The 66932-nt window shown below is 38.8% G+C and overlaps 2 protein-coding genes across 4 annotated transcripts in view; both read right to left on the minus strand.

Annotated features, from left to right (window-relative positions):
* BNIP1 (BCL2 interacting protein 1) overlaps positions 1-182 on the minus strand; it is a 22966-nt gene extending 22784 nt beyond the window's left edge. Inside the window, exon 1 of the mRNA XM_034656727.1 lies at positions 1-182. This exon is cut by the window's left edge and continues 957 nt beyond it. The gene's annotated coding sequence lies outside the window, so the exon portion shown is untranslated.
* Positions 183-3469: 3287 nt separating this feature from the next.
* CREBRF (CREB3 regulatory factor) lies at positions 3470-57580 on the minus strand. Of its 3 annotated transcripts, none has more exons than XM_002916923.4 (9): positions 57427-57580; positions 38574-38775; positions 36397-36522; positions 33615-34701; positions 26967-27161; positions 25294-25483; positions 23779-23852; positions 18680-18802; positions 3470-9155 (listed from the first exon to the last, which is right to left on the minus strand). In XM_002916923.4, the coding sequence occupies exons 2-9, from the start codon at positions 38580-38582 to the stop codon at positions 9040-9042; spliced, it is 1920 nt and encodes a 639-aa protein (XP_002916969.1). In that variant the 5' UTR covers positions 38583-38775; positions 57427-57580; the 3' UTR covers positions 3470-9039. The 3 variants fall into 3 exon arrangements, with proteins under 3 accessions (XP_002916969.1, XP_011220225.1, XP_011220226.1); XM_011221923.3 differs by having other exon boundaries at positions 38560-38775; XM_011221924.3 differs by lacking the exon at positions 38574-38775 and having other exon boundaries at positions 57427-57540.
* Between the last annotated feature and the right edge of the window lie 9352 nt (positions 57581-66932).

Below are 66932 nucleotides of genomic sequence, written 5' to 3' on the forward strand. Positions count from 1 at the left end.
CATCAGCAAGCATAAATTATGAAGACCTGAATGCCTAGCTGTGTAATTCTCTTAATCCTTCAACCCTACTTGAAATAGGCAATACCCCCGTTTTACAGATCAGTAGATGGACTAAGAGTAGGTAGATCAAAGTGAAACAAACCAAAATTGAACATCCCTGCCCCAAAGTTACCCAACTTGAAACAGTGGCAGAGCCTTCACTGAGAGCCATGTCTTCCCTCAAAAACCAAATATGACTCCTTGGGTAGTGTTGTACACGTGGGGCTATGTAGCTTGCCCATCTTTGTTTCTCCAGTGCTCCACACACCGTCCCTTAAGGTGTTCATCACCCCACTTCACCTACTAGGCAGTGTATTGCCGGCTTGGGAGTCGACCCTGCTTGAATCCTGCTGGACAACCCACTTCACATCTCTGTGCCTCAGAATCCTGAGGCTAACTGCTGGTAATCACAGGGTTGTTAGGGGGATTAAATGAGGTAGTACATGAAAAGCGCCAAGCACAGTGCAGTAATGTGGCATGTGTTTCAGAACTCAATGGGCATTAGCTGCCATGACATTACTGATATTTCTGGAGCACTTCCTATGTGCCAGGCACTTTGTACTAAGTTCTTAATGTGTGTCATCTAATTTAACTCTCATGACAACCCTATGAGGTAGAACTATCCACATTTTACACGTGAAGAAATAGGCAAAGAGAGAATGACTTGCCCAGTGCAAATGGAAGCGCTAGTCGAAGGATATGTGCATTTTAAAATTTAGATACATATTACCACGTTGCTCTTCAGAGAGGTTCTATCAATTTACACTCCCACAGCAGTGCGGTACAAATGCCTGCTTTCCCACGGCCTCACCAACGTGCTGTGTTAACAAATCCTAGGATTTTTGCCAATTTGATTACGTGAAAAATGCCATCTTCTAATCTGCATTGCTCTTATCATGAAGGAGTTTGAGTGCTATTTGTATTTACTTTCTCATTTCTCTATTGGGTAGTTGTTCTTTCACATACCAGTTTCCAGTAGGATTAGCCCTTAGAGATAAGCTTTTTGCATAGTCTATGGAATTTCTTTTTTTTTTTTAATTTTTGTTTCACATAGAATTTATCAATCTTCGTTTTTGACTCCTGGATTTAGGATCCAAGTTAGAAAGGCCTCCCCACCCCCACCTCACAGGTTTTAAAGGAATTGCCCACTTTTCCTTCTGCTAACTGTTCATTTATATATTTTGATATATATTGGCACAGAGCCAACTTTTTTCCTCCAGAGTCTCCCAGTTGTTCCAACCCTGTTTTCTGAAGAGTCCATTTTCTTCTCACTGGTTCTGGATGCTACATTTACCATAATAATGTTTGAATCTATTTCTAGACCCTCCATTCTGTTCTATTGGCCCATTTATTTATGCCCCAAAATGAGTTTTATAGTTTTATGTGTTTTAATGTGTTTGGATTAAATCTTTCCACCCCCCGCCCCACAGCATCTTCCAGCTATTATTTTTTCCCCTATGAACTTTAGTGGTTTTTTTTTTAACCCCATTGGTGTGTTTTGAGATAGCATTAAATTTTTAATTTAATTTTGAGGACTGACAGCTTCATGTTGTTGGCCGCGTCAGTTCAAGAACTTGGGTCTTTCTTTCCATTTGTTCAAGTCTTCTGTGTCCTTCAGATAGAAGCTCCCTATTTTACGACACATGACCTTGGGCCCCTTTCACATCTGGATTCTTGCTGGAAATTCCTAGGCAACTGACAGTCTCTCTACAGTCCCTATGCAGCAATTAAAGAAGAGAACATAGCTCCCTTTTTCTCCACTCTCAGACGTGCTCCCATCTAACAAAGAGACCCAATTCTAAGCCCTTAAGCTAGAGGCTATCTTCGAGGGATAGATGTACAATGTGGTGACCCACACTTTCAATCACTGACTACTGCCAATGCTACTTTGCTTCCATCACCTTTACCCACAGATCCTGAGATTAGCTTTTGGTTCACATCTGCTAGTTTTTGGGTTTAGTTCTGGTTTTCAGATTCTAAGCCCATTATCTCTCCCCTACACAGATATCCATTCAATTACTGCCCGTGATGTGGCCTGGTCCTTTAGGAGCATGAATTGTCTCTGAGTGCAGGAGCAGCCCAGAGTTTGAATTGGGGCTATCATATAAAAGCTGGGTCTGAGGTGAGTCCCCTTATCTAAGTCTATTCTCTTTTGTAAATTGGACATCACCACCCACCACCATCACTGCGCCTTTGAGAGCTGAGTTACCTGATAGGAAAGCACCTAGCAGGGGTTTAATGAATGCCAGCCACCCCCCGGCCTTCTAGACTTCCTAACACTCTTATTATTCAAAACCTTTCAGCTGGGATATTAAAGCACTTCTGAACTTGGTGTTTCTGGCTAAAGAGCTCTCCTGGTTCTGGAATCACTGTGCATCACGAGGGCCAACTGAATGACCCTTTAAATAGGTGCTATCCACAAAATGTTTAGTTTCCTAAGGACTGTACTGACCTGGCTCACCCAGCTCCTTAAAAGTTCCCAGACCACGATGGAGGCTGTGAGGAGTGGTCTCGATGGAGGTCAAGTCCATGAGAGGCTATCTCCACTCTGCTTTCTGACAATGTCACTCAAATGAAACAAAAAGAACTTCGAAAATCCTGGGATGTCATGAACACAAGCCTGTAAATTCTTCTCTAGCATACCTTTCAAGTATCTCGGCAATAATGTACCCAGAACCCTTTGCGTGTGTAACAGCTCTTGTCTTATTCACATCCTGCCTCCCCTCAGCAAACAGTGAGTTCCTGGATGTCTCTCAAAGCTCCTTATAGTCCAGTACCTAGCATAAGTCTTGGCAGAGCTTTGAAGGAGCACGCTGCTTCAGTGGTGTTCACTCAGGTCCTGACTTAAGACTCTGTGTATATGGGGGCACCAGGGTGGCTCAGTTGGTTAAAGGTCTGCCTTCAGCTCAGGTCATGATTCTAGGGTCCCGGGTTCCCTGCTCAGTGGGGGAGAGTGCTTCTACCTCTCCCCCTCCCCCTGCTCATATTCTCTCTCTCAAATAAATAAAATCTTAAAAAAAAAAAGATGACTCTGTGTATATGTCCAGCCTATCTCAGAGACTTACTTTGAATCATTAAACACATACAAATGTTTAAGTCAGGAGAGACTCAAAACAGTTTATTTCCCTTGCTTACCCAAAGAATCAAAGAGGAAAAAATACAGGTAAACTAAACTGTGCTCCAAACTATGAAGAATGCAAATGTTTTCATCAACAAAGAATTCTCTATAATGGCTACATTTCACTAGAGTACTGAAAAATCAGCCCCAAGTGTCCAAAATGTGAGCTCTGTATGCCCTACACCAAGAGAGGGGCAGCACAATCCACAGTTCCCGGCTGTCTTCAGTCTGGGATTTCTCTGCAGCCAGTTACCTTGGTAAGGGACAGAAAAGCAACAGAGAAAGGGCGAAAACAGGAGGCAAACAATTCAAAACCTTTTCATCTTTTTTTATTTTAAATTACAAAGGATGTTGCATACACTGATGAATCTGTATCTGACTAGGAGTGCTGAGGGGTTGGAAGGTGACAGAAAACAAAGGCAACATTTTAATTGCCTTTTCTTCTGAAAAGAAAAACTGCACAACTATTAACCAACATTTAATAGAATAATTTTTAAACAGCTCATGCGTCAACAAGATAAAATTCTTTCTAGACAAAAGACAAGACTGAATCCAATAAAAAGTTTCATAGCTCCAGTTGGGGGAATGGGGAAACAAAACTACAGAATATTTATGATAGCATTACAAACAGGATCCTACGCCACTATGCAAAAGAGGTTGCCACATTGTATGAACAAATGCTCTGAATTCTTGCCCTTCCGCTCTTCTTTTGTGACTTCTTATGTGCGGTCAGCCCTAGTATCACTGTTAATCACAAATGCTAAGTTATTAGGACAAATCCTAGGGAAAGAAGGTAAAAAAAAAAAAAAGCAGGCAGTGGAATACAGTGTCATAAAAATGTGGTGGAAAGGCAGATACAGTACACACATACACATTTCTGTTATTTGGTTCCGAAAAAAACAAAGGGTGAAGGGCAAGACACAGTAATCAGTCCCGCTCCCATCCACCCAGAATTTAATTAACTACACCATTGTGTTTACATTGTTATGAAAGAGGCAAACCTAGTTCACCCAAACTTGGCACACTGAAATACCCAACTCTGATGTGCTTTACTAGTCACCAAGTCTTCAATTCCAAAATACTATTTGGAAGTAGTTTTAAGGGTCTACTCCCTCCTACTACACCCTAACCTCTCTTTTTCTAAAGAAAAACGGCAATTTGGCATAATTCAGTTCCTAGGTGTAATTTCTACAATTTTCGGTCAGTTTACTAAGCATGAGGATTATGCTTCAACACATAATCCCACTTGCCTATGGAAGTGTAAAACTGTCAGTAGTACATTTTCATCATCTTTCCCCAACATGCTTATTCCTTAAAACGAAACAACCATTCCTACAGTTGACATTCATTGTTACATCCCAATGTGTTTGAAATATTAAAAAAACATGGAGTCATCTTCTCATAATGCCCTTATTAAGATTACAAAGATTACAAAAGAATCCACAAGTATTACGGCACTGTGTGAGACTTATTTGTCATGATCCAAGGGAAGAACAAGACTGCATTTCTGTGCAAAGTTGTGGAAATGGCCTCAGTTCCATGGGAAATGGTATTCCACAATAGACTTCACTAGAAGGATAATTGAAACCTTTTACTTTAACACTGAAAGCATAATTCAATGCATTCTCAAAATTCAAGTTTCAAGATTTGGAGAGATGCTAACATTCTCTTACATAATTAATTAGAAAATACTTGAACAGAATTGTAGGAAGACTATATAAAGAAAGGGAACATAAGCTTTTGTTAATTCCTGCTGAAGGCAACTTGAATTTGTTTCTTAGAAAGTTAACTAAATCTTAGCAGCTAAAATATTTTTAAATGTATGGAATAAAGAAAAGCACATCCATTCTTGACATTTTGGTGAATAAACTAACAGCTTTATTAATGAAGGCAAACATCAGATAATTGTATGAATATTATATATAAAAAAAGAAATCCAAACTAACAGCATTGTATTTCAAAAGTACTGTACTTCTGTTTCTTTTAAAGAGACTTGTCATCTGTTTTACAAAACAAACAAAACGGGTATTCTTCTCCTAAAAAATTCTGGAAAGATGAAATAGTCAATTTCAAGCTGATGAACTGAACACACCTTTCTTTAAATGCAGACTATTGCTAAGGAGCAAATCAAGTCAAGCATCAGAAAGAAGATGTAGGACAAATTCATGAAAGTCAGAAACAAGGGATGTAGTGAAATTACTGCTAGTCTTTCCCTCTCATATTTAAAGACCATTCAAAACTGGTCTTTCATACAAATATAAAATAACTATAAAGAGAGGGAATTGGAAACCATACCCATCTGAAATCCTTCATGATGTTTTTATAATTGCTCTGATTCTCTTACCAAAAAGGTCAAAGTGAAAGATTTAGGAAGTGGAAGGGAATGAAGACGTTAAGTTTAAATGTACAAGTAAGGCACAATATAAAGCCACATCATAATCTGTCATGAAGGATATAGGAAAGGACAAGAATCATACATGGTACAGTAGAACAAGCAATCATATTGACTGAAAAAGTGTGGCACCCAATTCAAAACTCAGACAAGATCTTAACAAGAACAACTGGACAGCATGCTTTCATATGGAGACAAACTCTATAAAGAATCCAGTGTATCTGAAACGAGGAAGAACGTTTTTTGTATTTTTTTTTTAATCATAGTAGTACTAGAGTCAAAGTTTATAATTGCTTTTGGAACGATGGGTTTAATTGAGGTGAATTCACAATGCCTTCACTTAAAGTAAGATTCTGGACTTCATTATGAGCTATCTGTATACCATGTATGAACACAGAAAACCTTTAGAGAGCTCTTCTCTAATGATCTTCACCCAAAAATACATGCCACAATTTTCAAAAACAGAACATGTACAATTGTTGGGGTTTTTACGTTACCCTTATAAGATTTGTTTGTGTGATACACTAAACGTATATATTTTAATGACAATAGAGGAAGCAGATTATTACTGGCATTAAAGTACAACCATTTCTAGACGGTTTTAAATGCCACAGAGTCCCCTGGTTAAAATGTAAAGCTGCACAGCTTGCCTATGTCATCTTTATGATAAAGTTAAAACAGCAAGAGGATTTAACTTTCACTCTACATTTTACTGCCAGGTTTTATTTAGATCAAGTATCGCTGCAGCATTCTGACCAGCCCAGATTTAGCAGCAAATGGCAGGAATCATATAAAATGCAATTTTTTTTAACAAAGTGCTTTTCTAAGATATACATACATATATAAATAGGTACAAAATAAAGTGTCAACATTAAAAAGCTCAACTATTTAAAAGCTTTTAACTATTTAACTTAAGTAGTACATATAAAACACTGAAATGCAAGGATATGGAATCTACTAAAACAGATTCAAAGTCTTTTTTTTTTTTTTTTTGAAATGCAAGACCAAAAAATCAAATTCTGGTTTGCAGACAGGAAAAAGTATCAAAAACCAGAATTCCTAACAGAGCAGCTAGAAAGGGGCAATTTTATAAACCTCATCAGCTGAATCTCTATCATGAAGTGATTTTCACCTGATCGCAAAACTGCCACATTTTGGAACATGTTTCAATTTACTAAACACACTCTGTCAAAACTTCACGTACTTCCAAGTTATAAGCCTGTGCCTTGCCTTCTCCCATCTAAAAAGGAAAAACTTTAAACAATGAGCTTACATTCTTTTAAACCATTAGCTCTGAGCTTCTCATCTGTTTAGCATGAATACACTAACCAGGTATATTTCCAACAAGCACACGGGAAAATCTTGTGCATCACAGTTCAGCTAAGGTGTTTGTTAAGACAGTCCTTCTAGGAGTTTCCTTTTCATGATGTCAAAGAAGCATATGAGCAACATTGTTCAGTTGTTACTGTGTGTTTTAGAATCAAACTTTATAAGCTATAGCTTCATATGCTATGGCTTACAAATAGGGGGGCGGGGGGGAAGGGGATAAAGTAGAAGAAAAGGAAACACACTAAAAGACAAAATATAATTAAGGAATAAATTCTCCAGGGGGTAATGGAGAAACAGTTGGAGAAATAGATAATTTTCCAGCAGCTAGGTCTGAAATTTTTGGTATTTTTTTTTCTGGCTAGATAGGATCTTTTTTAAAGTATAGTTTTTAAGCCACCAGTTTTCAGAGTTCAAAACACAAGATTTGAGATCAAACAGTAAGAGAGACAGAATGGAAAGATCTGTGGGGAAGGTTTATAATGCTGCCTTGACACAAGAAATTTCTCATCAAGAGGTAAAGCTTTAATGCAGTTAAAACACTGACTAATGAAGCTGTTTTATGTGAGCAAAAAAGAGCACCTAAAAACTAAATGTGTTAATATTTCTCAGTTCTAGAAACTATAGAAGAAGAATAACTCACATGTAAGTTTGAAGAAGCTAGTCTGAAAATACCTGTACAAAAATATAAAAATCTATAAATTGTTTTTGTTTTTGTTTTAAGCTTGTGTTGATCTTTGAAAATATTACATGCACAATAATACATCAATTGGAAAAGTGGCAACTAAAGAATTAGATATTTTTAGCCTTTTTCTTTCTTTACATATATATATACACATAATACAATAAAAATAATCTGTATTTTGGTTGTTTGGTGGAAGTATACTACAATAAGCTAAATAAACTTTTTAACTTTCAAGGTCAAAAACTATTTTACCAATAGCTTACTAAAATGAAATATATTAAAATTTCCTACAATAAGTGCAGAAATAAAAAGACTTACAGACATCTAAATGGCCACCAACTTATCTACTATGGAAGCGAACTAGAGGAACAGCAAAATAATATTTGTGTGTGTGGATGCTCCTTCTGTAGATAATTGGACCCAAACAGAAATAAAATTCACAGTTCAGTAAGATCCCTAACCCTGACCTTTTCATTTTTCTTTTTTTTCTCCTTTTTTTTTTTTCATACATTCATACAGTATCATGTAAGCTGTGCAAAACTTTACTTAGACTGGCAGTTTGCCATATCAGTTGCATTTGTCTTTGGTACAAAAAATAAAACAATCGCAATAATGTGCAAGTATTTGTCTTCTTCCGGTCAAGTACCGAAATATGAGTTTTCTAGAGCCATCTTTTTTTTGTTTTTTTGTTTTGTTTTTTATACAATACACAGACTCTGTGGCATATATCTACATTTCAACATAGTCCTATATACATTCAAAAAATTTGAAAAAGAGTTGGAACAAAAAAACATTTAAACCCCATATTTTTTCCATCTATATATCTTGTGTTTCCTCATTAGGGTTTTCATCATACAAAATATTACCAGTTTTATAGTTTCCCCAAAATACAAGGCACAAAGAATATGCTTTTTTTTCTTACTTGCACAGACATTATATATATATTTATATATATTTATATATACCATATTGAGCTCGGAAAATGAACTTCTAATATGGCACATGGGCGTGAGTGCTGGGTTGTGCCATGTACAAGTGAGATTAATGGTTGTGGAAAATTAGAACAAAAGGAATAATTCTAAAAACAATCTAAACTGACTGTTTAAAAAAATGCTTCCTCAATTTTTTTTTGTGTGGTTCAGAGCATAAACCTGCCACAATATTTGGCATTTACTGATATCTTCACTCCTCCCGAATGTTTTACTCTAACAGATTTTTGCAATCTGTAGCTACACATTTACTTAAAAGTGTGCTTCGATTCCGATGCCGGTAGCAGTTTTAACCATGGTTTATGCTCTGAAAATGCAATAATCAAGTATTTTGGATCATGCTTCACTTATGCTACTTAGTTCTTAAAACAATGTAACCTAATCGTAAATGTTTACATAATGCTAAACTGACATGCAAAACAGAATGAAAATTTACAATGAATAACATGACAAACACAGACATTTCTGACCAGTGGTCCAATGAGGCTGATTACACTTTTGATGTTGGTATCCTTAGTCCTACAAGGCCTCCAGTGGGATTGCCTTCTGCAGTCTTCTCCAACACTTGGTTAACAAATTCTGAGGTTTGCCCAGCAACTGGGAGACCTGAGGAAAAAGAAATAAGGCACACTCAGGCACAGATACGGAGAGGGCATGAAAGGAAGGTGAGGAGCAGGCAGATCTGGGGATCAGGGGTGGCCCCCAAGCTTGATACTGGGTCCCAGCAAAGTACTCTCAGCTGCTCGCTACTGCAACTCAGAAATTAATTCTACTCACCAGATTAGAGCTTACAATTTTTACATTAGAAAGGTCAAACCAAGAATGAAGAATCATTAATCAGCATTTTCAAGTGAGGTAGATGACAAGCAGCAGCAGTCCAAATAATAGTCCAAACCCAAACCCCACACCTATCAACAAGCACTGTTGTTCCTCAACTGACCATGTTCGCCCTGTTTTGCCAGCCAGTCTCTTCCTACTGCTCCAGCCTCAGTGCGTCCCATGGGTGGCCTTCACCCACCCAACTGAAAAAACTGATCTGAAGGATGTTTTATAACTCCTGGATTAAGTTTATGTTTCTTTTTCATCATTTTAAAGAAAAGTGAATGAATAAACAAAGTTGGAAGAGAAGAGGGGAAAAAAGGTAGGAGAGTGTGTAAGTTTAATTTTTTTGTCTTCCTCATCTTCTACAGCTGAGGTCAAAGATACTTCAAACCAGTAAGTCAAATAACGGAGGTATAAGCATGTTTTAGAAGTAATGAGAAAATAAATGATTAAAATGAGATGAAAATAGAAAAATATCTAGTCGTTGCTCATAGGAAGAAGTCAAAAGATACTGTAAAAAACAGAGAACTGACACTATCTCAGTCATGTGATTAAAAGTAGCATGACCAATCATGGGACAAACTGATAATATGTACCTCTTGACTGATGGAATGACAAGGATAATCACCTACGATGATTCTTGCCAAAAAAATTTAACTGCATCTAGTCAGGAAACAGACAACTCCAGATGCTGGGACATTTTACAAGATCAACTACCTGAATTTTTCATGGAAAAAAAAAGGCTGGTAGACTGATCTAAAGGAGACAAAAAGATATAAATAAATGCAATGCATGATCCTTAACAAACAAACAAAAAGGCTATAAAGGACATCATTGAGACAAATGGGGAGGTTTCTATATAGACTCCATATAGACACTATAACAGTGAAGTACTTGGGTGTGATACTGGTATTGTGCCTAAGTAAGAAAATGTCCTTGTTCTTGAAAAACACATGCCTGAAGTAGTTAGAGATGAAAGATTTGTTCAGAAGTTACTTTCAAATACTTAGGAATAAAAATATGTAGATACAGACAAAAAAAAACAAATGCACCAAAATATTAACAACTGGTGAATAGCTGAATGATACGCAGATGTTCATGTACCATTTCTACTTTTCTTATAGGATTGAAATCTTAAATGAAAAGTTAAGGGGAAAAAATTAAATATACATGTTATGTTACAGTTAAAGATTCAACTCACAAGTCAAAAATGAAGAGCTTACAAATTATCAGAGAACACATACAAAACTGAAACTATAATAGTGGATCATACAGTGAATGATACAAAAAGGAAAAAGCCATATGAACAAAGCCTAACATCTTTTGATGACAAAACTAAAATCAAACATGTATCAATAAAAAATGACCCAAACTCACCTATTTAAAAAAAAAACTCCCAGTCTAATAAAATCCAACTTTATGCTATGTATAAAAATCTAAAAGTGAATTTTATGCTATACTTATCAAAATTAAATTTTAATTTAAAATGTTTTTAAAAGAGATACATCTAGTATAGGGTGATTCAGAAAGATTGAAAATTAAAGGGTAGGCAAAGGGATACTAAGCAAATATAAATAATAAGAAAGCTATATTCACGATTGCAATATCAGACAGATCTAAATTCAGAGAAAAAGTTATAAACAAGACCAAAGAAGTATGCTTTGTGATGATAAAGATGATAATCCCTAATGAAGATGTAGCAGTAAGGAATCCTACTCAAGCACTCCAGCATTCAAGCAAAACCACAGAAAATATGAGAAAAAAACTGAAACACATTAGCAGGGACCTTTCTCAGTTTTACAGAGAGTAAACGGACACCTTTTACAAAAATAAAAAGGAAAAAAAGACCTAATTAAGATTACCTAATCAACATATAATGGAGTCTTCCTAATCAACATATAATGGAGTCTTAACATAAAACAGAAAATACATCTACTTTTCAAATGTCCACAGAACATTTAATTAGGTTGTAATAAACATAACAAATATAAATAAATGTAACCATGTTAGGTAGCTACAAAAATCTTAATAAATCACAAAAAAGAGAAGTTAATAACAAAACTAGAAAATAATAATGTCTACCTTCTGGAAAATTTTAAATCTTCCTCAAACAACTCTTGGGCCACAGAGTAAATCAAACCTAACATTTCAAAGTATTCAGAAAACAAATATGACATATCAGAATTTATGACATATAACTAAAGCAGCTCTCAGAATTTCAAAAGTTTTAAATTATATTAATGAACAAGAAAGAATAAAAAGAACTGAATTAAGCATCGACCTGAAGAAATTAGAAGAACTGATGAATTCAAGAGCTGGTTCTTTGGGGGGAAAGTAGAACCACATATAATTAACCAATTCGAGCAGCGAAGGCAAACACAGTAGACATAAATTAAGAAATGAAAATGAAGCACTAGCCACTGATACAGAGGCTAATAAAAAAACAAAGACAATTTTAACAAATCTGAGGGCATGGAGGAAGTGGATAATTTTCTTGGAATATACAAATTATCAAACTGACTCCAGAAGAGCTTGTAATCTGACATACAAATTATCACAGAGGACATAAAGTTTTCAAAAAGTTAATCACAAAAACACACTGCACCAGACAGTTTCAAAGAGTATTCTACCAAATATTTAAGAAAATTAAACTCCAATTGATTGAAAGTGGTCCAGAGGGGAATTCTGTAAAGATTATTGTATGGCAGCATGGATTTTTAAACTCCTCAATGACCCATATAAAAACAGAAAATAAATAGAAAAACCATAAACCCATGGAAAACATTAACAAGTGACATCATATCTCCACAAACCCCAAAATTCAAAAGGGTGGAAACAAACTACCGAAAGCTACAAGACCTGTATGGCATTAACATTACCAATATTTGCGCAGGATGAATCAAGGGGACTAACGGACCTGAGAACAAAAGAAGTTGAAAACAGCCAACAGGTTACCAACATGAGAACAGGAGACCAACATGAGAACAGCTGAAGCTATTAAAGACTGTCCAAATGAATGTAGTACAAGGTGAGTGTGAGGGGACAACAGTAAGATGCTGAGGGGCTAGAGCAGTCTAGCTGTGTGAACTAAAAACTGACCAACTAGGCCTTCCTTGCAGGACAGGAGCCAGGATTGGTAAGAATCAAAATTAAGAAAGACAGGAACAACAGATATGAAATAAAGAGCTGGTCCAGATAAAATGGGAGAGGAGCACAGAACAAGGAATTTCAGAAAGCAGGCTACCACGTACACCTGCCCTGCCACAAGTTCTTCTTCTTGCCCTTGCTTGACTGTGGGCTAGCGACATACAAATGTACCAAAGAATTCCCCTCAAACCTTCTTTTTTTTTTTTTTTAAAGATTTTATTTATTTATTTGACAGAGATAGAGACAGCCAGCGAGAGGGAACACAAGCAGGGGGAGTGGGAGAGGAAGAAGCAGGCTCCTAGCAGAGGAGCCTGATGTGGGGCTCAATCCCATAACGCCAGGATCACGCCCTGAGCCGAAGGCAGACGCTTAACCGCTGTGCCACCCAGGTGCCCCCAAATTTTCTGCTTTTGAACATCACCACTACCTCCAAAAAAGGCACTTGCCCACAGGTTCCTTTGTTTTTCTCCCACTCGTTCTGTCTCCTCCACTCCTGCTTTGTTGAACCCTCTCTCTTACTGCTCCCTCCATGTGGCTCCCTTGTAGCATGTGGTGACTTCATTTCTCTAGGGTAAACTTTCTTCCTGCTCCTCTCCTGTGTCCCCTTCTTAGGTTGGATTGAATGACCATCTCATAAATGAATATAAAACAGAGGACTCTAAAATTTGAAGTTAGGAAAGCAATCCTGAACTAAATTTTCTTTTCAAGGTTTAGAAAAAACAGTTTTACATGTATTAAAGTCAAAAATCCCATAAAAAGTTATTGTAAGTGGGGCCCCTGGGTGGTTCAGTCAGTTAAGCATCTGTCTATGGCTCAGGTCATGATCTCAGGGTCCTGGGATCAAGCCTGTGTTGGGCTCCCTGCTCAACAGGGAGTCTGCTTATCCCTCTCCCTCTGTCCCCACCCCCTACTCATGTTCTCTCTCTCTCCCTTTCAAATGGATAAATAAAATATTTTTTAAAAATGTTATTATAAGATAAAAAAGAAGAAGATTCCTACAGACAATGAAAGTGTGCCTGAAAGATATGACCACAAATGACCATATCCCACTGTTATTATCCCAAATGGTCACAACCCACTATTATTTCAGAACGAACTCAATGATTTTCAAAATGAACTAAAAGACAATAAAGAAAATGTAACATGAAAGCACAAAAATCAGAAATAGAAAAACTCAGAAAAGAATTGGGAGAAAAAATTAATTCCTGAAATTAAGACAAAACTAAAAGAAAATGGCAACCTATGGAATGGGAGACGATATTTGCAAATATCTTACCAGATAAAGGGCTAGTATCCAAAATCTGTAAAGAACTTATCAAACTCAAAACCCAAAAAACAAATAATCCAGTCAAGAAATAGGCAGAAGACATGAAGAGACATTTCTCCAAGAAGAAATACAAATGGCTAACAGACACAGGAAAAAATGTTCCACATCACTCGGCATCAGGGAAATACAAATCAAACCACAATAAGATACTACCTCACACTGGTCAAAATGGCTAAAATGAACAACTCAGGGAACAACAGATGTTGCTGAAGGGGAACCCTCTTACACTGCTGGTGGGAATGCAAAATGGTGAAGCCACTTTGGAAAACAGCGTGGAAGTTCCAAAAAAAGTTAAAAATAGAACTACCTTATGACCCAGCAATTGCACTACTATGTATTTATCCAAAGGATACACACATAGTGTTTCCAAGGGGCACATACACCTAATGTTTATAGCAGCCATGTCCACAATAGCCAAAATATGGAAAGAGCCCAGATGTCCATCAACAGATGAATAGATAAAGAAGATGTGGTATGTACACACACACACACACACACACTGGACTATTACTCAGCCATCAAAAAGAATGAAATCTTGCCATTTGCAACAATGTGGAAGGAACTAGAGGGTATTATGCTAATTGAAATAAGTCAGTCAGAGAAAGACAAATACCACATGATTTCACTCATATGTGGAATTTAAGAAACAAAACACACGAACATAGTGAAAGGGAAGGAAAAATAAAATAAGGTGAAAATAGAGAGAGAGGCAAACCATAAGAGACGCTGCACTCTAGGAAACAAAGTGAAGATTGCTGGAGGGGAGGTGGGTGGGGGGATGGGGTAATTGGATGATGGGCATTAAAGAGGACAACAGATGCATCAGTTGTATCACTAAATTCTATGTCTGAAACTAATAATACAGTAAATGTTAACTAAATTTAATTTAAATAATTTTTTAAAAAGACAAAACCAAAAAAACCCCCACAAGAGCAGCAAATAAACACAACAGTGTTTTTAAGAGAAACAGGTGTAAAGGAGAAAGAACTTTAAAATAAAAAAGAAATTAAGAGATTAAAAAATTGATCAAAAGTGGATTTACCTCAGAAAATACTAAATATAGGCAAAGAAGATGCAACCCACAAATAATAAGTACCTGAACAATAACAACAACAACAACAAGAAATAAAGCAAGAAGGGTGCCTGGGTGAGTCAGTGAGTTAAGCGTCTCTTGATCTCAGCTCAGGTCTTGATCAGGGTCATGAGTTCAAGCCCTGCACTGGAGACCACGCCCAGCTTAAAAAAAACAAAACCAAAGCAAGGAAACAGGTCAAATACTAAAAAGATCTGAACTACATACTGAAAGAACACAGTGCACACATGAGAATATCAACCTAAAACGACTAACCTCAAGACGAAGTCTAGTGAAATTACTGGGAATTAAAGAAAAAGAAAAAATCCTGTTGACATCTTGGCAAAAATAGCAAATGAGTTATAAGCAAAAAAAAGTTTGGCAACTATCAGCTTTTTTTTTTTTTCAATTATCAGCTTTTTAATAGCAACATTTTAAGCCAAAAGAAAAACAAAAAAAACATATTTAAAATAAGGAAAGAAAACGTGAGTCAAGGATTTTGAATCTGATAAAACTGACTTTTGGATGTAAAAAGAATATACAAACTTATCAACATACAAGGCCTTTATATTTAAAAATAAAAAGGTAAAAAGAATCTTTACTTGTGTGTTAAGTTCCTCCACCTAATAAAGGAACTGAAAATGATTTTAAAGAACATGAAAGGAATGCACTGAAAGAATACATAAAAATATTTAAGAAAGCATCAATCCATTTGAAGAAAGAGTCAAGCAAATTCACCAGGACGTCCTATTTGGGTACTGCATTAATCTACGTAGAGGTAAAAAGTAACTGGTGCTTAGGAAAGTATTGATATTTAGGATCTACTCTTTCTTTGCCTAAGATTATTCTCCATATAAATATAGCTTTGTTCAAAATAGACTTTTGACCTTTCATAGTGTTAATTTTTTGTATAAATATACTGTCCTTAGTTTTGTTTCATTTTATATGTACTCTATTTTGATATGTATTTACAACTCTACTTTTGCATTTTCAATTCATTCTACTATTCTGTGAAGTTACCTGGTCACTATTTATAAGTCATTTTCCAAAGCTTAGCAAAAAGAATTAACTACTGATAAGAAATAATCACTGAAATGCCATACCATTTGGAATACTGAAACAGAAAAATTGTATCTATTTTGTTAGTCAATTATATCACAAAGAATCATCAAGTTAATACTATGTTGTAAACATGCAACTTAAGCATTTGACTAATTTTAACTAGCTTTGTCATGAACAAAATCTTCAATTTTCTAAAACATGAATGATGGCTTACAGGAACAAGGTGGAAATAAAACTCTTATTTAAAAAATCTAAATGCTGGGGCGCCTGGGTGGCTCAGTCGTTAAGTGTCTGCCTTCGGCTCAGGGCATGATCCCAGAGTCCTGGGATGGAGCCCCGCATCAGGCTCCCCCCGCTGCGAGCCTGCTTCTTCCTCTCCCACTCCCCCTGCTTGTGCTCCCACTCTCGCTGGCTGTCTCTCTCTGTCAAATAAATAAATAAAATCTTTAAAAAAAAAAAAAAGACAGGAAGGAACAAAGGGAACTTAAAAAAAAATCTAAATGCTGAAGATGTAATATGGTAACATCAACAACTAATACTTATTGAGTATTGCGAATTTATGTGATTAGCAGGGTGCTAAGTGCTTTATATGCACTCTTCCCATTTAATCCACCCACTGTCCATATTTTACAGATGAATAAAATTAGGCTGAGGGAAGTGAAGTCATTTCCCTAGGGTCCTCACGTAGTAAGTGGCAGGGCCAGGAGTTAAATCTAAAACTGATTTCAAATGCTCTGATTTTAACCACTACAACAAACAAGCTTTTGTTTTTTGAAAAATGATTTTAATTTTTAGACCAGTGGTTACTGCTAGAGCCACAGAGAAACCTAGCCTTTTTTGGTAAAAAGATAGGAAACAAGGCATGCACATCTAAGGTACCTTAAAATAAAGAAATGTTTCAAGAATGAAGATAAATGCTCAAAAGTGTTAAATGTTACAAAGAATGTCAAGACAAAGAAATTCTCAAGTAAGCCTACTGGATGAAGTGATTAGCAGTCCACAGGGGAACTACTCAGGTCAAATACTACAGAGATGGGTGTCAGATGATAGGGCTAAGTGACGGCATGTGGAGGTATTGTGAGCACTGGAACTCGAAGAACTTACTTCTGTGCCTGGTTCGGCCATTTATTAATTGTAAGATTTATGGCAAGTTACTTTAACACCTTGCTGTGTTTCTAATTCCTCATTTGTAAAATCAGAATAATAATACCTCCTTCACAGAACTGTGACAGTAGATGACTAACCAACCTTAACAGACAGATCCTGGATCATAGTAAATACCCAGTAAATGTTAGCTGTTTATCCCTTCCTAATAACACCTAAGGAATTCTTTCCGGGCTCTTGATCTCTCCTTCAAATCTTCTCCTTTGGCCTTCAAACATGAATGCTGTCATTCAAGAAACTCTATATGCATTGCTGACTTTATTAATGATTCCAAATTATTCTTCAGAACACCAGAATACTTCACATTCAGTATGAACACAATGCTGACAAGAGAAACTAGTAATTGCAAAGACATGTGAAACTTACTAATAAGTGCATGGAAGCATTCAATGTATATTTATTTTTTAATTAAAGAAAATGCAATCATCTCCTCCATCTAAACATCCTGATTTCTTCACAGCAATTGCCACCATTTGTAATTTTCTTTCCCGTTTATTCTTCGCCTTTCATTTTTAGGCTACAAGCTTCCTAAGAGTAGTGACCAAATCTCTATTATTCATCCCTGTATCCCCCAACACCTGACATATAGTAGGCATTGAAGAAACTTCGATGAATGAATTTATAGTAACTGGAAGAAGAACTGTCTTAACGGAAATGCAAAAAAATTCCAAGATATTTACAACTTAAAAAAAATAGAACAATTTATAGTGTTTGTTACTCTAAAATTCAGGTAAGTATCTAAATAATTATTAAAAAGTAAGCTCAATTCCTTTAAGTGACCTGATTTAATACAAAGTCAGCATCCTGGGGAAAAATGAACTGGAAGAAAATTCTCAGGTAACTGAAGTTTGGCCACATAAGAAGTTCAATGACTACATAAGAACCAGTTTTTAAAGAGCCCTAGAATAAATATTGCTAAACAAAGAATATATAAAACAGCTGAGCTAATTTTATGATGCTTCGGGGTTCTCATGGATTGCACTATGCTGCAATGTCCTTGGGACGCTCCTCATCTGTAAGGTGATCTGCTCCTATGGAGCTAAGCTCTTGCACCTCTAGAGTTCTCATGTTTGTAGCAGCTCTCTCTCCCCTCCCTGTCAGGTAGTGCTCTGCCTCTGTTCCTCCTCATGTTATATAATCTGTTCAGGGAAAAAAAACCCAGATAATTAAGTTTATTAGAATCCTGTGAACTGTATTACTGAGTATAACATATAGGTAAGAACCTCTACCAAAGTATAAATTGTAGGCTTGACAGCTCAGGGATCTTTATTTTTCCCATAAAAGATTAAAGTTGCTAGAAGTTCATCTTTCCTAAGTGTTAAAACAGTTCAGTGATGAAGTCTAAATAACAAATTGTGGTAACTAGCAGTACATGTTTATGAATGCAAAATTTCAAAAGGACAAAACAACTTGTAAAGAAAAGTAACTACAATAAGAATATTTGAGTTTTTCCTTAAAAGAATGTTTAGTGTCTCTTTAAATCATATATCTTACACTACATGTTACTGTTACAAATTTATCCAATATTCTTCTTACCAAGAGTATCTTTAATGAGCATTTCAAGCTTCTGCCCCATGTTGGGTCCTCTCTCCTCTCTTGGATTCTGTACTCGGTTTACAATCTCTTGCTTGATGGAGTTGATTACAAACAATAAATTATCTGGAAGACAGAACAAGACACTTGGAACATGTCACTAACATGGAAGAATTTGCTTCTTACTGTGTAATAACAGTTACTCAGTTAAAAAAAATGGAGAATTTTTAAGAAAATATTAAGTAGTGATGGTTAAAAGCTTTTTTTAAATTTGATTAGCCAACATATAGTACATCATTAGTTTCAGATGTTTAGTTATAAGCTTTTTTTATCAAAAGAAACTAATTTCAAATGATGTGCCAGTTTTGATGACACACTGTAGACACGTTATCAATGTCTACTATGCTGTAAGCAACTTGTCTTCATGGCTTTAAGACCTATGATAGTGCCTGTATATTGAATCATAGGATCTTAATAAATGTTTATTAAATAAATCAAATGAAGTCCTTCAAGTCCTCCAAAGACAAAACTTTAAAAACTATCCCCAATTTAAGAGAGTTAACCAAAAGTAAACAGAAGGAGGTAAATAATAAAGGGCAGAAATCAAGAAAACAGCAGAAACATACAACAGAGAAAGTTAACAAAGCTGAAAGTGGTTCCTTAGAAAGAATAACAAAATTGATATCCACTCCCACCCCCATCCATAGCTAAACAGATCGATCACCTATATCTGGAATGAAAAGGGGGTTATCACTTAAGAATCTAGAGATATTAAAAGGATAATAAGAAAATGCTATGCCAACAAATTCAACAACTTGATAAAAATGGTCACATTTCTTGAAAATGTAACTTAAAAAAACTGACACAAGAAGAAATGAAAAATCTGAACAGCTTATTTCAAGTAAAGGAATTAATTTATCCAAAAATATTCCCAAAGGAAAACCCAAAGGGTTTTAATGGAAAAGTGTATCAAATATACAATGAAGAAATAAAATTGATCTTATTAAACCTTTCAAAAAAGAGGAAGAAAGATCATGGCACAATTCACTCTATAAGGCCAAAATAGCCCAAATAACCAAAACCTGACAAAGACATTACAAAAAAAGAAAATCACAGGCCAATATCCCTCTTGAATATAGACACACAAATCCTTAACAAAATATTAACAAAAGAATCCAACTTAAAGTTTTAGAATCTTACAGAGTATTTGCAATAGACTCTAATATAAAAAGGACAATATATCACAACCAGTAGAGCTTATTCCAAGAATACAATGTTGGTTTAATATTCAAAAATCAGTTAATGTAACTTACCATATTAAGAGGTAAGTATGTAATATATTACCAGAATAAAGGAGAACAATATGATTGCTCCAACAGATGAAAAGACCGTATGACAATATTCAACACCCATTCATGATAAATGAAACTAGAAAAAAAAGAGAACTTGAAGTGACAGAGGGCATCTCATCTTACAAAAAGCCTACTGCCAACATCATACTTAAAGGTGAAAGGCTCCCCACCCCCGAGATTGATTTTTTTTTTTTTTGCCTTATTGCAATATCTAGGACATTGGATAGACATGGTGATTGCCTTGTTTGCAAAGGCATAAATATCAGAAAAGAAGAAATAAAGCCACCCCTATTTGCAGATGATGATTGCTTAAACAGAAAATCATAGGGCATCTACATACCCACCACTGAAACTAAAAAACAAATTTAGCAAGATAATGAGATACAAGAATAATATGCAAAAATCCATTTTATATATTAGCAGCAAAGTTAAAAAATAAAATTTCAAAAATGATTCCATTTACAGAGCACCAAAAAATATAATATACCCAGTAACAGATCTAACAAAGATGTTAAGCATTCTACACTGAAAACTATAAAACAAGGCACAGAGAAATTAAAGGAGACTTAATAAATGGAAAGAGATACCAAGTTCATGGATTAAAGACTCCATTTTGTTAAAATGGTAATATTTCTCCAAATTAATCTACAGATTGAAAGCAGTCCCAATCAAAATTTTGGTAAGCTTTTTCGTAAAAAGTGATTCCAAAATTTTTATGGTCATGTAAATGACCTAGAATAGCCAATGCAACTTTGAAAAAACAAAACTGTAGGATTAATGAAGAACTACCCTTACCTGACTTAAGATTTACTATAGAACTACAGTAATCAAAATAGTTTGTATCTGCATAAAGGTAGACAAATGATCAATGGAACAGAAGACAGAGTCCAAAAATAGACTCATACGTATAGGGTCAACTGATTTGACAAAGGTGAGAAAACAACTGACAGGAAAAGGAAGTTCTTTTTAATGAATGGTGTTTGATCAACTGGATATTCGTATGGAAAAAAACAAACATCAACTCTCACCCCACGCCATTAATAAAAATTAACCTAAAACGGATCATAAACTTAAATGCAAAACCTAAAACTATATGAATTCTAGGAGAAAACATACAAGAAAATGTTTGCATTTTGGAGTCGGCAAAGTTTTTAAGAACACTAAAAATATGAAATACAAAAGGAAAAGCTGGCAAATTGGAGTTCATCAAAATTAAAAATGTTTGCTCTTTGGTAGCTCTTGGGGTTACCCCAGTTTTCCATGACTTGGTTCATTTTCCAACTGGGGATGTCTAAGGGATGTCCCTTCTCAGTGTGGTCTTTTGTATTTACTTAGGCACTTGAGGTTTAGCAGAAATGATGATGAATTCATTAACTCCTGTGTTTACATACTGTTTGTTAACCCTTCTCCCTCTAACTGCCAAGTCAGTTCCACTGTAACATCTTAAATGGTATAAATTGTTTAATTCTAAAATAAAGGAGTTAGGCAGGGTATTGTGCTGTGCTTAATTCTATGTAGTACAAAACATACAATGCAGAATAACTAAGATCTTCAGAATATAAATAAGTAAACAAAAAGAATAAGGATAACGGAGTAAATGTTTCATAAAGTTTATTTCGAGATTCTTCCTGTTTCAATTTTTTAATGCTACAATATCCCTCCTCCTTGTATGAAATTACAGTAGTTGTAGATGACGTTCTTTTTAAAGTCTTCACCTGGCAAAATATAAAGTTGGCAACCCTATAGTTCCCAAATCCCAAATTCTTTTTCAAATGTCACTGACTCGTGAATTACAAATCCCAGAAACTATTGGGTTAATAGGTGGGCAGTGTATAGTAAGTGTTCCACAAAACAATAACAGACCAACTGACAGATATTTCAAGGAATTGAGGGCACCATTCTCTTGAGAGATGTACCAGAAACTCTAGGAAGAATTTTCAAACTACATGTGGCAAACTGCATGAGAGCATCTCATGGGTTCTGAAATGACTTCTAGACAAATAGTTAAGGCTGGCTGTTCTTTCCCAGAAACTGGGGAAGAGGAGCTAGTAAAATAGAAGTGAAGACAAATAAATGAATGAGAAGATCCTCTTCCTTCATGCTAACTGAGAAGAAAATGGTACCTTTTTAAAGATGGGCCTTTTCCTACATGAAAATATAAGATACTTTAAGTCAGCTTTAGAAACAAGAAAAATTTAAGACAGCTATCATAACTCAATTTGAGATAGAACAACACATCCAGAAACACACATATTCCTGGCCCTTACCAACTCCCCAGGTGTTCCCTACCCCAGAATATATTTACATCACAGACCAAAGCATGTGTGGGGGGGTGTGCATTAGCATATATACAAATGCAAAAATATCTGGCTATACATAATTATGGATATACATATATACATAATTATGGATAAATACATTAACTGAACAACACACAGATAGATCCCTACAACTGTCCAAGGAAGCACAGACCCAGAAGGCTCCCAATGGCCCACCACATCTCCCTGCAGCCTAAGTTATCTGGTTCTAAAATGGAATATGAATGCCTAGGATATTGTAATCATTATGTGTATATATACTCACAGAGGTCAAGGTCAGAATGCTTCAACAGCAAGAAAGAATAAGAAAATGGGTAGATTTCCTTTCCAACAAACCAACTATTGTTTTACCTAATTCATTTACCTGATGAGAATTCCTGAGTGACCATTAATATATAAAACCATCAGCTCATTTCACAAGTTGTAAACTTCACAATAGGAAATCCTCTTTCTGTCCTCACAAATGGAAACAAGATAATCAAGACAAAGAATTAAGAAAACTACACAAAGTTTACTGAGCACCTATGTGCCAAATGTCATGCTGGACTTCAGAAAATCTCTGAAAATAAATAATAAATGATCATTTTGCCACTCATCCACTTTCAGATACAACTTATTCCTATAAACTATACAGCGAAGAAGACAATTATGATACCAGGCTTACGGAATAGTAAGACAGCAAGGAGGAAAGGAAAGGTGGTTCTTATTACAGAAGATCAAAACCAGAGCTTTCAAAACCTCTAGTGTGCTGTAAAAGGGTTCCAGGTGTTTGAGACACCTAATCCTTTCAGCCCATAAGGGCCTCTGCTCCCATGAGCAGCCTACTCTGATAAATTCCAGGATGCCTTAGAGATGGTAATTTTTACATGTGCCATGCTGTGAAAGATTGGGAGGTACAGATCTAAACCAACAATTCCCAAATAAGTGCTAAGATAGTTGCCTAGGAGTAATATGGAGTAGTGTTAAAAATGTGGACTCTTGAGTTCTACTTGCACAAATTCCAATTCATGGGATCTGGGGAGAAGCCCAGAAATCTGTACCTTAACATGTACACAGATAATTCTAATGAGCAGTCAAATTTGTAAAATACAGACCTAAATTATCCACTCAGAGATTAAAATAAACACTAGTCACTAAAACTGGCTAACGCAGCAACACAATTGTAAAATGAAGTAGGAGTTTACTGTGGTCACAAGTAGACAAGCTCTTTAGGGTAAGAGGAGATTTGGCACAGGGAGCCACAGATACAAACAATCACTAAAAGAACATGAATGAATAAGAGTGAGTATGTAGCTTACTGAATGAACAAACAAAAAGAGGCTGGCCTAAAACTCGGCAAGATACAGGGAAAGCAAATAACAAAATCAAAGGAAAAAAGAGTGGTTGGCAAAGTAATAGGAGATTAATCAAATTCTTAAAAGTTTAGGTTTACCATATTCTGTGTTGAGGCCCCATAATTTCACTTTATTAGCTTCATACTGGGCTTTTTTCTTTAATCGACAAGCCCTGTGAAAGGAAGGAGCAATTAGTTCACTTCTTTTTTTAAGTGAACATTCAGAATATACTTCTTGCTGCTGTCAAACATATTCTAATAGCAACCAAAAATCACTGCCCATTGATGTTTATATCAAGGAACTCAGTTTCCAAAAAATATGCAATATATCATTAATCCAAACTGATTTTTAAAAATTTTAGCATACGTCCAAAAATAAAATTATGACGAATACACTAAAATAAACAAAAACTGATAATACCAAGAAAATGTAAAGTAAGTGGAACCATCATATATTGCTAACTGGTATATAAAATACTACATATTGCTACTTTGAAAAACAGTAATTTTTTAAAAAATTTATTATTTCAGAAATAGCTACTTTGGCAATTTCTTATAAAGTTAAACATATACTCCTGGGTATTTACCTAAGAGAAATGCAAACTTATGTTCACACAAACACCTGTAAGTGAATGTTTATGATGGCTTTATTCATAATTGGCAAAAAGTGGAAGCAGTCCCAATGTCCTTCAATTGGTGAATGGATAAACTGCGTATATCCCTACGAAGGAATACTATTCAGCAATAAAAAGGAACAAACTAGTACTCCACTCAACAACATGGATCAACATGAATCTCAAATAAACCATGTTAAATCAAAGAAGCCAGACTCAAAAGGCTACATATATTATGATTCCACCTATACGACACTCTAGAAAAGGCAAAACTGTGGGGACAGAAAACAGATCAGTGGTTGGTGGGTGGAAGAAGGGGTTCCCTTTACAAGGAGGCATGAGGAAATTTTTTTAATGAATGATGGAAAAAATTATCTTGATTGTGGTGGTGTTTATATGATTGGATACATTTGTCAAAACCCATAAAAGTGTACTGCAGAGGAGCCTGGGTGGCTCAGTTGGTTAAGCAACAGGCTCTTGGTTTTGGCTTAGGTTGTGATTTCAGGGTTGTGAGATCAGGCTCCACATCAAGCTCCAATGCTCAACTCGGAGTTTGCTTAGGATTCTCTCTCTCCCTCTCCCTCTGCCCCACCCCCTGCTTGCATGCACTCGCTCTCTTTCTCTCTCTAAAAACCCCATAAAAGTTTACGTTAAAAGGTATACATTTTACCTCAAGTAAATCATACCCCAATAAAAAACCACGAAACAAAGAAAAAATAAAACTATGATAAATTTTTTTCATTTTTATAATATAATCCACTTGAGTCCATTCACCTCTCCCCTTTAAAAGCATAACACCATCTTTTGGTATTATGAAGCATAAACAAAGCATAAATACCATCTTTTATTTTCAAAGGAAAAATTAAAATACTCTCATTATAATATTTATAAAAGTATATTTCTGAATAAATGGTGATGGTCATCTCTAAAAGCTCACTGAAAGTCTAAAACCTCACCACCTAGACTTTATTTACACCGTTAGAACATGATTAGCATTTACCTGGAAGCCAGCTTATTTTTTTCCTTCCTTGACCTTGGCCGTGCTGTTAAGGGAAGCTCGCTGACTGGAGTCAGATCACTAATCACCTTATTCAGCTTCCGCAGTTCATTACCTATCTGGAGTAGTTTTTTAGGATTTGGAGTCAGGTCTTCTACGTCAGTTCTCCGTGACTTCTTTACTGCGTATTTTCCTACAGATGGTTTAAAAGTTTAAGTTAGATCACTTTATTTCACCAAAGAGACATTCTACAGCCATATTTTAAAACTACATTTCTCCCTCCCCTCTTTTTTCTTTTTTAGAAGTCTTGGCATGTTTCAGAAGTCTCAGCACGATATGCTAAAAGGGCTAGCCTCCTCTCCTTCCCACTGTGTGCCTGCAAGAAATTGGGGAAATTTGGCACAGCTCCAGTCTTTGCCAAATCCTTCTCCACCTTAAAGTTTCTAACCCTGGTATGACAGAATCTTAATTATATGCATGGTGCTAATAAGCATCGTAAACCTCAGGACCGGAGTGCAAGTTCACTGCATCTAAAAATCAGGGCTAGGGTAGAGCATACACCCAGAAAAGAAACAAGAGATTTTACTTAAACCAAGATGTTTCGATGCTATGACTGAAAATTTCACAGACATATGCTTTGGTGCTGGACTCAAAAGGCCAACAAATAAGGACTGCCTTTTTTGAAAGCTCTTCTTTGGTTGAGTTTGATAAATAACATTACAGAAGACTCGGGGATCTTGCTGTATCACTGCAGGGAAGTGGGATGGACAGATCCTCTGAACTACAATATACCTAACAACTTTCCTAGTACTCACCATGTGCTACCTAAAGCTATTTAATGGACCTGTCTTTTCATTTCTCGGAGAAAACTGATCTGAAGGCAAAAACTAGGTCTATTCACTAAGAAACAGTAGAGTACAGACTGAGTGCTAGTGGAAAGGGAAAATGAGGCACAAATATACTTCTGATATAATTCCTGTGTCAAAACAAAATTGCTTAGCAACTTACATCTGTAGCATGAGAAATTACTAAAACTGTTCATTGAGTGCCAAACTTACTAGTGCCCTCCCCCTTTTCAGTACAGATTTTGGATCATACAAAATAAAAGAAGAAATTCTACTTAATTACATCTATCTAGGTTCACAATTGTAAACTGCCTAAGATTATAAGCTTCTCCCGACTCCTACCATTCAACTCTTCTCTCTCCATTTCTTTTCTCTACAATTATTCCCTTTCCTCTCCCTCCTCTTTTCTTCCCACCACCATTTGATTCCAATCTCTCTATTTACATTTCAGCCTGGAGACTGGACAAGAATGGAAGAGAAAGATGCTGGACCCATTCCCTTTCTCCTCAACTCTTCTGGTTTATCACAACTGTGGCAGGTCAGGAATCAATCAGCAGTCTCCTGGTCATTTCCTGGGTAGGATAAGTAGAATAGGAAGTGGCCAGAAATCATTTCTGCATAGAGCTTCCTCCCTATTTAGGTGATGGCTCTCACCACTGGTAAATGCTATTTGTGAGTATCTCTGCAGTGATAGCAAATATAGCAGCTCTATTGTTCCCCTCTCCACTTCTCAAGGGTGACTGCTGAATATGTAGATACACTGAGTAAACATTATGGTTTATGATCTCTATTTAAAGTGACACGAAATGTCTGACCACAATTCCCTCTTACCATGATGTAAGCCATTTTTCTGATACATGTTACTTGGCAAAGTGTCTCGGTTCCATTCAGATGGCCTTAGCATCCTCTCTTGCTGTGATGGGGTGAGCTGTTCACTGTACTCCCAGAAGTACCTTCTTTTACCTCTCTTCCGAGAGGATATTGAAGTCATCTCCTTCAAGTCTTCCACAGAATCATTTTCATAGCCTTTAAAAAAAAAAAAAAAAAAAAAAACCCCCCCCGTCCCCAATTTCTTAAGTTCCATAAATTTCAATAAAGCAATGAGGGCAAATAAAAAGATCTCTTCTATTTGTCACTTCATATATTTCATCTAAAATATCACTGGCATGTCAAAAATAACAGACTAGATCTATAATATGATTTTTAATATGGAGATCTCTAACTCATAAAATATTCAGAGATTAATAAACATAGATAACTTTACCGTTCATCCTCCTTATAGTTCTCTTTGGTTCATATAAGTTAGTGTATGACATCTTTTCTTGTATCTTCACATAGGCACTCATTGAGAGAATAATGAAATAGCTCCAGGAATGTCAAATGTACCATTAGAGATCATGGTACTAAGACCCTACCCTGTGATTTGAAATTCCTTCCTCCTAAAATTTATGCATCCAAAACATACCCAGACAGACAGGTGTGTGCATTTCTATGATGGTATCCTACCAGACAGAATTTTGTGAGGCAGTAGTGGTTTTCTGCCTACCTCCCACCTTACCCCATTTGTAAAAGTACAAAAATGAGAGTTCTTGCGCAGGCTCTCAAATAAAAATGTATATGCCTAGTCTAATATTTTACTGGAAGCAATTTGCATTTACTTCACTTTTTTAAGAACTTATTTTACTTACTTATTGAGAGTTTCAGAAAATACTTAATTCTGAGCTACTAGAACTGTTGGTCAGACCTCATGCAGGATGACCTACGAATCTAAAATACCCTCAGGGAATGCCCATCTTAGTGTACTCCACATCATTATGGCTAAGGACATGGGGGAGTGGAGATGGGTCCCACACTAAGGTGGCCAGGAAAACTTGGGCAGCACTGGCCAAGCAAAATGACCACTTTGGGATGCCTGGGTGGCTCAGTCATTAAGTGTCTGCCTTCGGCTCAGGGCGTGATCCCAGGGTCCTGGGATAGAGCCCCGCATCAGGCTCCCTGCTCTACTGGGAGCCTGCTTCTTCCTCGCCCACTCCCCCTGCTTGTGTTCCCTCTCTCGCTGGCTGTCTCTCTGTCAAATAAATAAATAAAATCTTAAAAAAAAAAAAAAAAAAAAACCAAAATGACCACTTTGTCTCCTAAAAACATGACTTTTCTGGAACTGACACTAAGAAAGTGATGACATCTGCACGTTTTCGAAAAAACTTAGAATATCATAATTTTACCAGGTTTTCTTCAGATTAAGAATTAATCAGAAATATGGCTCCATTTATATGACATTCTGGAAAAGGCAAAACTACAGGCAAAACTAGAAAGTAGTTGCCTGGAGTTGGGGGTGGAGGGAGGGGCTGACTCTAAAGGAACACATGGCGGGGGTGCCTGGGTGGCTCAGTCATTAAGTGTCTGCCTTCGGCTCAGGTCATGATCTCAGGGTTCTGGGATCAAGCCCCGCATCAAGTCCCACATCGAGCAGGGAACCTGCTTCTCCCCTCTCCCTCTGCCTGCTGCTCCCCCTGCTTGTGCAATCTCTGTGTCAAATAAATAAATAAAATATTTTAAAAATAATAAAGAAACACAAGGGAAATTTGGGGGGTGATCATATTCTTCTGTATCTTGATGGTGGCAGTGGTTACCAGCACTACATGCACTTGTCAAAACTCACAGAAGTGTACCCTTAAAGAAGGGTGAATTTCATACTTAACACTTGTTATACTTCAATAAACGTGACCTTTTAAAAGAGAATCAATTTGGAGACCAGAATGATTTCAGGGCAACAAGAGAAGCTTCTGTAGCTTTGCTGGTATTACCAGCATTAAAGTGCACATGTGGTAGTTTAAAACAATATGACAAGGAGTATGACAGTGAACTTTAGTTTCTTATTAAGAAATGATGCACAAGTTGAGTCACACAATCATTTCTAGAAGTCTGTTTTTTAAAAATTGTGTTAGATGCATAAAGCAATGACTTTGGCCTATTTACTCGTGCCAATGTGACACTTCAAATTAAGGATTTCATCTTGTTCCAGTGATCAATCTAGCTTTGGGAAAGATGCAAGGGCCACATAGTGCCACCAGAAATGGTGTTTTCGAAACACCTGGCTCCACCAGGCCAAGAAAAACTTACTGGCTCGAAGTAACTACTGGCTCACAGAGATTAACCCAGTATGGCTCGGAACATGCCAACACAGGCAGATGGACCAACAAAAACACTCCCAACTTCCTACCAATGTCAAGAACTGGTATTCCACAAACAAAACAGAACAAAACAAAACAAAACAAAAAAACCGAAACAGACAAATACAAGAAACATACCAGATACAAGATACAGAGGGGGAAATAGGTAAAGGGGATGAAGAGGTATAAATTTCCAGTTATAAAATAATTAAGTCGTGGGATACAAAGTACAACTTAGGGAACAGTCAATAATATTGTAATAATTTTATATGGTGACAGATGGTAACTAGACTTAATGTGGGGATCATCTTGTAATGTATATAAATACTCGATTACTATATTATACACTGAAACTAATATATCAACTATACCTTACTTAAAACTAAATAAAAATTTAAAAATAAGTCAAAAAGAAAAAACCCAACCCTTTGTATGGTGGCAGACAGTAACTAAACTTATCATGGGGATCATGGTGTAATGTATAAAAACATGGAATCATTATGATGCACACCTGAAACTAAGAGGACATTGTATGTCAGTTACACTTCAATAAAAAAAATGAAAGAAATAGTGTTCCATATTTAAATCTACCCTAGCCCAAAGCATAAAGGAAACTTTTTCATATACAGCTTCCTCAGGCATCCCACCCCTCTGTCAATTTACTTGATACTCTCCCCTACTTAGCAACTCTCCTCAGGTGGCCTGGATTTCTGGCAAAACACTGTCCTTCTCATTTAATGTACTTACATATTTCACTTACAGATATTTCATTTGAGACTTCGAAGAGCCCAGTAAAAAAGATGTTATTAACCCCATTTACAAAAGAAACATGCTCATGGAGGCTTTAAGTGATTTGGCAGAGCTGGAACTGATTCAAGTCCTATGACTCAAGGAGTCTAGCTTCTCTTAGGCTTCTCACTTTTCCTGTACCCACCTAGTTAAATGGTCTAAATGGATTTTTCTTTACATATATCCCAGGTTAAATTGAAAGAATAATGAAGATTTTGATTTCTTCCACCCCACTCAAATTAGTTACTAGCTTTATTTATTTATGTATGTTCAGCCTTTTCCAAAAAAGCATTTAAGGGCCAGCAGTTCTCTGTGACCTAGCATTTTAACACTTTCTAATAACATATACCATAAATTCACCATAACACACACACAGAGTCATACACACACAATGGGTTTCTTAAAGATGGTCACTTTTCAATACAGAGACCACCATGAGCATGTAGAATGCAGAAAAATTATATTCCCAGATCACTGGTCTAGCATTTGAGGTTATTAAATATCTCTCAAAGTATGTTCTAAGGAATACTATTATCATAAGATATGCCTTCATCCCCAAGTGAGTTCTGTGATCAAATAAGGTTTAAGAAACTCACATTCTGCATCTCTCTCTTGCCAAGTCACACTACACACAAGCAGATTAAAAGATGAAGAAATCTTAACAGTAAAAAAACCCACTCAACTCTAAGCTCCATCAAGACAGGGATCATGTCTGTTTTGTTCATCTCTGGATAGGCAATATCTAATACACACAGTGCCTAAAAGAAAAGTAGGCACTCAAAAATTTTTTTCTTTTAACAAATCCATTATTTGTTCAATACATTTCCCATGAAGTCTTTTCCCTTTTCATTTGCTGGACCACCATACTGATCTGACTCATTCCTTCCTGACATGATTATCAAATGGAAGTCAAAAAGGCCACATTTATTATGTAAAATTCTAATCACACATCTTTGGTTAGTGCAGACTACTGGTAAAGTCAATCGTGAAAATGTTTAGTAGGGATTACAAAACACACTTTCATTCTGGGGGCCCAATTCTTAGTATTACAACCATGTAATCCCAATGACCCCAAACAGTCATAGCCTGTCCACAGAATAGGCTCTATTAAAACTTGGGAGCAAGGCCAGAGTAGGGACTGAAACTCCATTTTACACCTTTCCTGGAGCTTTGTAGGCTCAGGCACTGTTGTAGCTAACTGCCAAGAAACAGCATCAAGGGAGCTAGTCGTCACAAAAGGGCCTTTGTAAACTGCTGCAAATTAAACCAATCAACCCACTCTAAAACTAGCACTCTGAAGAAACTATAACTATCCCCACTTTTCTGCTTCAAAGAATTTCTTCCTGCTTCTCACCAATAATTCACTTTTGCATTCCTGAAGTCACTTGTTTAGCTCTTTCTTCCAAGAAAATGGGAAATTTTCATTAGCAAATGTGAATAAAGCCCAACTAATACCACAAAATTGTGTTGATTTTGTGGTTAAATCATGTCATTCATTAACATTAGTGAGAACTGTCCAAGTAATACTAACCAAAGAGGCTTTACTTCAAGTCAACTGGAAGTGAGTGAATTAAATGCCATCCAAACATTCGCATTGTTAAACAGAGCCAACAGGAGAGTTTTACCCAGCCAACGCATCTCTGTTTCAAAGTAGTGTTGGTTAACACCAACAAGCTCACAAATCAGGCTTCTTCTATAGGAGACAAGGCAAGAGAATGTGGCATGCGTGACAGGACAACACCAACTACAACACTGGCCCTCCCGGGACGCCCCCATGAGAGTCAAACGGTTGACAAAATGGAAATGAGGGTCAACTTACTAAGTGCTCTCTCTTCACAGACCTAGTCATCTCTCAACACATTTATCCAGGTAAAAACACATTAAAAGATAAAGGATGAATTTAAAGTGCAGTTGAAAGCCAAACACAAGCAAAACTACAACCAGAAGTGGGGTGACAGTGGGATTTACTGACTCCCTCTGATTTACATGTTCCTTTAAGCACCTACTGGGGAAAGCATCTCTTTCTCCACACTTTCCATTTCCCTTAGTTATTACCCATCTTCCCTTTGTCTCACCCTTCCCCTAACCTCTTCCCCTGATCCTAAATATGGAACTCAAAGTAATAGGGCTGATCAGTCAGACCTTGAAGACTACTCGTAGATGGCACTCTGGTCTTCCCATGGAGGGAGCTATATAACTTACCACTAGCCGCAAAAACAACTTTCCCTGAAACATCTCAAAGCAGATTTCTAAAAGATTCTTTAAAAAAGTAATCTCTAAACCCAACATGAGGCTCGAACTCACAACCTCAAAGATCAAGAATCGCATGCTCTACTGGCTGAGCCAGCCAAGTGCCCCTCAAAGCAAATTTTATTAATTTGCTGAGAGGTAAATTTTCCTACTAAGTAGAAAAAATAATTGTTCTATCTAGACTATGCAGAGTTCTAAAGTAAATTAAAAAAAGGCATAAGCCTTTTTCCTCCAGATTAAAGTACTTTCCCTTACTTGAAACTCCACCCAAGTCAAACAACTTGGTTGTATCAAATACACAAATCTAAGCATTTGTGTAATAGAAAGATTTCACTAAAGCAAAGTCTTTCAGCAATAATAGTGCTTCACCAGCTACAATATATCTACTATGGCTTAAAAACCTTTTTGAAAATTAAATACCAATCTTTATACTGCCAAAAATTCCAGCAATTTTAACAAAAGGGCTCTCTTTGACAATTTCTAAGGTTTTAAAAATAACTTAGTTTTTTTAATGTACAAGTTACAGCATCAACATTATTTTTGAAGAAAATAACTTTTGGTTAAATTTGAAGATCTTCACCTCTTTGTGCATTTTAAACTGTGTGCCACCTGGCAATACCATTTTCATAAATACTGTACAAGCCAACAGTGGCAACAGCCCAAGCATGTAAATGCTGAATGAAGTGAACCAGTTCCCACAGGTTTCACTTTCTTTCTCCCTTTTATTTATACATGCTATATATAAATAAAGCAGAGTATCCTTATGCTCATTAAATTACAGCACATATTTTTCTTAAATAGAAAAATACTGTGTGAATGAAAGATGGGGCACACACAAAGAAAAAGCTCTTTTTTACATTATTCATTAAGTAGGCCTTGCTGGTTATAAGCATGAGTCATATAAACCATCATCACTTGGTTTACCACTGTGGGCACTCCTAACTTGCCTCAACTATAATAGAGGGACATGTATATAAATAGGAATATTTTTAAATCAATCCATTCTTGGCATCTTTGCACAGCTGCTCAAGAGAGTAACAAATTAGGTCCCTTAACATAAGATAAATTAAGAAGAAGTCCTCGAAGAATCAGCCTATGAATCACTATATGGGCAAAAGTGATTATTTTAGAACTGCTTAAATAGAAAAAAGCAATTACATATCTGAGCCAAGCTATTAAGTCATTTAATCCCCAAACTAAGACAAAGAAAACATTCATATCTCAAGATAGGAGAAAGGTCAGTTTGGTAAGCCTCCAACCATTACCATACCTGGCTCAGAGAAAGTGTCACTAATATCATCATCTTTGTCATCTTCATAATCCTCTTCCTCCTCTTCCTCCTCCTCATTTTCAGACAGTTCGTGCTCACTACCAAATCCTTCATCATGGTCCTCATCATCAACATCCTCCTCGTCTTCCTCATCTTCTTCAGGACTGCATTTGGTTGGCTGTTCACCCAAGTTGTCAGAGACAAAAAGGGAGTAATTGTGCTCTTCTTTTTTCTGGGATGAATCTGAGACCAATGTGCTGGCAGAAAGGCTGCTACTCTCTCCTGCTGCAATTGACCCAGGACCCTCCTGGGATAGGGGACTGAGTAATAGTTCCTGGGTTTCTTTAAAAGGCAAAGCTGGAGTGGCATGACCCTGAAGAGGCTCCATCCCTTTTTTCTCAGGTCTCTTTGCTACTGCTCCACAGTAGCAGGTATTCTCCTTTGCTGCATCTGCGTGAATCTGGCTCAACAAGGGCCGGCTCTGCTGCACTGGGTTGATCTTTACCTTTGCCTTTTTTACATAGTCTTTACATTCAACATGAAAGTTCACCTTTTCATTATGATACATGTTGGTCTTCACCATGATCTGTGTGCTTGAAGTGGGTTTACTTGCTTTTGGGACACAGTCTGACAGAGGGACCTCAGCCTGAAGAGTTTTAGAAGAACACACAGGGGCAGCTGCTCTGCTTGAGATCTTTTTACTAGGGAATGAAGAGGGCAAGGGATTTTGTTTGACACTGAAAAGTGAATCAGGGTAATAAAGGGAATCAGAAACAGACTGAGAGTCCTCACTATTAAGCTGGGCCAGAGTTGGAGTTTTACTTATGACCTCTTCATCTTGGTAAGGGCTAGAAAAGTCATCAAGACCCAAGTAATCCACTTCTTTTGTTCCCCAGATGTCACAGCTGGTTAGTTTGGTATACTTCGTTAAGTCTTCACAGTATGTATCCCACTGTTCCCAGTTTGAGGTTAAAGCACCCTCATTATCCAGGACATCTGTGAAAGACTCCAGATTTTCAATGTCTTTGCAGTCCTCCAAAGAAAGGAAGTTGTCTCTAGGATTCTGTTGATAGTTCATCTCTCTATCCTGAGAAAAGTTTAAAAAAAAATCACACACTATATTTTAGGAAAGAAATATTCACCTCTATCCTCACATCCATGTACCAAATTGATAAATCAGTACTCGACCTCTGGTCTGTTTTATTTTAAGATAAAGGCTATTTACATGTCACTTTACCAGTCCCTATAATATCATTTCCTTGGGAAAGGAAAAAAAGGGGAACATCTGCCCCTTGAGAGGCCAAGGTATGGTCTAAATATCAAGGGCTCTTGAACTTTACTATAAACAGTCTTCCTGAAAAAGGTTTACATTTCCTGATCTTTGACTTAGAAGGATTTGGGGATCTCCTTTAAAACAAGCTTCAATTACAAAGCAAATAATGAAGACCTTACCTTCATCACAGAAGACTGTCTTCTTAAGTGAGAACTTAAATACAGAGGCAAAGTGCAAACCAAAAAAGAGTTGAAATTCCACCATAGAAGGATAAAATCTTTGGTAAGACCTTGTTAACAACGCTTGGGCATGGGGACTACAATACTCCTCATGAGTGTGATACCCCTCATGAATGGAGACAGGATTTTAAAATACGTTAGTGAGACCATGCAGCCATTAAAAAGAATGCAGTTAAAGTCTAATGTACTAGCATGAGAGGCTGCTCATCAGATGTCTTACATTAAAAGGATTAAGTTACACAATACTGTACCTATGAATGTGTAATTCAATTTAAAATACTCATGTATTTATATATGAATAGAAAGGCTCTGTTAGGAGTACTTATCCTTGGGGAAAAGGTTTAGAAGGTGGAGGTTCAGGAAGGAAACGAGGACATTTTCATTTTTCCAGTTTGTTTTGATTTTTCCCTTTGGGGCTTTTCTTGTTTTGTTTTTGCTTATGGGTGTGTGTCTCTCTGTGTTCTAAGTGTTTAAGGAACTACAGTTTGCAGACTGCAAAATTCACCTGTATTAAGTGTACAATGCAATGATTTTTTAGTAAATTAACAGATTTGTATATTTAGTTTTGCAGTTTTATATACTTCCATGTTGCTTAAGCTGTATGTAATTAAAATTATTTTTTAAACGTTCTTCTTAGGAATCTTAGGTGTCTATTTACCTCAACAATAAGTGATATGTATACTGCCTGGAAGTGCTATTTTTACCTCATATTCTGTGTCATACGCTTTGCTCCATGGTATCATTCCTAAATATCCCAGTTGAAGAGTCCTTTAGCAGTCAGGCATATCAAAAAAGACAGCTTCCCATCCCCATCATCAAAAACTGGACTTCAAGATATTTAGATAAATTCTCCTTACTATTTTCTCTCATGTGTATGTGCATGTTTTTATATAAAAATAACACAATTATTTTTGTAACCATATGCATATTTTATAATTCCAGTGTAATTAACATATAGTGTTATATTAGTTTTAGGTGTACAATATAGTGATCCAACAATTCTACACATTACTCAGTCAGTGCTCATCATGGTAAGTGTACTCTTTCTTAATCCCCTTCACCTGTTTCACCCATCCCCTCATCCACCTCCCCTGCTCTTACTATTTTCAATGGGTTCATACAGCCTTCTAAAATTACTAGACTGACAGTCACAAGAATCAAACGACATTCTTTTTTCTTTTCAGGCATTTAAAAATTTTAAATAAAAAACTATAGCACAATATTTTTACCCCAAATCAATTAAAGCAAAATCCAAGAATATGTTACTTACCAGTTCATACATGAAATCTGGATCTGAACTGTTTGCTAAGAGATCTGTGCTCATCAGAGTCTGTTCTGAAAAGGTGTGGCTTCGAAAGGCATCCCCAAAAGGCGGATCCATTCCGCTTACACTAGGCTACAACAGAGTGATTTTAACTTTAGAAAGTTGAAGACTACTCCAAGACCAATTTATTACATATAAGTCCCACTCTCATACCTACTAACTTATTATTCTGTATATTTTCTACTCTTTTGCACATTCTGTATATTTTCTACTGTATATTCTGTATATTTTCTGTATATTTTCTACTCTTCAGCACAGTTGAGAGATTTTACTAGCATTAAATTGTGAACTTAAAATGGGAAAATAAAGAAGATGCATTAAAAATAAAAAAAGAAATAGTGGCAACCGTTAATAACACCTGACTTCTAAAAACTAAAGCTTATTTAGCCACTAGAACCAGCATTCACTGCCTAATGAGTATTTTTATTTGACTATATAACATTTTTTCAAATCCATCGCTAACAACACTCCTTCTACCTCCCCAACGTGGAGAATTCCCTCCTATTTCCTGGGGTCTGCAGAGATAACAAGTCAGTCTCATTCTGTACTCCTAAGTGAGTCCAGTGTCTTTTTCCCCAAACAATCCGGAAAACAATTTGGGCACCTTTGTGCAACCTCCAGGAACGTGGTAATGAAGAGAGATCAGCCAAATACCCAAAAATCTTACTGAAGAGACCAGAAACTTGGGTATGAGCTCAGTAGCCTTAATCCTGATCCCAGAAAAGGGTACAATTCATTCTGTAATAAATAAGGGAAAAAAGACTTGGCAGCCAGAGTTGATGCTCCTTCTTTTCTCTCCATTCCACTTTTCCATTTCAACATCTATATAAATCACTCCAGAGGGAAGTCAGGGCCCACACTCCTAAAGCAGCCCAAACAAGTGAAAGGCCTCACTCTGAAATCTAACTTGGATGAAGGAAGGAGATGCGAAAGGATAAAAATTCCCTCTTTGCTCTTTTGTTCTTATTCTTCAAGATTCTGCTGAAACTTAAAAAAATTCTATTAGCCTATTTGCTTACATTTCTGTATTCATATACCTTCTACTTACCACAAACTGACCTTCTTACACACTTTCCTATCATGTTTTTCTTCACTGGTACTTCCCAACCATTCTTTTCTTTCTCTGATTTTCCCCAACCCTACCAGGCTGCAAGCTCAAAATAAGTGTGTTATAGCTCTAACTTCAAGTATTCCACAAGTAGCAAATTAAACTCTGAATGGGAAAGAACTCCAAATCAGTATGTGTAGTCCACTTGGCCCAGAGATTGGGGTGGAGCTAGGCCACCGGTGTTCTTAATATCAGCTAGTAAATCACCTTTCTTTGCCTCTGCTGCCTGCCTCTGAGCACCTGGACAATCCCAGCAAGTTGCTTATTTTCTGTGCTCAAGCCATAATTCTGTCTGGCCCTACAGGAAGCCACCCAAGAATCCCTGCCCTCTCCTTATTTCTAGGTTGCTCCTCAGCATTGAACCCAAAGAGGGAAAGGGGTAAGAGCTAACCACTGAAGGAGGACAGGAAGAAGTCTGGATGTGCAGTGGGGACAAACAGGGCTTCTTTTATTATTTCAGAGACTGCCTCAAACCAGGACTGATCAATTCAAAGCAGTTACCATAATATAAATAGATCTAATTATTCTCAGTAATCTTTGGTGGAAAATATATGGGAGTATATGTGTGTGTATGAGAGAGAGAAAGGTTGAACTCTCTCACCATTTCCTCTTAACTACTTTTAAATTCAAAAGGCATAAATGGAAAGGACTAACTGGGAAACAGGAAGTGGACAAGGAGACGGAAGAAGGCTTTCTGTGGCAGATTAATTTTCAGGGGTGGTGGGTGAGCTAGCAGATCTGTCCTAAAGCTAGCAGATCTGTCCCCCTTCTAACCAACTTTTCATTCGCCATGCTTCCTGCATCAAGCTCATTATATTTCAAAGCTGTAGTAAAGGAAGAAATAGAAGCAATGGAAGGAAAGACATGTATTCAAAACTAGCTGAGATAGAAATAAAATGTCTTAAAAAGGGAGTCTGTCAAGTTGTGTTAAGATTCAGAGAACTTACAGAACCAATGGTACTGACTTTCTGCAGTGGGAAAATATAAAATTTTGCACCTACTCTGTATGATTTACCTGAGGCATTTCCAAGCCCAGATCCTGTGAGTCCGATCCCAAACTTTTTTTTTTCCTCGTTTGTGAATTCTTTTCCAGCTTTACTTTTAATTTCAAGATCAAAGACGATTTTCACAATAAATGGCAGGTTTTCCCAGAATGCCTTCAATTCAAATGCTTGGATCACTGCTTTTTATTTATTTTTTAGTATTTCTGTGTGAATCTGTCAAATACAACACAAAGTAACTTCACTGGGCACCATTAAAAACAAGCTGACCTTTCAAAAATGACATTTTAACAAAGAACACTCTCAAGGAGTAAATCATACAGTTGCAATCTCAAGAATTTGGTCATTTCTTAGTACCAACTATTCTGAAATTCACTATTCCTCTCTTCATTTGTTTCTAAAAAAGGACAGGTCAATAACCAATTGGCAACATTGGGGGAAAAAAAAAAACCAGCACCACCACCCTGACAAAATTAACTGAGGCCTATCTTTTCCTGTTATCTGAAAGATGTATTGCATCTAATGTTAAAGTAAACCTCCCATTCACTTTACGTTTTGTATGAGAAGAGATGTCTCAACATTTAATTCCATCTATTGTATAATCATTACTGCAAAATTAATCTACATTTTATATCTCATAAATCTACAAGAAGAGTAATGAATACATAAAAGTCAACAATGGAGGGCGCCTGGGTGCCTCAGTCGGTTAGGCATCTGCCTTCGGCTCAGGTCATGATCCCAGAGTCCTGAGATTGAGTCCCCGTCAGGTTCCCTGCTCAGTGGAGAGCTTGCTTCTCCGTCAGCCTGCCGCTCCCCCTGCTTGTGTGCTCGCTTGTGCTCTCTCTCTGACAAATAAATAAAATCTTAAAAAAAGAAAAGGTTGTTAAAAAGAAAAAAGAATTATTCCAATAAGTTTTTAACATGTTTATGCTGGGGGGAAATAGGAAAATACTCTGCAGAGGGGTTTCAAGGGTTAAATAATGATTGTAAATCACCTGGCACAGAGTCTTGACTGTGGTAGAGCCTTAAATTTAAATGTTAATTCCCTTTTCCCTCCTCTGTGAAGACCTTAATTAATTAAGAGGGACTAAACAGCTATACCCACTTCATCATGTTTTCCTACATCAGTGGTCCTCAAAGTGTGATCCCAAGACCAGCAACATCAGCATCAACTTGGATTGTGTTACAATTGCAAAATTTTGGGCTCCAGCCCAGACCAACTAACGCAGAAACTCTGGAAGTGTTTCTCTCAGTTATGTGTTTTAACAAGCCCTCTAGGCGATTCTGACTCTCCCTAAAATTTGAGAACCACTGTCCTACACTCAACACCATGCTCTCATTCAGTCTAGTTGCAACAGCCTTTCTTAGACTGATGTAAAGAGCCAATTTCAGCCTAGCTGCTCCATACTTAACATATCTGGGCTAGTGGGTTAGAGTGGTACATCAATTTCAAAGGCCTCTGCAGAACAAGAGACTGTCAACAAGAGATTCAATAATTGTTCCACTTAATTAGATTAGTAAATAGACAACCGTTTATATTTCCTGGATCTTTGCTGGGCTCTCCCTTCTGGTGGGCTGTCATTCCTACCTTGCTGTTCTAGCCTAGGAAATACCATCAAGTGCCCAGCCTGGGCCTACAAACAGAATTAACTATGCATCTCAATCCCATGCTACAGTTTAGGCTCCTGACAAAGGCCAGTTCTGGTCCAGTTCCTCCTTATGGGCCTCATGCCTTGATCCTACTGCTGATATATAATCTCAGTCCTAATTCTTCCCTTGATTCCTATGAGAAACAAGGTCAGTTGCCTTTCTTCTTTCCCCCTTTCCCTTTCCCCATCCCCTCCCTTCCCTTTCCTTTCCTTCTCTCTCTCTCTCTCTCTCTCTCTAAGAGTGGGGAGGGGGAGAGGGAGAAGGAGAGAGAGAATCTTAGCAGTGTGGTGCTCGATTTCCCAACCCTGAGATCATGACCTGACCTGAAATCCAGAGTCAGATGCTTAACTGACTGAGCCATTTAGGCGCCCCCAGTCAGCTGCCTTTCCTACATCTATTACTTCAACTCCAAAAAGGTGTATGATTCAAGTGATGCATTCAATGAAGTGGGTCAGTATAATCCTGGTCTATAATCTGGATCTGGGAGAAAAGTTTGATACTCTCTAAAATCTGAAGTTTACCCTTACTAAGCAACAGGGCTGAAGACTTGAGAAAAGATTAAGTTCTATTCAACAAATACTCATTGTCATCAACTAAAGACACCATCTACCAACAGCTTGGTTTATCGGGGAACACTCTGCAGCTCTCACTTGCCAACTATGTAACACTGGGTAGGTCAATCTTTCTAAGCCTCATTTTCCTCATTTCTAGAAAGAAAACAATACTACTAATAATACGAGTCTCCTAGCCACCGAATTTTCAAAGCCATAAAACCATAAAATACAAATGCAAATAGAAGTAACCCCACTTTTTGAAGTTCACGTTACACCATGTCGCTTTTACAAAGACCTACAGTGGCACCTGCTTTTGCTAACTGAAGGAAATCTGAAGAGGATTTTTGCTTTTATGAAAATAGGTGAAAATAGTGTTAAGCGTTTGTTGTGCTTTGGGCCCTTACAGAGGCAGAGCACATCCCAAGCAGAGCGGCAAGTGCCCCGCCCCGCTCCTTCCCCAGGAACCACGCAGCATCTCAGCACCAAGCTGCCACAGTTCTGAACTGTGTCTGTGAACATCTGTGCTTTATCTCGATTTATTTTGTGCATGCATTAGCAAAATGTATCCTAAGGTATCAGAAAATCCTATGAGAGACTATTTTCTGGGTCTGGGAATGCTCAAAATTTTTCTACATAATTAATGGTTAGTGTTTCTCCACTTCATCCCATTTCAGCTTACAAAAGGTTGCATATAGGAGCACTCTACTTTTACGTAGCAGGAGAAATCTTTTTTTATTAAAAAACTTTTAAACACTTGACATCAAAAACCAGGTTGTCAATGCAGTTAGCAAAAGGAGCACCTGTTTAGAGCACTTGACAGGAGACCTGGAATCCAGTTTTGATCCCATAATTAAACTAAGCAGTCTTATCAATTTGAGCAAGTTATTTAAATTTATGCCTTAGCACCAGACTAAGGAATCACAATTACTCTCCTTTAACTATAACAGGGATGTTATGAGAACTGAATGAAATATTAAATTAGGATGTACTAATAAAATAAATTTGAAAGGTGATTATTATCAATAGGTATATTTTGCCAATGCTTTCTTTTGTTCCACAGCTAGTCCATCTCAGAAACTCAATATCTGCGACAACTATCGGCAGCAAGGCTGAATGTTTTACATACACCAATTCTCAAAGAGAGAGTATCCACCATGTTAAGAGTTGAGCACATCCTCCTGGGATAAAGGTCCTTAGCTGCTTCTCCCAGTCTCTCAGGTAGCAGCAAACAGGATGGGGGAAGGGCCAATTCTACCCCTCCAAGCAGAAGGTCTTTTCATTCTCTAAAACTAATGACCCAAGGTCACAACCAATTATCTTTACCCTCAAGGTTTTGCACCCATTTTCCAAAATGCCTGGTACCATTCCAAACATTTATTGTGAAATAACCATGAACAACAAAATTCCCCACCCAAAAGTAGAAAGAAAAGAAAAAAGAATAAAGCAATTACCATTGCACAGAATCTTTCATAACGATACACTGCTCCCAAATCATCTCCTATACCAGGGAGCCGTACACAAAAGGTACACTGATGTTTAGATGGCCAAATAACAAGAGGAAGGTGTAACAACTTGCTCTTTAGGATGCCTTCACACTTTTTTGTGCTCAAGAATATCCATATTTTACTGAAAGCTTTGATAGTAAAACTATGTACATTAAAAGCAATGGTCTAATTTCTCAATGTGTAACCTAAGAAATATTTTTTCCAAGGAATGGTTATTCAACAAAAGGGTTATAAGGTTTGGAAAACACCACATTAAATAAAACTGATATACTGACTCTACGTAGGGCTTCTTGCAAACTTTAAGGTGCTAGGTGCTAATGTGCATCATAAATCACCAACAGGTGACTAGAGTAGATACGATTTCCCAAACTTACTTGATCCTAAAATCCTCTACTCTGCCCTCAAGCAGACCTCAAGACTAGTGTTATTAGAAACAACAAAACACCCCACAATACCCTAAAGGAAAGGCTAATCCCTAGTTATGAATTCCTTTTTCTTCCCAAAGATTTTTATTTACTTGAGAGAGTGCACAGAAGGAGAGGGAGAAGCGGACTCCCCGCTAAGCAGAGAGACCAACACGTGGCCCTATCCCAGGACCCCAGGATCATGACCAGAGCCAAAGGCAGATGCTGAACCAACTGAGCCACCCAGGCACCCCCATGAATTCCTTTTTTTCACAGCTCTGGATCACCAGTTCTCAATACAGTTTTGTGGGTTTCTCAAGGGAGAGACTACTGTCCACCAGAAATATTTACTACAGATTTTCTGTACCTGGGCTCATTCAAAACTATTCAACAACAGCTCCTAGGCACTGGAAAAATACTCTGTTAACAGAAAACTAGCTCTCTGAAGCCATGTGATGGGGTTCAGGGCAGGCTGCCCCAATATGCCACCATTGCATATTATTTTTAATCAAAGTTAAGAAAGAGGTAGTGCAAGAAAGACACCCTGACCTTCCTCTGTCCCCCTGAAAGCAAGAAATAAATTTCCCCATGTGAGAGGTACCCTCCCTGCACCTGGGAGACAGAAAGCATCCTTACTGCCAGAGATAGGCAATTCAGGGCCAAGAAGGCTATATAAATAAACCTTGTTATTTCTTCATTAATTTGCTATCCCAAACCCAAACATCTTTGTCTTGTCAACTCTTAACAGATCTTTTGTTTCTTGGTCTAAAAGGTATAAAAGCTGCCTGCTTTGGTCACTTCTTTGAATCTCATATTTTGATGAGTTCCCGTACATGTGAAATTAAAATTTTTCTCCTATCAATCTGTCTGGTGTCAATTTAATTATATCAGACCAGCCAAAGAACCTAGAAGGGAAGAGAGGAAGTTTTCCTCCCCTACAAATGATATGGAGCCAATGACTGATCTATGAGCAGTAATGGTATCACTTGAAGATGGCCACAGCTCAGTATCTTTCATAGCCTTTTTTACCAGGTCCTTCCCTGGGTGTTTTTGTTTTGTTTTGTTTTTGTTTTTGGTTCTCCACTTGAAAATACGTTGAAGCTTACTGTGTACATTAGGAAAGGCAAAAGGTGAAGATGACAGGTAAAGCCAAAGGACTTTTACAAAAGCTCATCCCTGGGACTGCTTAAACCACTAAACTCTGAAAGCCAAACCTAAGAGCTGACTAGAGTGCTCCAGGCAACTTACACACATCTACGAGCCCCTAAATTGTGCTTCTTCTGAATCTGCTGAGGGTTTCAGCTGATTTTTCAGAGTCCACATATTTTTCAAAAGTTGAAAAATATAAACCAATTTATAAATGCAAATGTCATGAAAAAGCAGATACTATATATATGATGGCCAAAACTGCTACAGCTCCCCTTTTATATGGCACTGGCTTAGGGCACTGTTGCCTTTTAGTTAACTCAAGGGAACTGGCTCCTCACAACAGTAAGTAGCACTTTTGAGTCATCCAACACTCATCAGAGTAGATGCTAAAAAATTTTTGACACACCCATTAGGATGGTTATTATCCAAAAAACAGAAAATAACAAGTCAAGGATATTGAGGAGGATATGAAAAAACTGGAACCCTTGTGTAATGCTGGTAAGAATGCAAAGTGGTGCAGCTGGGAATCTTTAGCAGTTCCACACGAAGTTAAACATGGAACTACCATATGATTCAGCAATTCCCCATCTGGATTATATACCCAAAAGAACTGAAAGCAAGTAATCAAACAGATACATGCACACCCATATTCACAGCTAAGTTATTCACAGTAGTCAAAAGGTGGAAACAACCCTAGTGGCCATCAACAAATGAATGGATAAACAAAATATAATAATTCATACAATGGAACATTATTCAGCCATAAAAAGGAATGAAATTCTGATCATGGATGAATCTTAAAAACATTACGCTGAGTGAAATAAACCAGACACGAAAAGACAAATATTACGTGATCCTACTTATATGAGGTACCAGAATAGGCAAACTCATGGAACAGAAAGTAGAACAGAGGTTTATCAGACGCTGGGAGAGTTACTGTTTAATGGGCAGAGTTTCTGTCTAGGATGAGGAAAATGTTCTAGAAACAGATAGTTAAACAAGATTGTCAATATACTAAATGCCATTGAACTGTACACTTAAAAATGGTTTAAATGGAAAAATTTACAACAGAAAGTATTTAAAAATTTTTTTGAGGTAAGAAATGCCAACACATTTATACCTTTATATAATTCATACACTATAGTTTATTTTGATCTTTCCTAATCTTTGCTGGTTCGTGCTCATCATTTCTTTCATGTGTGCAGAGTTCCTGGGTTCTCTCTCTGCTGTCTTTAAACTGTACCAGATCCACAAGTTCTAAGATGTGGTAACAGTCCTGACCCTCTAACTTAAATAAGTCATTTCTCCTGAGGCTTGATCCCCAAGTAAAGACGAAAGAAAGGGAAGAAAGGGGAGGGGAGGGAGGAAAGACCACTTGGTAATTTAAGTTTATACATCATATATATATACCCCATGAGATTCCTGTTTGGCAAGAAAGACAGTTTATCAGTTTGCCCAAACTTCTTAGCAGACCAGGACCCATGAGGCACATTCCATCCATCCTGCTGTATTTCATATGTCCCACTCAACAATTCCTTTCCTTTTGAAAATTGCACAGCAAAATAGTGAACAAAATAGTTTTATTGAACAAAATAGTTCTTCAGATGTTTACAGAATCAAGCCACTACCTGTTTCATGGCACAGCAGAAATCAGAGATCCAAAAATCCCCAAACCACTGAGGAAGCATATGTTGCTCATGCAAGAAACACACAGGGTGAATGGTAAGCACCACATTCTCCCTTTAATATGCAATATAAATCCTCTGAACACAACTTCAGGTGAATCCCTATTCTCTGCCCTTCAACAGCAGTTCTCTGGACTACAAAATGTAGAAAACAGGCAAGTACACTTCAAACTAGATGATTATAATTTATGTCTGGAATTAGTAGTGGAAGACCCCCATTATTTATTTTCCAAACCCTGCTACTGCTGGCCTTGAAGAAGAGGCTAAAGAGAGAGAAGACATATCTTTTCCCTCAGACTGGGTGAGAAAAGATCATTTTCCTAGCCCAGCAGTACTCACCATGACCCTATAAGCAGATATGATCCTTTTACCATACCACTTTGTGGACTCTTTACCCCTGGGTCAATCCAATGGTCCCCCTTTTATCCTCACAGTCAGAGAGTTTTAAAGATATGGGAGTTGAGTTGGGTTTGCCATAAACATTTAAACAAAATAATTACATTTTACTAAAAATCCTGAGGAGCTAAGAAAAGATACCGAATCTCAAAAATATCTCTCCTTAGAATGCAATCTTGGAGGAAGACACAAGACCTCTCGGAATTTTATTCCATTCCTTCCCAAAGACTTCTGGCGAACTTTAATCTTTCGCCTACAGAAAAACACATGGGAGCTTGGTTAAAACCCTTTGGGAACCAAAAAGGAAGACCACTAAAGTAGGTGTCTGGATCAATGTGAGCTGAACAGGGAGAGCTACTTTTTATTTCTTAACACTATCAATTACAAGACATTAGGGCTTTCTGCAGCATTGATACCTGTCAATTAAGTTGTTCAGAGCACAAGATAAGAGCATGGGACAGTTTTAGACAGAACCAAAGAACGTTATTTCTAACCCTAGCCACACTTGGTTACCACTGGCAACAAAATATTCATGGTTTATATTTGTATCACTGTTTACAGACCATAAGCACATTGCTATGCCCTCTCATAAAACAACTTGGTGAAGTAGTTAGGGTACATATTAGCATCACTGCCATCCCCTACCCTCTGTCCAACCATTTTTACATTAATAAAAAAAAGTTCAACAGGGATAAGAGATTTATCTGAGGTCATTCAGGAAATGCCTCTGTGAAAACCTACCATTATAGAGACCATCTCTACTTGCAGCGCCTCTTCTCCAGAGGACTCCCAAATCTACATCTTCAGTCTAAACGCATAATGCATGAGCCTTACCATCTGAGAACTAGGTATTTCCATGTTCGTTGACACCCCATGACCTGACACAACATTCCACCTCCCTCTTCAAACATTTCCATTCTGTCAGTAGTACCATCATTCTCAGACATCCAGGCATGGAACACTGATCTCAACACTGACACTTTCCACTACTGTTCTATAACACTAGTATTAGCTTGATCTTACAATTTCACCAAATCCTTGAGGTACTTAAAATCACACTTCACTCCACTCAGAATTTCCAACAGTGAGGCTCTGGCCTTTCATGCCTTTGCTCACAATGGTTTTTCTTTTTCTCCTCCTTAATCCACCGTCTCCACTATCAGACTGTAAAGTCTTTTGAGAACAACCATTATATCTCATCTCTACCTTGCTATAGTGCCAAAAGCAATGCCTTGCCCAGCACAGCCATCCACACAAAAGCCGACTGACAACGAACGGGAAATCCCCTAAGACCACAGGTCCTTCTGAATAAGGAGTCAGAGGTGCAACTTTCCTCATACACAAAGAGGACACTGCAAAGAAGTCAGGCATTTAGTGTACAGCTGACCCTTGGATAACAGGTTTGAACAGTGTGGGTCCACTTGTATATGGATTTTTTTCAGTACGTACAGTATTAGTATTGTACATGTATGTTCTTTTCCTTATGATTTTCTTAACATTTTCTCCAGCTTACTTTATTCTAAGAATACAGTATATAATATATGTAACATACAAAATACGTGTTAATCAACTATTTATGTTCTCCGTAAGGCTTCTGGTCAACAGCAGGCTTTTAGCAGTTAAGTTTTGGGAGATTCAAAAGTTATGCATGAGTTTCAGCTGCGTGGGCAGGGGGTCGGGGGGAGGGCTGGTGCCCCTAACCCCCATGTTGTTCAAAGGTCAACTGTGTATTTATCGAGCATCTTTTACGTGCTCTGAAATTATCTAGTAGTTAGCTTGTTAATTTGAGTCTTGAACCACTATAGTATCATATAATAAAAATATTTAAAATTATACTCCTGAATTTTCTTTTACACTTCCAAGAAAAGTATTATTTGAATTTCAGTTGATTCTGAAGATCTGAGAGAATTCTTGTCTAGTGAGGAGAGGGTAGAAGAAGGAGTAGGATTAAAATTTATTTAAACCAACTGAATCCAGGCACCAGACTGATACAGGTTACACTGTTCTTTCTCTCCCCATGTCCATTTTAACTGAAACAAAATCTTTTATGCAGATTAAACACTGAAATTTAAAAAATCATTTAGTTTTCTGAGCTATTCAGCAGAAATCTACAAAATGTAAAAAGGGCACAGCAGAATTAAAGGCAGCAGCATAGAAACAGACAGTGTTGTAGGCGAACACATTTGAGCCATACTGCAAGATCCCAAGACACTCTGGACATACCCTAACAACTTCAGCACTCCAGTTATCAGAGATCTAGGCTCTTCCTCAAACTTTATTGTCTCTTCCCTCCTTTCTGAGATTTGACACTTTTCAAAAGTAGCAAGAATATATACAACAATTTTGAAATTGTCTTCATATTCCTTCCTATCGTGTGAAATGGGCTGTACAACTGGCATAGGGCTATAAAACAGCTGGTACAGGGGTTATGGGCATAAGGCTACAAAGAGGTTGTGAATACAGTTTTGCAATCATTTATGTCAACACTGAGAAAGATTGGCTGCCTCTTTGGCTCTAATACTCCTAAAGGCTTGCTCTGTGAGAAGCAAACTCTAGATTCAAGATAAAAGGTTCTGCTTTATGAGTATTCAGAATTTTATTCCAGATTCTTACTTGCCTTCTTTTATCTGTAAATACAAGAAATCCCCATCTTACTTTGCAGGGACTTTGTGATTCACAATAATACATGCCCTGACACAAAACAGATACTCAATAAATTGTGGCTATTTTTTTATTCTAAGATTCCTTTCTTATTATAAGATGTTCCTGGAGTGTTGCAGCTACTGAAAGTATAAACCTGAACTCGGACTCCTAGATTGTCTAAATTCCACACTTAATTATCACAAAAACCCAACTGCTTAGAACTAGGATAGATAAGGGATCTGCAGGCAACACAGGTCATTTAACATCCCTGCCCTGGTTCATGAGGGTCAATGTCAATTATGCTGAAAGAATCTTTGGATTCACAAAGTAATTCATAAAGCTTCAAACCAGTCATCTCTGTACACAATGAAGAACTGGCAAGTAGGGGTTCCTGGCTGGCTCAGTCTGTGGAACAGGCGACTCTTGAACTCAAGGTGTGAGTTCGAGCCCCACATTGGGTGTAGAAATTACTTAAAATTTTTTTAAAAATCTTAAAAAAAAAAACTTGGCAAGTAAATTACAAGGGGAAAGGGCTTCTTCAAAGAGATTATTGCACTAATTGTTCAAACAATTACATACAGCCAATCTGTTTTTTACAGTTAGTTATACTGGCTTCACCAGAGATTATGGGTAACCCAAGGGAATGGACTTACACAAAATTTATCTTTATATCTATAACACCTTACACAGCTTCTAATAAATACAAACACAAAACTTATATATTTGTCTCAACGGGATTCAGAATAAACCAAACAAAGGAGATGGACTACCCCAATTGCTGGGAAAACATAACTATGAACAGAATCAGCAGCTACCAGAGAAGCACAAAAAGTAACAAGAACCTGATCCCACCCTCCCATCAGATACTCAGAATTCTTATATCCCTCCTAGCAGAGGAAAGAATAAAATTCATTTACAGTAATTCATTAGTTTTTTTAACTTGGGAAGTTGGACAACTAGCAAGTTATAATGCTAAGCTATTAGGTAGCAAAGTCCCAACAAGTTCACTCTACCAGGACTATATACATTTTAAAAGGAAATACAAAGTTAACGGAAGATTTAAAGTAAAGGCCTCAAACTGGACTGAAGCCACAAATCAACGCCTACATATGGGTTTTGTTCGGCTCACTCACTGGTGTTCTTAAAATATTAAATTTTAACAGCCAGCATTTAAATTGGAAATTTCATATAAAATTTCTGAGTCCTGTTAACAAATGCCACTCTCCTGGGGGAAAAATATAATCATTGGGTACATATTCCCAGCAAGTTCACTTGAATCACTCGAATTGAAATGAATTATCCCTTTAAACTAGCCTGTGCTCCCCAGCTTGCTCCAATCTCCACTAGTTCCATTTCACAGATGAGGTGCCTAAGCTGACAGATGACGTGCTGTCAAAACCACAGCACTAGTAAAAAGCCTGTTTGTGAATACAGTTAACTTCAGGACTTTGACTCTTAAGCATTCCGCAACTGGACCTCCAAATAAAAAACAGTTAACGATAAGAGAGGTATTTAAAAGACCTGCACATGACTGTTTTTAGTAGCTTTATTCACAATGGCCTAAAATCTGGAAGCAAACCCAAAATGGATGGACAGATTGTGGTATATCCATAAAAATAACAAGTACTCAAGCTATACTCGAAATGACATGAAATCTCAAAAGTATTAACATTAAAAGCAATGAGACTCAAAAGACAATGCATTCTATGACTGCATTTAAATGAAATTCCAGGAAAGACAAAACTACAGTGATGGGAAGTGAATCAGTGACTGGGGCCAGGGGTGAAGCAGGGTCATGAGGGAATTTCTTGTGGTGATGGAAATGTTCCATATCATGACTGTAGAGGTAGTTAGATGACTGCATAGATTTGTCAAAACTAAAAATTAGGTAAATTTTATTTTACATAAATTACACCTCAGTAAAACCAAGGTGTTTAGGAAACACTATAAAATTACAGAGAAAAGTACTATCTCTACCTGGGTAAGTCTGGGAAAGTTTCAGGAAAAGGCGAAATTTGAATTGAATCTTGTCACAGGACAATTTTAAGGTGCATTAAGCAGAAAATACAGCATATAAGTGGTTATATTCTGCACTGGAGTCTGTGAGAAATGGCATCTCTGAATACAAAGGAAAATGCTTCAGAAAAGGAAATTCATAGAGATGGACAATTAGTACTTGGAAAGCTATCAAAGCCAAGTTGATCTCACACAATTTCCCAAAAAGGAATCAACTCAGACATAGGTTGCTGTTCAACTGCAAAGCAGCAGACAGCGTGAAAGAATGTTTTTATTTTGTTTTTAAATAAAGCAAAATGAAGAGGAAAAGTAAGGGTCGAGGGAAGCCTGGGTGGCTCAGTCGGTTAGGTCTCTGCCTTGGGCTCAGGTTGTGATCCCGGGGTCCTGGAATCGAGTCCCGCATTGGGCTCCTTGCTCAGTGGGGAGCCTGCTTCTCCCTCTGCCTCCCACTCCCCCTGCTTGTGCGTACTCTCTCTGACAAATAAATAAATAAAATCTTAAAAAAAAATAGAGTCAAAAAAAGGGGAAAGAAACCCAAAGGGGATAAAGAAAGGGGTGGAAACAAGGAGGTGAGATAAAGGCAAAGGGACCCATTAGGTCAAAATAAAAAGTATCTTGGTACTGACGAATTACAAGAGAGAAGAGAGGTGTGTCAGACTTTGATGAAGGACTAAAAGAAAAATCAAAAACTATGGGAAAAGAGACCATCTAATAAAAGTCAAAGCCACAGAGTAAAGGGACCAGAGACCTGACAGTGTAGAGCAGGCCTAGGAGAAGTAGAGGACAAGAGGAAAACAAAAAAGCCCTTTCCTCCCAAATCTCACCTAGTAGTCTCCTCCTCCTCCTCCATCTTTCCCCTCTCCATGGCCCTGTCCTAGGTGAAGCCTTCTCATATCCAAGCCCCACATATACAGATCACATACATCTTTTATTTTATTTTTTAAGCAGGCTCTATGCCCAATGTGGGGCTCAAACTCATGACTCCAAGATCAAGAGTCACATGCTCCACTGACTGAGCCAGCCAGGCGCCCTGCATATACCTTTTATACCTCCTTGACTGGACTAGAATGCTTCCTTCACTGGTCTTCAAAACACAGTTCAAATGGACCTTTTCTGTAAAGCTTCTCCAACTTTCCCAGGCAGTTACTAGTCCCTCTTCTGTATTTTCAGAACACGTTGTTCTAAAAATTATCCTACTGTTAAACTGCAAGGTCTGTTTCCTCTATTAATCTATGGGCAACTCCAGTAGAGGATTCAATAATAAGGATGAAAACCCTAACTAGCAAACATTACACAAAACTATCAAGTCCTTTCACAAGTAAAAAATTTTATACATCTTATACAACACAAGTAGGAAGCTAGAAGCCTTGCTGCTTAAAGGAATTCCACAGTGAATCTTTTGAACAAGAGTACAGGCACCCTACCCCTAGTTTCTCCCCATACCATCAAGGACCTTTCCTTAAAGTTTTATTTTTGTAATGCTTTAAATTTCTGTTGAATGGAAAAAATATAATAGAGAAGGCAAACTGCATCAGGAATAGTATGCAGCCATCAAAGAAGGAAATTCCCCTCTAAAATAAAAATAAAAGCACCTTAACCTCTCAAAAGCAGAACATTATATACTAAAGAAAATAAGTGTTCAAAAAGAATCTGAAGAAAACCGCAGGATACAAAATCAAAAAGCTCATAATGCTTTCATGGGAAACTATCAATGTCAACAATACCCAAAAATAAATAAGTAAAACATGACTTTGTAACAAAAGATGTAAAAGTAGGTTTGGTGTTAAAAGGACAGAATAGCAGGATGAACAGAGTTGCTAGGAATTAGTGGGGAGATGAGTGATTTAAAAAGTTGTTTGGGGAGGAGAGTTCCAATATAGATTTTGGAAGAAAGGTCATGAACTGGTGAAAAAGCGTACAAGGATTGGCTGGCAACACAATGAGATGGTACTGCAGTCACCAAGTACCACTGCAGTCCCCTGCAACAAACTCTCCCCATGTCTAGTCCTCCCCACTGGGGTGAATCAGACTTATTAACAAGAATGATTTTACAGTACTTCCCCAAAACAAGAAACACTGCTATACAGACGAATAATTGTCCAAACCTCTAAAAAATAAGAGGTTCCACTCACATTTGCCAAACACCCAGAGATCCAAATGTGCCAAGAGCTAATGACAAATCGAAAGGAAAAAGCGCAGGGTGCGCGCGCGCGCGCGCGTGTGTGTGTCTGTACGGCCATGCTTAGAAGAAATACTCAACAAGTCTAACTAATGGAATGTATCTTAAAAAATTAACAAAAGAATTCAAGGGATTTTTAGACATCATCAAAATAGCTTTTCCATAAACTTTCTCAAAAAAAAAGGGTCAATTTTTAAATGAAAGCTTTTTGTTTCAGCAGATGGTGATTAATTCCTCCCTTCCAACTAAGCCCAGCATCTCTACTAATAGTAGACTGACTTATTACCTTCCAGATAAGCAGTTTTTAGCAATGCACTCATTTATTTAGGAAGTTCAGACGCACTAAAAGGTGTCAGGCACAGGGTGAGGCACTGGGGATATAAAAATAAAGAGGGAGACTCTGACCTCAAGTTGCTTATCAGGTAGATGACATAAATGGGTAAATACTATACTGTGGTACAAGTGCTAATAAAGATAAACTGAGAGGTCATTAAACTATGAAAAAGAAAACTGAATAGAGATTTGAGAGGTGGTTCTAAGCAGGCAGAAGTATTAGCATATTCAAAGTACAAGAGCTGAGAATACAATAACTGACAATTTCCCAATATCCCACTATGAGATAGAAAACATCATTAATCTCTCCCATTACAAATAAACTGAATTACCCACAGTCACCCAGCCGAATAGTAGGCTAACTAGAACTAGAAACAAGATTACAGGCCACATGATGCTTTTCCGTTTTAAGGGTCAATATATTCTCCTTTCTCAACTGTCATGTTGGCACTTAAAACCCAGTTTAAGTCAACAAAACTGGAGAAATACTGCATAAAAACAAAGCAAAAAGCTACCCACGAAAAAACTAAGTATTTGCCCATGTAATATTTTAAGGTTTTAGCATCTCCGCTTCAGTGGGCACTTAGTACCACTTCACATTTTCCCAAGGAAGGGGACGGGCAGCAACATGTATCTCTTGGGATCTTGTATGAAAAAGTATCCTACCCTATTTAGGTAATTCTACAAACATCTCAGACAATGATGGCACCATCGGTATGGCTTCCAAACTAACTGCATGATATACATAAGAACTCAGAGGGTTAAGTATTTACTCATTTGACTAACATCTCTTCAAACAGCTGTAAACAGTTTTGTTAGGAATGATACACTAAATGCACTTTTAGACCTTCAATAGGACCATACCCTTGACTATATTAAGGTTCTTAAGTACCATATCTTAAAAAGCAAGAACTTTTCACTCAGAATGCATCTCTAAGATAAACAGGATTTAATATGCCAACATTTGCTTTAAAGCACCTGGGTGGCTCAGTGGGTTAAGCATCTGACTCTTGATCTCCACTCAGATCCTGATGTCAGGGTCATGTGTTTGAGCCCCGTGTTGGGCTCCACACTGGACGTGGAGCCTACTTTAAAAAAGTAAAAAAAAAAAAGTGGTTTTTTTCAGGAAAACATCTATTTGCAAATGAAATAATATAGAATACAATGCTGCCATGTGCTCTTATTCTAAAAATTCTTCAGGGCAAGAGACAATGTACATTCTGCAAGGGCTCAAATTACTATCTGAAGTGCATATTTATATATTCTGCAGTATCTTTACATCTAAGTAATTAAAACCCAGTGACTGATGTCTTAGACGAGGGGTTGATAAACAAACTACAACCTTCAACCACAGCCAGTTCTTGCAAATAAATTTTATTAGAATACAGCCCCAAACATATTATCTATGATTATTTTCATGCTACCATTTGCAGAGCTGAGACGGAGACTATATGGCCCACAAAGCCTAAATATTTACTGTTTGACCATGAACAGAAGTCGTCTTGTCAACCCCTATCTTAAAATCATCAGACTAATGACCTGACAAATTATGTCTAGCCTAAGAGTTTATCTAGCCTGGAAGATGAACTACTGAATACAATGAAAGAATTTTTCTCCCAAACATCCAAGTCAAAACCCACAGGGAAACAAACCTCTGCTGATTAATTCCAAGTCACATAATTGTCAATCCTGACTACAAACTATACCTTAAAAGCAAACGGTGGATTTAGCTTAACTTTTTTTAAAAACTGTGCTACATTAATAAACATACAAACTCGTACTTTCACGGTCACTTGTATTGCTAACCACCAGCAGGGAACCATACAAGTTCATTTTTCAGTCCTTAAACTGGCATCCAAGAACCTATACAGAATGAACTAGTAAACCAAGTAAGACATAGTCTAAGAGTCTGTTTTCACTTATCATGACAGAGAATGGGACGGTAAGCGGAACATCCAAAATCTCTCCTGGACGTATTTATCCTCTTCTATACTTACTACTCTAAGAATTCCAAAGCCGGTATATAAGTCACATATAAGAATTACACCCAAGTAAGTCCTATCAGATCTATCTGCCATTCTTATTTTATTTTTTGAAGTAAGCCCTAGGCCCAATGTGGTGCTTGAACTCAGGACCAGAGATTAAGAGTTGTATACTCTACCAACTGAGCTAGCCAGGCGCCTCTCTATTTGCCATTCTTAAGAAAAATCAATAAATTAATAAACTAATACTTTTATTTGCTGTAAAAGTTATATTTAAAAACGGAAGCCTATAAAAAAACAGGGATATTTACATATGTGATATTTACATATCATTCTTAACAGAACTGAGTCAAGCATGTCAAAACAATACAGAAATCGACAAATCATTTATTTACCGATTATTCTTCTTCTTGGGTTAACAAAATAGGAGATAATGCAAACTCCTAAATAAATGCAGCCAACTCCTGAATGGCCTCTACGTGATACCCAAGTGCTTAACCAAAGTGCATCAACAGCCTGGTACCCTTGACAATACCAGCGCAGTCACAGGTTGTAAGGTGACATTAATATAAAGCTAAATCAAGCATTTAATAAGGCTGACAGGATGCCAAAATAATCAGAAAACAAAGCAAAATAACTGATTTTCTAATTACTCATACCATCTCCCCCTTCATCTTTGGTGATTTCCCAGCGATTTTGGATTTAAAAAAATGGGAAAAAAACATTTAGAAGCACAATCAAGTGACAACCAGTTTACCACAGATTACCAGATTTACATAAAAGTCTTATTTCCTGCTTTTTAAAAAGAAGTCAGATTTTGATCCTATTCCTCACCTGCAGGATATTCACAAGACAAAGTCCTAAAGAACCTTCAAAACTAAATAATTTTCTCAAGGCTCAGTTTTCTTATGAAGTTGATTCATGTGAGCTACAAATTTATGTAAGCAGGAGGGGCAAATTACTACTAGGACTAGGACTCAAAAGTGCGGGGGCGAGCTTTAGAAGGTACTCTGATGAAAAAATGGAAACCCCACCCAGCTCTTAACTTTCTCGGCTTTTTCTAGTTCTGGTTTTCTGTGCAAAATCCAGAAAAGCAGAACTTCCTCCTCACTGCCTGCCTCTATGTGAGGCCTTGTGCCGAAATTCAGACCGCTAGTTATCCAAGTACCTTCTTAAGGTAGTCTTAAGGCTCAAGCCCTCTCAGAAACAGCAAAAAGGTTTGCTTTCTTGGGTTAGAGGAGAGCAATTACAGGGCTTGGCGGCCGTGTTTGTCAGGAAGGGTAGGGCCGAGAAAGAGGGAGAATCCAGAGATTGAGCTCCATCTAGCCCCAGGAACCACCCCCAAGGGGCGACTAGACTGCCCTCGGTACTTCCCTGCCTCCTCTGCTCGGGAGGGGAGAGCGGTGGGTCGGGGTCTGGCTCCCCAGAGCTACTTCCTGGTCCGATCGGACTCGCCTTCGGACACCCGAAGCGCCCCCGGCCCGGCTCCCTCGCCCTTTGCCCTGTCTCCTCCCCTCTCAGTGACCCACCACCACCGGTCCCCTCCCATCTAACATGGCCGCCCCACCCGGCCCACCCCCGGCACAGCCTAACCAATTGGGGAGCCCCGCGGCACCGCCTCCCCCACGTCCATTGGCGCAGCAGCCTCTATGCCCTGTCCCATTGGACGGCATGGCCTGCCACTCCGCGCTGAGGGCTCCGCCTACGAGCCGCTTCAAGCTGCTTTGAGAAGACATATAAACAAATCCCGGAGGGAGGCCCCTCTCGCCCGTCTCTGGGGCGGAGACGGGAAGGGGGAGCGGCTACCCCAGAGACACCCCTGCCTGGAACCCCCCCCCACCCCCAGCCAGCGCTTCCTTGTCTCCTGCTTGCCCCGTTCCAACCTTCGTGGCCCCGGCCCTTCCTCACACGCCCCTCTCTCTCCTCCCCCGCCAGCCTCGCCTCCCCTCCCTTCCCCGGCCCCTCCCACCCGCTCGCTTCTCTGACAGGCCGGTTGCCGGCAGCCACGGCCCCGGGCTCGGAGGCAGCAGTGAAGGGCCGGGCGGCCTGGCAGGGCAGACGCCTGGCGTTGCCCACCCCTGGCCTAGCCTGCCGCCCACCCGTGGGTCCCCTCTACCGCCGCCCCGCGCTTTTATATAACCGTCCCGGGCCGGGGGTGGGGGAGGGGAACCAGAGACCCCGTGACCGGCAGGCGGCAGCCTGAGGCCCGCGCGCCCCCAGACTCGGCCCTGGTCCCGGCCGCCCCGCGCCGGCCCGGCTCAGAGCTCCGGCGTTGCTGCCTCGTAGGCCAGCTGCCCTCCTCCGCCCCCCACCCGGCTACTCCCCCAACCCAAGCCCCTGCGGGCTCCGGGTGGAGAGCAGCGGAGCTCACCTGTGGGTGTGGGGACGGCTCAGGGGCTGGGTCCGGTTCCGCTGCAGGGGCCGCGGCCCCTCTCCATGCTGCCTCGGTTTGTTTTGTTTATGTCCTTCCTGACGGGTTCCCGGAAATCGCGTGACTCGCCCCCCTCACGTGGGCCGCGGCGAGGAGGAGGAGGGAGGCGGGGGCCCGCCGGCCTCCGGCCAATCGGGAGGCGTCCTGCAACCCGGCCAATCAGGAGCTCATCCCGGCTTGGGCACCCCTATCACATGACGCCGGAGGGGCGGATTGCCGGGAAAAACCAGGAAGAGAGGGCGGAGCGGGGGCTCGGCGCCTGCCACTGCAGCGTGGGCGTGGGCGGTCTTTGATACAGAGCCACACTCACGTTTGTAGAGGGTTCGTTTACGAAAGCTTTCTCTTCCAGCGTTTTATCTGATCTCACAACTGCACGGTGAGGCCCGAAGTGTCCGTATAGCCATTTATATTTATGCCCATTTGTATTTACATTCTAAGTTCAGTGAAACTTGAAGGGGGCTACGGGAACAGAGGGCATTAACTTGAGAGGAGTTGTATCAACTTTATTTTATGTAAGTCTTCCACATCTGAACTTCTTAATTCGCTGAGACTGACCTTGCCTTCAGTCATTCGTTCATTCAGCTATTATTTATTGCGTACGTAAGCCAGAGACATTGGGATCAATCAGATTGCGTGCACCTTTAAGAGAAAGAATACCTGTACACAACTATACAAACAGAATGCTACTAGAAGCGCCTAGACAGACTTCGCTATACATGTGCCCGAAGTTTCCTTGTGCTATATAATCCTATTAATAACAACAGCGACCCTTTGCTACTGAACGTGTACTATGTGGTAGGCTCATCATCCCATTTAGTTAACCCTACAGGTACACGCAATGGTAATATACCGATTTTTGCAGACGGGCAAATTAAGGCGCAGAGGGATTACTTGCTCAAGGTCAGGCTGCTAGTAAATGAATCAGCTGGGCCCAGAACCCAGGTCTGTTGCCACAGCCTGTGCTGCCAGACTGCTCTTTATACTTAAGGGCACAGAATTTATCTTCTGAGCACAGAACAGAAATATGATTTTAGTAAGCATGGAGAAAGGAGGATTAGAGAACAGAAATGCTTGGCAAGATTCCCTCAGGATGTCAGTTTTCTCTTACGAGTAATTGCCTTAGAAATCTCGGCTCTCCTTTGCACAGACCTAGGGAAGTATTATAACGTTAATGTCAAAACCATGGACTTTGGAATCAGAAAGACTTCTAAAGATCATAAGCTTCAAGAGGGCAGGGATTAGCCCTGCTGTTTCTCCTCTCCTTTTCATGCCTGCCACACAGGCAGTCATTAAATACTGGTTGAATAACAGCCTGGATTTGAATCTTTGCTCTACCACGTGTTAACCAGCACAAATTATTTAACTTTTGTGAGCCTCCTCTGTTAAGTACCTCATGGAGTTGATGTGAGAATTGAGTGTAAAAATTCATATGAAGCACTTACCACAGTGTGTCACATATAGTGAGCATTTAATGAATGGTAGTATTATATTGTTTCAAAGACATCATTTAGAAGATGTACTGTAAGCTAAATAGCAAGTAAGGATCATTCTAGACTTTAGCAGTTTAACAGCCACTAAAATAATACTTGTGTAAACAGTACTAATAGGTGGGTATGTGTAGATACCTAAGGGGAAAGTAAAGTAAATCTCACGTCTGCATCCTTCAAAATGCCTTGGGGTCTCAGTACCCAATGAAGGAGTATTTCCCTACTGCACAGGAAGTACCAGGATTATCATTATTTTCTTTTTTAAGTCTAACATACCACATTCTAATTTTCCATATCGACGGGAGTTTAAAATTGAAACACCAAAAGAAAAACTGGCTTGGGAAGTTGGAGCCAGTTTCCTCTTACTCGTTCATATTTGATTTCTGCATTAAATCCCCATGGAATACATTACAGACTATCCTTTCTTGTAATACTATGTTTGGAAAAACTCCAGCAGATGGCTAGCTCTTCCACGGTTCCACTGCCCTTCTGACGGTCATTTTCATACTTCTGGCCAACAGTCTGCAGGGGTCAAGGAGCAGCCTGATTCTTCTAGCACATGGCTCTGCCACTGAAGGAGCTCCCTAGTGAGTTATGTTGGATTCCCACCTTCGCACTTTCCCATCTCAGAAAGAACAGTTTTAGGTAACGGACACCTTTTCATCTCGGTTTGTTAATGACCGTATCTTGCTCTGAAGTGAATGAAATCACTGACTGCTAATTGATGTGTGTCTCTCTGGGTTTCATCTGCCAGATTATGCCACAATGAAAACTGGCAGGAAATTGGGACTCTGGAAAAGCTTTGGCTTAAGGTTCAGGAGACTCTTCTTGTTCTAGCCACAACGTAGGAACCAGCTGCCATCACCTCTTCCAAAGTGCTTAACCTTGCTTCTGCAGAATCAAGAGCCTGAGTCAAAAAGTATGTGTTACACAAACATGACACGATGCAGGAAACAAAGCAATAGTTAGGACTCCATTGAACTCTTAAAAATAAATTATTTATTTTTTGATTAGGTAACATATACACAACACAAAATTCAAAAGGTACAAAAAGATATTCAGTGAATATTAAATCTCCCTCCCAGCCCTGTTCCCTGGTCACTCATTTTCCCCGCTTAACAAGCACCCATGCTCTGTGTATCCTCCCCGCGGTATTTTCTGATACGCTGACATTTCACGTACCTTAAACCTCGATGTATCTGAAACGATGTTCTTGGACCCAAGATTTCAATTTGAGCTCTACTGACTCTGAGATCCAGGATGAGGGGCGGGACCTCTCTGGGTTCCCCCTTCTTCATCATGAGGAATCTGGACTAGAACTGGATGTTCTCACGAACCTTCTAACTTTTAACACTGAGTTCTCCTGAAAATAATCAAAAGAGTTGCCACCAGTCCTAACTTTGCTTACGATCCAATGTTCGCAGTTCTTCCCCAGCGCACAGACTGAGCTCTGCCTGCTCATCAGGTACACGTCTAAATGAGTGTCATCCTTTGAGTCTCAGTGTTTTCGTTCCGCACCCCTCTGGACCTGTGTGATACCTTAACATGTCACAGCTTCAGAAGTGAGATTAAGTAACTCAAAGCTGGAAGATCTCCAGGAAAAGCTGTGTCCTTCTCACACTTTTAAAAACTGATTTTTCTTCCTGAGGAGACTGGTGCGTTGCTGAGGGTGAATCTAAAAGATACTAACTGATGGTTGGCAATTGGCACCCATCCCTCATTCACCTCTCCTAAAAAACATTCTTGGAGGGGGGAAGAAGAGTTCAGTTCTTCCCCTTGCCTTAATCTCTCAGATGCAGTATCCTTTCTGTTACAGCTCTGAGCTTTGGTTTCTTCCTTCTCCTGGAAAGTACCAAGTTCAGTCCCAAGGCTCTTCTCTAGTCTATCCGTTATTTACCCTGATTCCTCACTCCCTATACGCAGAACTAGGCCTGCCGTGAGATAGGAACTTAATAATCGCTGCGGTCAAATTCCTACTCACCCTCCACGACTCAAGACCCCACATCTTTGATGAAGTCTATTTCTACCATGTCTATTACTGTCTTCATTGATATCATTTCCTCTACCATCCAACTGAGCACTTAAAGTACTTATTGCTTTATACTATTCATATGATGTGTGTTTTTATGTCAATTAAAGCAAGTGGTATAACACTAATACATCCTTGAATTATGGAGAATGAAAGGGACGTCATTAGACGGCATAATCGAGCCTATGTTTAGTGATCGGTAGGGGAAGACAAGAGATAGAAATAAACTGACATCTGTGGAGTGTCTAATGTGTGCACGAAGACACAGTCCTCGCCTTGGAGGAACTCAGAACCTGAAGGAGAGTGACGTGGAAAGCTTACAACAGAACGACAGAGTTTGTAAGATGGGAGGCCCTGTTGCAGGGGTTAACATGATACCTATGTGTTTCCGGGCACTTTCTTGCTAACTTATTTGAGCAAGATACTCAGCTGACTGTTCTTGATTTCTATCGTGCATCAGGCTGACTTTGAACATCAAATGTAGAACCTGATACATAACTGCAGACAACAGTGTTGGTCCCCCTCCCCCACCTTCCAGGAAGGAACATGACTAGAAGCTTCTTAGAAGAGAAGCAGCAGCAAAGGGAAAGTAATGGCAAGAGAAGGCAGCCAACAACTCAGACTGTTTTGAGATTCCATTATCTTCCAAGGCAGCATTCCTATCAAAATTGTTTTGTCTGTTTCGCTAAGGCTGAAAACTTCTAGGACAACTAGTAGCTCCTGTGGGGTTTTGTTTCTGGTTTGGTTTTATTTTTTGTCAGCGCTAAGCTGAACATACACTGTTAGTATCAGCAACTCAAACTGATAGCAAGCCAGAAAGCCAGGGAGTGAGAACAATCTAGCATTTGTTGTAGGAAATACTCCCAAAAGACAGGTACAATAAGACATTCTTGTTGGTGAGGCCCGAAGGAGGCCGATAAAAACAGAAAGTAGAGGAACAGATCGATAAGCAGCAGGAAGCAAGACCTGTAGTTATGATAACAGTTTGTTGAACGACAGACGGAAGCGCGCTCCCAAAGAGCGAATCCAGGCTAAAACTATGAAGCTGGATTTCCACATCCAGGAAGTGAACAGTCCAGAGGGGTTGCTAAAAGAAAGGAGTAATAATAAAAAGTTCCGAGAACTGAAAGTGAAGTTAGGAGGTCCTGTGTATCCAAGGTTTTTGTTTTCCCCACAAATTCACAATGTCATAAATTTCCCTCGTGCTACAACGAAACCAGGGATGGTGCCCACCAGTGCTGAGTTTTCCTCCTGTCTTCACAGGGTCCAGCCCAAGAATGAGAGGTGTAAAAGAAACAGGTGCCATATTCTGCACCTGTTTTCACACACCAGTCGGCAGGGAGACATAAAGCACGTTAACAAACCCGAATGGCAACTGCAGATACTATCCTGTTAGGAAGGGCAGTCCCAGGAAGAAGCTGCACTCCTCGGCCCCCATACCTCAGTGCCCACCTAGGCTCCTGTGCGGCTGCCTGCCTTTCCATACGGAGCCTCAGGACACCTTGTCGACCTGGGCAGCACACCTGTCACTCAGGCAAAAGCCAGAGGGATTATGGCTGCAGGAGTCCTGGTGAGCTGGCCACAGCTCTTCACTGGTATCCCTGCAACCAGTCAGCTCCACATGAAGGGGCTTCCTGCCCATTTATCCAAGCATCTCTTCCCAACTTGGTAAAGGAGGAAGTCGCCTTTGGAAAAATTGGGAGTAGGGGTGAAAACTGAAGTGAGATTAGGACAAAGTAAGGGGCAGTTCTCCTCTCCTTCTAACAAAGGAAGTATTAACAAGTTTAGGTTCCTATAAACACCATGGGAGAAAAGAGGACCAGGTTGGTGGTCTTTTCTCCTCCCTGGGGTTTGAGGGACACAGAGAAGTTGGGACTAATAGAAAGAAGAGAGATGTACAATACTGCTCTTTGCCCTGTCCTGCCTGCATTATAGTCTGGTGAAGGGTAAAGTCCTTAGGGCCTGGCATACAGCAAGAAGCAGGTAGCTATGAGCCTGCTTCTTCCTCTCCCACTCCCCCTGCTTGTGTTCCCTCTCTCGCTGGCTGTCTCTATCTCTGTCAAATAAATAAATAAAATCTTTAAAAAAAAAAAAAGCAGGTAAGGGTCAGCTATTGTTGATATTATTTGTATTAGGTAAACTCCACACCCAATGTAGGGCTCAAACCCATGCCCCGAGATCAATAGTCGTATGCCCCACTGACTGAGCCAGCCAGATGTCCCTATTGTTGATATTATTAACAATGGTTCTCAACCTTTCTAGGGGTCTGATGAAAGCCATATACTTGCTCCCCAAAAAAACACATTTCCCAGATAAATTCAGGGGATAACCTCTGGATGAAACTAAGTCACATAACCTTAGCGCCTCCAGCTATAAAACAGGATTATGTCCCACTTATTCATACGACAATGTATGTTAGGAAGCTGGAGGTGAGGGTGGTGCTGACTGCTGTTCAAGCCATGGCGTTTACCTTAGATCTCTAGATTCCTCTTCTTTCTTTGCCCACCACTTAAGAGTGGGTGCTCGTAAGGTCTCAAGCCTAGACTGCGTCTCTTCTTACTCTACACACTCTTCCTGGCCCCCTTATCCGCAACCAATAATATCCATGCTGGTGCCCCATGCTCCGCCTCCAGCCCAGTCTTCCTGCCCAACTTCCAGACCCACATAACAATGGCCCACTGGGTATCCGCACGTGCATACCTCTGGCACCTGCAAATTCTCATTGTCTGCAACTGAACTCATCACTGCTCCCATCTCAGTGAAAGGCTCCAATGTCCACCCAGCAGGGAACCTGCCTGCAGTCCTTGACTCCTTCCTGTCCCTTAACAACCTCCCTCCCCCAACATCCATTCAATCATCTGTATGTGCTAATACGTGCTAGCCCCCAATACACTACTTCTCTAATTCCATTTCATTCCTATCACCATAATCCAGGATACTTCTTCCTTTGGGACTCCTTCAACAGCTTCGTCAATTGTTCATCTAGCTCTTAATCATCCTCTGGGTTTACTCTTAAAGGGCATTTCCTTCAAGAAGCTTCCCCCAACCATTAGTGTTTCTAGGGCTGTTACTCAGCAACCAGTATGTCCAAGGCTCGGCACCTGGCTACCGTGGGCTCCACCCACCAGGAGCACCTGGGAGCCAGTTGTCTCTCGCTGCTAAACTCTCAACTCCAGCTCAGGGCTGAGTCTCTTCTGCTTCCCACTGTCTCAAGCGGCTAACATCCAGATAAAGAACAGGAGCTGAAAATACCTGTTGAATGTTGTTGAAAAGCTTTTGTGGCTTGGAAAGTCACACTCAGCTTCCCAACTCATGCTTCCTCAATTACATCGCCTACTTTTACAGAACATCTGCTCTGCTGGTTCTGTTTTGGAGTGGCAGCCCACAGTGTAGTACCACACTTTGGACACTGTAAGGAAACTATGGCAACCGTGTCAAAATCCTGACAGCAACTTCAGTCAAATCCTGACTGGATTCATGTGGGTAGCGGTGGTAGTCACTGAGCACCCTTAGCCACTAGAATACTCCTGTTTTGGAGTCGGCCGGGGGGTGGGAAGGGGTAGGTAAGAGTTGGCGAACACAGGGCCAATACATTTCACAAGGAGGGGGTTTTAACTGAAGCAGAGACACAGCCTGCATGAAAGACTTGCTTGGAGCACTTGGGAGGGAAAGAACAGTGGGGCTTATTCTAACCCACGTGGGACCCCGGAACATGAATACCCCAGGCTTCCACTTTCCTGTGTGGGCAGAATCAAAATCAATGCTCCCTTTTCATTACACCACGCCGTAGCTGTGAGCACCTATACAAAAGGAGGCCAGAGTGTTACAAGCCTAATGCTCTGTACTCTGTCCTGCACGATGGACACAGTTAATTAGAACTGCGGTGTGAACTCGCTGATTTTCATTGATTCAGAATAGCTTCAGTGTTTTAATAGATCTAGCTGACTTTATTTCCCCTGACCCTGAATTACTCTTAAAACAAACAAACAAACAAACAAAAAACAACCTGTGTGTGTGTGGGGGGGTATATAATGGTTGCAGGAGGTATTAACACTATTCTGACAATGGTCCCCTCCAAAACACCTTTTTTCCCCCTGATTATAAATGTAATACATGCTCTCTGTGGAAAATATAAAAAGTTGCAAAAGAAATCATCAACATTTTGGTCTATCTCTCACCAGGCTTTTTGCTATGTACATAAGTTTAAAATCCTGTCTTTTTTCCTTAGTATTTTATTTTTTATTATTAAAATAGTTTTTATCGTTTCTTCTTTTTACACAGGTAATACCTTTTCATTGAAGAAAATGCTAAAAAGGAAAAAAAATTTGAATCATTTGCAGTTCCCATCCAGAGGCAATGCTAGTACTTTTATCTTTTCAATCTCATTTCTAGGCATACATTGCAGAAAAAAAGAAATTATTAAATGTACCATATTCCTTCAGTTGGATGCAGTATGACTTATTTGAGCATCTCCTTATGTTGGGCATTAAGGTTGCTTTCCATTAATTGTGCTATGATAAATATCCTTTATGGTGGTTATTTTATACTGTGCTTTTTTTCTTCTTTGAAAATTAAGGATTTTCTACAATTAATTCCATCCATTCAACTCTTGAGAGAAAGGTGAAATAAAGGAGCAGGGAAGAAAGTAACACATAAGTTTTGCCTAAGGTCCCATCTTCATTTTAAATATATTTGTTCTTCAAACAGAAGAGAGCACTTACATAGAAGGATGGGGTGGTGAAACCATTCTAAAATGCCTAGATATGTATTTTAAGATATAATTTAAATATAGTTAGTAAAGGAGCAACTGACTGTTCAAATTTTTGGAAAATGAAATCCAGGGCCAAATCTTCCATGAGTCCAAGCAACAACTTAAAATCATTTCTCGGGGTGCTTGGGGGGCTCAGTGGGTTGAGCACTGGACTCTTGGTTTTCGCTCAGGTCATGATCTAAGGGTCTTAAGAGTGAGCCCCCCTGGGGCTCTGCACGAACTCGGTGGGGAGTCTGCTTGAGATGCTCTCTCTCTCCCTGCCCCTCCCCCCACTCACATGCACACTCTAAAATAAATAAATCTTCTAAAAAAATCATTTCTCAATTTTAACACTTACCATTGTTAAAAAGCTGGCCAGCAGAAATGAGCCAAAAGACACTACTTCTGAAGTAATGCCAAAGAAAGATATGATAAAATATTGTTGGGTCAGTGATAAGGGTACAGACATAATAATATGTTTAAAGAAAACAACAAAAACATTGTTCAAAGAAAACAATGACATTCAGACTACATCTTAAATTATGCCAAAAATACTCCCGTTCTGGTAGAAGAGCTTATAGGACTCACATAGAACCTGGAAGGGCAGGAAGGATGTGGTCCAGACACTTATGCTAGGACTGTTTCTAAGAGATCTATCTCCCTGCTCAGAGGTCAGGCCTGGAGCCTGGTGTATTTCTTTGATTTTTCTGTAACCCAAGTACAAATGACCAATCAAAAGGGAAACCACACGTAGGAAAAAAAAAAAAAAACCAGTTGGCTGCCCCTCTAGGGGCTGTCTTTATAGGAAAGTCATCAGGGAATCCTAGCGGTTTTGTCATTTCTTTGGAAAATACTCTTTGTGTATTATTAAAAGTTACAATTCATCTTCACCGACAACATCTCACTTGGTAACAAGCTTGTATAGCAGAAAAGGCAGGTATTATCCCCACTTTGTAGATGAAAAAACTGAGGCTCAGAAATTAAATGATTTGCTCCAAGTTAATACCACTTGCAACTGATGGAGTAAGACTGCAAACCTGGGGCCTCTCCTAGTCTAATGATCATGCCAGCAGTCCACACCATGTTCATCTGGACAGGCTTTGGAGGAGCAGGTTATTTCCACAATATCCTTTTAAAGGGCTGCATGGGGCTCCTTCCAAGCTAGGGTCCCAGCAATCAC

Source organism: Ailuropoda melanoleuca, chromosome 3 (assembly GCF_002007445.2).
Source record: "Ailuropoda melanoleuca isolate Jingjing chromosome 3, ASM200744v2, whole genome shotgun sequence".
In the NCBI taxonomy this organism is placed as follows: domain Eukaryota; kingdom Metazoa; phylum Chordata; class Mammalia; order Carnivora; family Ursidae; genus Ailuropoda; species Ailuropoda melanoleuca.

What these genes read in the sequence shown, in the direction of transcription:
- CREBRF (XM_002916923.4), bottom strand. An exon ending in GAAAAATGGCTTACATCATG is followed by an intron (nt 25,484 to 26,966) that starts GTAAGAGGGAAT and finishes AACCATCTGTAG; the next exon opens with GAAAATACGCAGTAAAGAAG. An exon ending in GCTCATTAAAGATACTCTTG is followed by an intron (nt 9,156 to 18,679) that starts GTAAGAAGAATA and finishes CTTTTTCCTCAG; the next exon opens with GTCTCCCAGTTGCTGGGCAA.